The 71049-nt window shown below is 53.5% G+C and overlaps 1 long non-coding RNA gene across 2 annotated transcripts; it reads left to right on the top strand.

Annotated features, from left to right (window-relative positions):
• Positions 1–36673: 36673 nt before the first annotated feature.
• LOC131483926 (uncharacterized) lies at positions 36674–44765 on the top strand. Of its 2 annotated transcripts, XR_009247935.1 has the most exons (5): positions 36674–36865; positions 42226–42370; positions 43050–43200; positions 43422–43522; positions 44723–44765. It is a non-coding gene; the product is annotated as an uncharacterized LOC131483926 (long non-coding RNA). The 2 variants fall into 2 exon arrangements; XR_009247934.1 differs by lacking the exon at positions 44723–44765 and having other exon boundaries at positions 43422–43671.
• Positions 44766–71049: the final 26284 nt, after the last annotated feature.

The following is a 71049-nucleotide window of genomic DNA, read 5'->3' as shown; positions in this document are numbered from 1 at the left end:
TTATTTTTGGGACACAGAGAGACAGAGCATGAACAGGGGAGGGGCAGAGAGAGAGAGGGAGACACAGAATCGGAAACAGGCTCCAGGCTCCGAGCCATCAGCCCAGAGCCCGACGCGGGGCCCGAACTCACGGACCGCGAGATCGTGACCTGGCTGAAGTTGGACGCTTAACCGACTGGGCCACCCAGGCGCCCCATCCCCAAGTTTATTTCAAGAATGCACTGGTTTTTATAACATTAGAAAAAAATCCATTAAAGTAATTTATCGTTATTAAGAAATGTAGGCGTGCCTGGGTGGCTCAGTCGGTTAAGCGACTGACTCTTGACTTTGGCTCAGTCATGATCTCATGGTTCGTGGGATCAAGTCCCGTGTTGGGCTCTGCGCTGGCATCTCAGAGCTTGCTTGGGATTCTCTCTCCTTCTCTTTGCCCCTCCCCTGCTTGTGCTCTCTAAATAAATAAATAAATAAATAAATAAACATTAAACAAAAGAAATTTAAAAAGAGGGGCACTTGGGCGGCTCGGTTGATTGAGTGTCCGACTCTTGGTTTCCACTCAGGTCATGATCTCACGGTTCATGGGTTCCAGCCACGCGTGCAAGGACCTGCTTGCGATTCTCTCTCCCTCTGTCTGCCCCTCTCCACACCTCACAAATACACAAAAAAAACTTGAAGAAAAATTGAAAAGAAAAATACATAGACCGTTCACAAAGAAAAGATATTTAATACAATTGCAACACTCTAATATTTAAAAGCAGCTCACTAACCAATACATAAGAACACCAACACCCTAATGTGTTAGCAGATTGGGAATAAAAGTGAAAACACTGAATCCAAAAACAGGTATTTATCCAATCATCCAAATACCGCATCCCTGGTAAAACTACAGACCAGTTAGTTCCCTTTGGAGACGGGAGTGGGATACGAATTTTCCCCTCAATACTGTCCTGAGGGTTGGGGAGGGGGTGGGTAGGGCCGGGAAGATGCGTTCTCCAAACTGGAGAGGAGGAACTCAAGTGGTCGTCGTGTGCAGAGTCCATAAGTGTCTACACAGAACAGGTCACTGATACGATGGACAGAACAGACTCAGAGAAGTGATAAGAAAAGTCATCAAGATGGTCAGACTATGCATAAGTCACTCATCATAACCTCACTAAGCAAGTGGTGTGATGGTCAATTTGTGTGTCCCCTTGATGAGGCTCAGGGAGGCCCAGATGGCTGGTGAACATTATTTCTGGATGTGTGTTTAATGCGTTTCCAGAAGAGGTCAGCATCTGAATCGAGTAGAGAAGTTTCACCTTCCCCAGTGCCGGCTGCCATCACCCAAGCCTCGGAGGGCTGGCCAACCAACAGGTGGAGGGGGGGTGAACTCTCTCTTTGTCTCTGCAGTGGGGACATCAATATCCTCCTTCAGAGCACGACTGAGTCATACCATGACTGTCCTGTTCCCTAGCTGGTGGACCCCAGGGGCTGGATCCCAGGGGCTTCCACAACCGCCACATGGGCCAGCTCCTATACTAAATCTCCTGCACTCGTCTCCATGTAGAACTCTGGCTAATACAATCAGAAACTGCCACAATCGTGAAGCAATAAAAACTGTTACTTAGTAATCAACATACCAACATTAACAAGGTGTTCTTTTTCAGGAAAATAATAAACTTCCGTTGAAGAACTAAGAGAGGACTTAAATAAATTCTAGATGTGCACTGTGATTTTAGGTGGTCGATCTCAACGTCTTAAAGATGACAGTTGTCCCCAAATAGAAGGTATCGATTCAGTGATGTCCAATCACTCTTGTAACAAAACTATTTTTGTTAAAGATTTAAAAATATTTTTTTTACATTTACTTATTTTTGATAGGCGGAGAGAGACTGAGCACAAGCGGGGGAGGGGCAGAGAGAGAGGGAGACACAGAGTCTGAAACAGGCTCCAGGCTCCGAGCTGTCAGCACAGAGCCCAATGTGGGGCTCGAACCCACGAACTGTGAGATCATGACCTGAGCCAAAGTCGGACACTTAACCGACTGAACCACCCTGGCGCCCCTTTAACAAAACTATTCATGTCAGAGGACAAGTTCGTCCTAAAATCTGAACTGAAAGTAAATGACTAAAAATATCTAGGCAATATTAAGACATAAAAAGAAGAAAGAGGGGGACTTATCGTACGATAATCAATATTTACTAGAAAAGCTATAGTAAGTCAGCAGCATGGTGTTGGTGCAGAGTGAACACGTGGACCAGTGGTCTCATCTCAGAGCCACTTGCGGAAGGAAACACGGCATTCGACGAGTGTCGTACGACTGACTGGCTTTCCAAATGGAAAACAAAGAAATTCCTGTGGCGGGAAAAGCCGCTGTGCAATACCGTGAATAAATAGGCTTTATCAGCCCGTGTGTTTTGTGGACATCGCTGCAGGGGTGGACGTGTTGCTGGGGGAGAGCTCACCCAGACCCAGCCGAGGACCTCACCCTGCACAGGGCAAATGCACCCTGTTCCCTGCCTAGCGGATTCTGACTCTGGAATGCACCTGCTCTGAGGGTTCAGGTAGGACACCGGGGACCTGTGTGAAGGCTCGAACACTGGTGGCTCGAAGGCCTATTCTCCATGCCGTGCATCCAGGGACAAAGACTGGGACCAGCTTGCTTGTTTTCTGTTTTGAAAAACGAGCCTGCCGAAAGCCCTCCGTTTGCAAGATGGCAGAGAACCAGCACTGAGGTTGGGTTTCCCTGCAAGAAAGATGCAAGGTGCATTTCAGACTTAACCAGGAGGAGGAGGAGGGCTGAAGGACCCGGTGACTCTCCCCGCCCCACTCCTGCACACACAGGCTGAGGAGGGAAGCTCGGTGCTCAGAGGGAGAGGTGGCCTGACAGCCTCCTCCCCCCTGCTCCCTAGGAGGCTGCCACTGGCAGCCACCGCCTCCGTGGGTCCCTCCAGCTAACGCCAGATTTAGCACATGCATCAAAGCTTCTTCGTGGGAGCCCCCATCTGCAGGGGTGAGACGATGCCTCCAGAGGGACATGTTGGGGCTGCACCTGGGCCACCACTTTCTCCAGGGATATTCTCCCAGAAAAGGAGAAGCCACAGTCTTGGACGGGAACCAAGCAGGTGGAGAGAGCCTGCCAGTGACAGTCCCATCCTGCACGGCCCCCGCACCTCCATCAGCTCTGGGGCAGCGCTCTCCTGTCTCCCACCTGCTGCCCTAGCCACACTCCCCTTCCCTCCTCCCTCAGCAGTCTCGGTCCTTCATTCCTGACACTGGGGTCTGGGCTCGGACTGGACCACCAGGATGAAACGGCAGGGGGCCCGTGAGGCCTACTTGTGGATGTCCTCTGGCTCCTGAGGGATATGACGTATCTAACGCGCCCTCTTTCAGACCACGGAGCTGCAAAGGACAGATCAAACCCCCAGAGACTCCTTGGAGGAGTCACACTCCTGGTGGGAGACTCTTCATCGGTGGGGACAGAGGATGTCGTGGAGGAGGGACCCATCCCTTTGAAAAAAAAATGCCCGCATGGAAGCAAAAAGTGGCCCAGGGCATCGGCTGTCTGCCCAGAAGAGCAGTCCCCAAAATGGGGGGTCCGGTCCCACGCCATCTCCCGTGGCAGCGAGGGGCAGGGACCCCCGCGGATGGAGCCCGTCACTCGTCCCTGCAAACGGCCCAGCTCTGAGACAGAGCTTCATTACTGTTCCGGCCGGTGACGCTCTGTTCTGCCGTCGGCTTCGCAGGGAGGCGCACGGCCAGGATCACACTGAGCTCAGCTCCCAGGACGCAGGATATTAAATCCATCAAACTAAATTAAAAGCTTTGGCCATCTCTTGAACTCAGGGTTGAGAGGCAGCCCTTTTCTTCTTATTCCAACTGCTTCCCGGGAGGATGCCCAGCCTGCGGGGATCTGCAAGGACTCCGTGTTTGAATTATTTAAAGACGGACCAGGGCCGGGATACGGGAAGCCACGGAAACGCTGTGACAGCTTCCCTGCAGAGCCCTGGGGACGCCCCGCTGGTGGGGACAACGGAGAGTGTGTGTGGAGGATGGCAGATGGACTCGCCTGGCCCGTGTCGGGGGCCCAGCTCAGGAGACCACAGTCAGCAGCAAAGGGGCTTCTGTCTCTCACCCCCAGGACTCAGGCAGCCCTTCCCCTGGGGCCCAGGGGCAGCCCGGCTCTGGTCAGGGCTGTGGGTTCACCTCCTAGCCCCACTCCTTGGAGCTGGGTGACACTGGGGAAGCAGGTTCAACTCTCTGAGGACGTCCCCCACCGTGAGTGACCTTGCACTGCTCAAGGCTCTGTTCCTGCTCCTTTCACCCCAAGCACAAAAGCAGAGGGACTGCTGTGTCCTTCGCCCTGAGCATTACAGCAGGAGAAGAAACAGACCACATGCCCACTCTCTGGGAAACTGCAACCCAGTAACCCATTGCAATGGTGGGGCTCCACCAAAGGTCACAATCAGGGTGTGCAATGGAAAGTGGAATGAGGTCACTCGGTGGGGCCGCTTGGACGAGGGGAGCTGAGGCCCGTGGGGCAAGGAGCTGATCAGGCCTCGAGCCGGAGGAATTGCGTCCTGGACCCTGAGGTGAGACTCAGCCACGGGTCAGGGGAGAGAGGGCCGGCCAGGTAGTTGGTGCTCAGGGAAGGAGGGGAGGGGTCAGGAGAGAAGGGCTGGAGGTACTCAGGGTGGACCCCGTGGGCCTCGGATGGCTTGTTCTAGAGTCGCTGCAAAGCCAGGAGCGGGCTTCCAGGCAGTGGGGACAGGACCCAGGCTGCCCCGTAATGGGTCCCTTGGCTGCGACAGCCACAGGCGACCGTCAGCCTTCACCCATGCTGTCAGCACCACCAGCAGGTGTGCAGGTGGGTCCTCCCTCGCTCTCACACCTGTTTGGTCAACTTCCTGGAAGGCCATCTCTAACCACCTCCGTTGAAACTGAAGCACCTCGTTGCACGATGATAAAGAGGTCAGCGCCCCAGAGGTCGTAACAGTCCTTGACGTGTGCGTCCCTAACAGCAGAGGGTCACGCGACGAGAGGCAAGACCCGCAAGAAGGAACAGAGCTGTGCACTATTAGAGCTGGAAGCTTCAGCACCAGGAATGGGAGGGTCCAGCAGGTGAGCTGAACGGCACCACCAACTGGGCGTAGTCGGCATGTGTAGACCTCTTCAGCAGCAGCGAACACATGTCCTTCTCAGGCTCTTACGGAGCTTCCGCTGAGATAAACCACTCTGGGCCACGAAAGACACCTCCACAACTGTTTACAGATAAGAATCAAACGTCTGCGTTCAGACAATAACGTAGTGAAATGAGAAATTAAGATCAGAAGGACAGTGAGAAAATTCCGAAAGCACTTAGAGATTAAGCAACACACTTCTAAATGACTCTTGAGTCAAAGAAGATTTCTCGAGAAATTTAAAACTGTTTTCAATTAGGAGCCGGTGGCTCAGTCGGTTAAGCCTCGGACTCCGGCTCAGGTCATGATCTCACGGTTCATGGGTTCGAGCCCCACATCAGGTTCTGCACTGACAGTTTGGAGCCTGCTTGGGATTCTCTTTCTCCTTCTCTCTCTGCTCCTCCCCCACTTCTCTTTAAATAAAGAAAAGAAAAAAAAGAAATACCAAAACACTGATTCTTGCAGATCAATTGATACACCTTTAGCCAGACTAAGAGAAAAAAGATGATTACAAATATAAGAAATGAAGGAGGGGACATCAAAATACGTCCTGTGAACGTTAAAAGGCTAAGGAGGGAATACAATGAGCCCTGCACAAATACTGGATAGTCCGGATGAAACACACCAGTTCCTCGAGAGACACAAGCTACCCAAACTCACACAGGAAGAAATGGATGGATCTGAATAGGCCTCTAGTGACCAGAGAATTGAATCAATAATTAATAGCCTTCCAAAGCAAAAAGCTCCAGGCCCAGGCGGGTTCACTGGTGAATTCTGCCGAATATCCCAGGCGGCTCGCGCTAGACGAAAACCAGAACCAGACAAAGACACTTCAGAAACAGAAACTATAGCCCAGTGTCTCTCATAGACACAGATGCAAAAATCCTCAGCAAACTATTAGCAAGTCAAGTCCAACAGCGTACGAAGGGATTCCTACATCGCACCAAGTGGGATTTCCCTGAGGCTTGCGAGGCTGGCTCCACACTCGCTCAGTGTGCACCCAGGGTTACTGATTGTAACAGATGTCCCACTCCCGGGCGGCGCCTATAGGGAGGGTGTGTGCACACACACATGTGTGTGTACTGGGAGTATATGGGAAATGTCTCTACTTTCTTTAAAAATTTTTGTAATATGAAATGTGTTGTCAGATTGCTTTCAATACAACACCCAGTGCTCATCCCAACAGATGCCCTCCTCAGTGCCCATCACCCACCCTCCCCTCCCTCCGGCCCCCCATCAACCCTCAGTTTATTCTCAGTTTTTGAGTCTCTTGTGATTTGGCTCCCTCCCTCTCTAACTTTGTTTTCTCCTTCTCCTCCCCCATGGTCTTCTGTAAGTTTCTCAGGATCAACATAAGAGTGAAAACATATGGTATCTGTCTTTCTCTGTATGACTTATTTCACGTAGCATAACACTCTCCAGTTTTTTAATGTTTTATTTATTTGTTTATTTATTTTTGAGAAAGAAAGAGAGAGAGAGAGAGACAGAGCTTGAGCAGGGGAGGGGCAGAGAGAGAGGGAGGCACAGATTCTGAAGCAGGCTCCAGGCTCTGAGTGGTCAGCACAGAGCCCGACGCGGGGCTCGAACCCATGAGCCGTGAGATCATGACGTGAGCCGAAGTCGGATGCTCAACCTACTGAGCTACCCAGGCACCCCGAGGAAATGTCTTTACTTTCCACTCAATTTTGCTGTGAAGCTAAAACTGGTCTAAAACCTGAAGTCCTTTTAAAGGGAAGAACACCCCCCACCCCCACTCCAAAGCCCCTTCTCTTCCTTCCCTGCTCATCGTAGCGCTCACCACCTCTTGCCCTGCCCGTGCGTATGTGTCCGTCTGTTATTTGCTTCCATCACTGCAGTCAGTACGTGTCCTTAGGTCACGGAGAGTTTCCCTGTTTGCTCACGTCTGTATCACCGGTGCCTGGAACGGTGTTCGGCACGTGGTAGGCACTGGGTACGCACTGAGGGCCCAGAAGGGTGGATGGACAGAGGGCTCAGTGTTTTCCACAACCGCACACGGGATGAGGGTTGGGAGCCCGCCTTTCCTGAACGCAGCCTGCTGTGTGTGCCTACCCTCCCGTGCAGGCCTGAGGGTCAGGTGAACTCACCGTGTGAAGGGCCCGCCTGGTGATGTGAAGTGGGTAGGCCGCCCTGCTCCATCCCGGGGGGCCTGAGCCAGGAGGCTGTGCTGGGGTCCAGGTGGGCATTCTGGGCCCAGCCCCCAAACAGGGATCAAAGGGGTACAATCAGTCACCCGGGTAGGTTTCTTCTTTTCTTAGCGAGCGTCTCCATGTCTGCCATCACAGGCGCAGCTGGGGAGGGAGGCTAAGTGGTAGGGGGTCTAAAACGGAGGCTAAGGGAGAGGAAGGGTCTTCTCCAAGGTCAAAGCCTCCAGCATGTACCGCCATCGTGCTCCTGACCTGCCTGGCCCTGCCATGCCCAGCGCTCCCTGCTGTCCACACCTGGACACAGTCCTGTCCTGTCTTGGAGCCCGTGTGATGGAATCGGGGCGCATGTGGGCACCCCGCACCGACCGGGGTCACCCTCAGCCCCAGGTCCCCAATTCTGGGCTCTCCTATCAGTGTCTCTTGTCTCCTCCTTCCAATCTGACCTGGGCCTTGGTGCGGGGCCCGCGTCCCTCTTCCAAGGGCCTCCCTCCGACCTTTCATCCTGGCCTCTGCTCCCGGGCCCGACCCACGGCCCTGCAGGGTGCTTGTACCAGGAAAGGCTGTGCTCGGCCGTGACAAGGCTGTGCACCCCTGACCTGGCCCCTAGGTCGCATCTTCCCCTGGCTCTGCTTTTGGCAGGAGTCCGTGTGACCGCCCTCCTGTCTTCAGCCACATGGGCCGTTAATCAAAAGCAGGCCAGGCTCCCCCCTATTTTCCTCCCATGATGTATCCCGACGAGCAGTGCCAGCCTCCTGGGACAGGCTCAGCCGGGCCCCAGCCCAGAGGGAGGCTGATCCAGGAGTCACTCGCGTCCTCAGACTCCTCTAGGTGGTGGGACGTGGACATAGCCTCCCCCCCACTCCCCGATCCCTGAGTCCCCACCAGTACAGACTGCGCACAGCGCCAGCTTTCCTACAGCATCCTGGTGCCCGGTGTGGCCGCCTTCCCCAGGGAGCCCTCCTCGCCTGCCCTGCCCTCCAGATGAGCTCTCAGCCCTTCCGGGAAAACTCGACCCTGCCCTAGGGGTTCAGGCCAATGAGTGTCCTTTTCCAACCTCTCAGATATCCGCCGGCCTGTGGCCACACGGGCCCTGCGCGCTCTGCCCTCCATGGAAGCCGTGAGCTCGAAGGAGCCCCTCACAAGAAACCGGTGGGTTTCCCTCTTCCCTCAATGGCCAGAGCCACACAGTCCCAACATCCCTCAAGAACAGGAAGGAGCATACACTGGGATGCTCAAAGGCCTGCCTCCGGGGGCAGAGACAGCACTGGGTGCTGAGAGAGGGAACTTTGTCCTCATCAGTGACCTTGAGCGAGGGAACCAGCTTCTCGAGGGGTGGGGTCTGAGCTGGGCCCTCCCCACGACACAGCATCTGTGATTCACCGGGGAGGGGGGGGCTATTTGCTGGTTTACCTCTGAGCTGGACATTGGACGTAGGGACCCCTCCCTGCCCTCGGGGGATGGCCAGGAGCCTCGGGGGACAGAGGGACCCCTGGTCCACACCCCGCCCTTCCCTCCTGTAGATGCTTTTCCCAGGCTTTCCGGTCCAGGCAGCAGGGGGAACGGCACCTGGGTCATCGCAGCCCGAGAGGCAGCCAGGCCCTGGGCCGGGAGCCTCTGTGCTCAAAGCCCTGCTCTGCCATTTACAAGCCTGTAATGGCGCAGCTGTCTTGAAAACCCTGATCGCCCCGTTTTCTCTCGTGTGTAAAATCGGGACGGTTCTAATTCCGTGTACAGCAACTGGACATTCGAGACAATGCCTCGTGCGTGTTAGATGCCCCTAAACAGCCATTGTAACAAGAGCCGTCATTATTATTATTGTCTGTTGGACGCTTGCTGGCTGATTTTTATTCCAAGAAATGTTAACTGCTAACTATTTTTACATTAAAAAGGCAGAACAGAAAGCACAATATATGGAAACAGCAGGGTTACGCAGACTTTCCTGTGTACGTGCTCTGACTAGAGACAATAGACACATTTTCTAGCCTTTAAAAGGAATCGTGTGCCTTAATTAAGAAAAAAAGAAAGTTTTCTGCAAGCATATTAATTATCTCGCTTGTCACATGAGGTATTCGCTCCAGATGACAGGTCGTAATTAGTGCACAGAACAGACTGAGGTGCCCCGGGAGGAGACGCATGTCTGGGGGCATCTGGACGGACGTGGTCGCTGGCCTTGTACCAGGTGTGGGGGCGCTGAGAGGCAGGGGTCCCTCTGGGTTCAGGCGTGGGAAGGAAAAGCAATTTGTCACCGCCTCCCTGAAGGCCCCCGGGATGTTGGACCTTTTCCTTGTCCCTCCCTCTGGGGACAGACTTATTTTCTCCCACAGCCCTCAGCTCAGCCGTGGAAAGAACAGCTCCATTCCCAAATTGACCAGTAACCAGAAGGATGACCTTGTGAGGTCACCCGTGGTGGCTGAGTCTCTCCTGCCATCTGCAGGGTGCTGGCACAGTGTCATAGGCAGGGACGTGGTGACGGCCCAGCCTCACTTCTGTCCCCGATGGTTGCACTGCCGTTGATGAATGCACACGTTCAAAGCTTCACGAATCCCGTGTTGGGTGGCCTCCTTGGCCGGGGCATGGGAGGGGGGGGCGGCAGAGCCGTGAGCAGGACCATTCCTGCCCTGGCCGGGACCTGTTTGTGGAGACCGACCCAGCCACCACCACAGGGGCAGAGGGACGCTTGGGTCCGCAGAGTGCCCTTCATTCCCCCTGGGTGCGCACACCCCACGCTCTGTCCTCCAGCAGAAAGGGGCCTGCCCCTCCCAGACCTGCCCCCACAAAGCCCCATTTGCAGACTGGATGCAGAGGGAGGCGTGGGGGTCCCCAGGGCAGAACGTGAGCCCGAGGGACAGTCACTGTGTGGAGCACAGCAGTCCCCAGTGGCAGCCAGAGTGGGGCTTCTGGGTGGAGCTGAAATTTGTGACTTACTTGTTACACAGCCATGATATGTTCTGACTGATACAGCCAGCACACACCAGTCCTGGCCTTCGGAGCCCAGCCACCCGGGAGAGGCGGGAGGCACAGCCATCCTCCAGGACACAGTGGGCCACCTCCGCGGCCGCAAGCACACGCGACTTTCAGAAGCTGGCGCGACCCGAGGGCTCAGGCCTGGCCCCCACGCTCAGCACTGACCACGGCAGCCTCTCAGAAGCGGGGAGAAGACCAGGGACGGCAGTCATGGAAAGCGTCCTTCCTTCCTTCCCACCACAGGATTCACTTCAAGCCCCTGAGAGGGGCAAGCGAGGCCGTGGGCTGAGGCGGCCTCCCCACCTGCGTTACCGCTAAGGCTGTCGCTTGATCTTCCGGTCACAACTGGCACGTTCCAGCCCTTCTAGGCACCTGCACTAGACAAACGTTAAATACACGATGGAGTTTAAGTGTTATTATGGTAATTGGTGCCTCCATTTCATTGTGGTTCACCCGAAAAGGTTTCCATGCTGGAGAATAGTTCTTTCAAGGTTAATTAAAAGGCAGGCATGCTGATTTGCCTTGGGGAGGTCTACGCACACCCAGCCCACCGTGAGTGTCAATCTTTATTACGGACAGACCTCATCGCCAACACGCCCTCCCCTTGGGTCCTCCCGTCTCGAACACGTTCAAGCAAAGCCGTGTTATAAACATTGATGCTTTTAAGGAGTTTTGACAAGACACGGGTTCCAATAAATTTTATACAATTCATAATGTAGGAGCGCTGGGGCGTCAGAAAACATGTCTTAAATATTAAAGTACTGAGGAATGTATCCAATATGTACCGGGACACATAAAATAATGGTCCCCTCCAGGTAATATTATCACTAGATGGGGTAAAAGTTGTACCAAGGAGAAAACACCAGCCTCTTCTCGGCTACGTGACCCTGGACGCCCAGCATCTGCTCCGGCGAGGGCACGTTTCTCTCCAAGTCAGAACTTTCTTCTGAACCACAGAATATTGGTTCCACCATCTTGACTAACAGGTTACTGGCCAATTAAACCCAGACTGAAGCAAAGAGCTTCTAGAGTTTAATTTTTCTTGGTAGGAATTCAATGCGGGGCAGGCGTTGGAGGCAAAGTCGATTATCTTCTGGCATCAACGTCATGGGTGTAGCAGCCACAGCCTGTCGATGAACTAATTCACCTGCTAAAACATTTAATGGCCATCCACTTAGGCCGGCTACTTGTACAAAGATCAATCAGACCCAAACCCGCTCTCGGAGTCAGGAAGCAGCCCGTAGGGGCTGAGACAGTGGCACACCATTGGAGCCTTCAGGAGGATGCCTCATTTTTTGGATGGAATCTCTTCTAGTCCCCAAAGAGAGGCATCTGCTGATAACCTCTTCGCATGGATGTGAGCAAACCTCCACAACTTTGGGTCCTGAGAACAGGAGACTCTGTGCCTGGTTCCCTGCCGGACCCCACTCTGCTCGGCCTGCCACATACAACGCACCTTTGACTCCCTGCCACCACCACCACTGCGTGGCGGGGACATTTCCCAGGCACCTGCCCTGGCCAGGACCCTTCTGGGAGCATTCAGTGCAATAGCTAATTCCTCCATAGGTCACTGGTGAGCAGAAGGACAGAAGTTGCTGTTGTGACAAAGTGAAGCAGTTCATGGACATCTCCTGCTCTGGAGGAGGAAGGAGGGGGAGGAGGGGAGAGGAGGGAGAAGAAGTAGGGGGGAGGGGGAGGGGGAGGAGGAGGAGAGGAGGTGGGGGATGGGGAGGAGGGAGAAGGAGGAGGGGGAGAATGGGAAGGGGAGGAGGAGGGTGAGGAGGGGGGAGGGTGAGGGAGGGGGGAAAAGAGAATGGGGAAGGAGGAGGATGGAAAGGAGGATGGTGAGAAAGTAGGGGGAGGAGGGAGGATGGGGAGGTGGAGGGAGGATGGGGGAAGTAGGGGGAGGGTGTGGGAGGGGGAAGATGGGGGAGAAGGAGGGTGGGGGGTAAGTAGGGGGGATAGGGGGAAGATGGGGAGGAAGTAGGGGAAGGGGGATGGGAGGGAGGGGAGGTGGAGGGAGGGTGGGAGGGTGGAGGATGGCAAGGAGGAGGGTGGGAGGAAGCAGGAAGAAGGGAAGGGGGAGGACGGGGGAGGAGGAGGGTGGAGGGAAGCAGGAGGAGGGCAGATGGGAGGGGGGAATATGGGGGAGGAGGGAGTGGGGAAGCAAGGGAAGGGGGATGGGAAGGAGGGGAGGCGGACGGAGGGTGGGAGGGGGGAGGATGAGGGAGGAGAAGGATGGGGAGGAAGCAGGGGGGATGGGAGGGGAGAGGATGGGGGAGGGAGGATGGGAGGGAGGAGAATGGAGAGGAGGAGGGTGGAGGGAAGCAGGAGGAGGGCCCATGGGAGGGGGAAGGATGGGGGAGGAGGGTGGGGAGGAAGTAGGGGAAGAGGGACCCGAAAGGAAGGGAGGCATTTGGCAGACAGGGGTGCTCAGGCCCAGCACACAGGCTCCTGGGGAGGGGTGTGGGCGTCGGGGGAGGGTCTTCTAGGGCTGCGGGGAGGGGGCGGGCTGAGACTGCCGGGTTACTCAGTAGGGCTGCGGGGAGGGGTGTTACTGTGCAGAAGTGATTGTTCTCTCACAGGTGCTGCCTTTGAACATTGCCGCTGCGTTAGCATAACATTACATTAAACGTGCTTTTTGTGTGTCTTTTGAAATAAAGCCCCTGAAGGATTAGGTCGTAGGTTTTTTCCAGAGTGACTCTCAGGGAGCTGTGGTTCCGTTTGGGTGGCTCACAGGGCTCCCGGCCTGGGCTTGTTGACGGGAGGGGTCATTCATTCATTCATTCGTTCCCTCCTTGGTTCATTCCTGTCTCTGTCCCTGGTGGTGCCTGGGTCGGCCTGGAAGCAACCTCCGAGTGCGAGAGAGAACCCCCCTCCCGGCCTTGTCAGAGGGCCGCACCTCCTGAGCCGGGCAGAGCTCACCTCTTTCCGGATGTGCTCTCCACTGTGGGGACGTGCACGGGCTGGTGTGCGGGGAGCACGGGCAGGGGCCGGGGGATCGCCCTGCGTGGAACCGTCTGTCTCCACGTTGCTGCCCACGGGACGGGCCTCCTGGAGGGCAGGGATGGAGTGGAGTTCAACTTTGTCCCCAGACATGTTTGAGGAGGTCATCAGTGACCGACCGGGTGAATCGTCGGGCCACACCCCTGCAAATGGGCAGCTCTCTCTGTCTCAGAGCGTTAGGCCACCCTGGGGCCTGGTGTCGGGATAGGGGGAAGGACAGTCGGGCTCTGGGCCTCCCCTGAGGGACAGATGTCCTTTGCTCTCCCTCGTAGCCACAGATGCTGCTGACAACAGACCACAGATGCCTCACTGCAGCCACGGGCCGGAGGCTCGCCTACGTTCTACCGGCCCGGATGGGACTTTGGACACTGAGAGCTGCATCCTGGCTCCTCTCCTGGGCTCCAGCCACTTGCCGGGATCTCAGACAGGCCCCTGGGGACAGGCATGAGCACCCTCGGGTTGGTGGAGAGCCCAGGCTTCTCTCCTCCGGGGCCCCTGTGGGTCAGGCCGGGGGTGGCTGTGCCGCAGTGACAAGCAAAACCTACCCTCCAGACTCCTCACTGGGGTGAGTCCCCTCCACGTGGTGGCTCAGGGATCCAGAGGCTCCCTTGGGGATCTCCATGCCACGGGTCACTGCCTCTCCCCCCAAGGGACGTCACTATCTTCACAGCTCACAGGTCACACGTGGCCACTGGGCTCCAACCAGCCAACAGGGCGTCCGGAAAGTCTCTGCGTGAATCCAGGAGGGGACAGAACTGGAGTTCTGCCCGAGGACTCCCAGCCGTGTCCCTGGTGTCCCAGGGCGGGGGCTGGGCGGGAGGAAGTGGGCTTGCTCCCGGCCTGTGCCACCGCCTTCAGGAGTGAGTCCCAGAGCAGGGCCCCGTCTGCACACAGCGGCCACTCTCCCGAACAGACACAAGTCAGGGTCCGAGCCTGGCTGTTTTGGAAGACGCTAGGCCAGCCCGAGCCCCCTGTTGGCAAGGCTGCCTTTTCCTGCAGAGCCCGGCCTGGTTGGGAACAGGAACCAGAACAGAGAGGAGACAGGACTTCCCAGCACTCGTCACCGGGCCCCACGTGGCTGCAGATCCGTGGTGAGCAGCTGCTAAGAGGGCACCTGTCCTGCTTCCTCAAGGCTCAGGACGCCCAGTGCCACAGACAGGGGTGTAGGCCGTGTGCCTCGCCTGCCCAGAACGCAGGGCTGTGGGGGTGGGGAGGTCCGGGCAGAAGTTGGGGGGTGCGGGCCCATGCGGTATCGTGTGGGTCTCGTAGTCCCAGAGCCCCTGGAGCTGGCCCCTGGGTGCGCGAGAGGAGCCAGTGTCTCTGTGTGGCTGCCCAGGGGCTGTGCGGAGGGAAGACCTCCACCGGGAGCCCCGGCACACCAGGAGAGAGCCCCAAGTGGTCCCTGTGGACACGAGGCAGGAAATGGAAATGGGGTGGAGTGAGGGTGGGAACCCCTGAGGCTCTGGGGCCACCTGGGTGAGGGACTCATAGGAGCAGGTAACGGGTGGCCAGATGGGCAGAAACTCGGTGTAGCTGTGGCACAGACAACGTGGAGGGGGTGGCTGCCCGTGACACAGGTCACAGCTGCCCTGAAGGGCCGGCGGAGACCGTGGGCGAGGGCGTCTCGTCCCCGGGAGGCGCTTGTCCACGTTGGTTTCCTCTGCTTGGGACAGAAACAGCAGACAGAGTATGGAGCGGGGCGATGCCCGCAGAGGGGCCACGTCCCCCACGGGCTGTGCCCAGGCCACCCCGGGCAGTGTTCTGCTTCGCCAGCCATCTTCCAGAGCACACCGTTCCGTGCAGGCTGTACTTCTGATGTTTCTATGGCAATGGGTCTTGCTTACACGAAGTGTCTGGACAGCAATATCACGGGAACACAGGCCAGCAGCCGCTTCACGACGCTTGGCAAACACCGTGGGTTCTGGATGTTTCTTCCCTCCCACACGCCCACCAAAACCTCCTGTCACCCTCATTTTTCAGGCACGGACTGCCCACTGCCCTTCCGGCCTCACGTCCAGGGCCCAGGAGCCCGAGTCCCACCCGTCTTTCAACGTCAGCACCCACTCTGTGTTCCCCAGCAACCAGCCTGAGCGGAGAGAACCGGTGCCCTCGTGGCACAGGGGTGCTGTCCCCACCTGCTCCTGTCAACACGCCCCCACCCACCAGACCGCTGTGTTGAGAGGTGCTCCCATGTTGTGCCTTCTTGGCCCTCAGCCGGGAGGTCCTGGGGTCCTGGCCGTGTAACAACTCCTTCAAGGGATGTCATTTATTCCCCTGGACCCTGCCGTGCTCTCTGTGTTGACCCTCGGCGTGCCTGGCCTGGTGGGACGCACAGAGATTGTTGGATATGGACACACAAAGATAATCAGTGGACGTGTGCCCTGCAGAGAGGTATGTAACCTTTCTGTGCCTCAGTTTCCCCGTCTGTGAAATGGTGCCATTGACATTCTCTACACTACTGCGAGGGTTACACGGGAGACTGTCATGCATCGAACGCTCAGCAAATACACCATCATCGTCACCAGCACCTAGACGGTGCCCACTGAACACAGGTGCCTCTCGCTGAAGGTCCCACCAAGGGACCCAGGGGACAGATGGCCCTTGTTCCCACTTCATTCGTCTCTGCCAGGGGCCACACTAGTGCCCGCCTTCGACTTTTCCCTTTGTTTCGTTTTCTACACACGGCTTATTAGCTAGGACGCCTCTCTCTCAGAACCATTTTTTTCATACCAACCATTTGTATAAAGGTGCAAAAAATAATAATAGAGACAGTTGCAAAAATCACCTGAATTTATAGACACTGTTCTGCTCTGTCATGCAGTTGGTTGGATGTGAGTTTGCGTAGAGAGAGTCTGGGGGGCTGTGACTCCCACAGCTCATCGGCTTCCAAGAGGAAAGTGCACAGAAAGATGTGAGGGGAGCTGCGCGTGTCCTCAGGGACGGGAGTGGAGGGGTGCGTGGGGTTGCTTGATGCAGGCTGGGTGGAAATGTGGGTGGATTCTGGGAGACTTTGCTACAGAAACCCGTAGCACCCGGGGAGTCGCCGGAGTGAGAATCTGAACATGACTCGGTGTGTCCCTGGTGAGTCATCCGTGGGGAGGAGCCCAACACTGGTCTACAACAGCCTCATGACCACAGGGATGAGTCCCGAGGTCTACTCCTTGAGTACAGATGTTGAACATGACTCACACTTCGCCTGAGAAACTTGGAGTTTTCTCCCCCATGCAGATGGCCCTTTGGTCGTAGTTCCATTGGGATCAATGCGGTTAATCCATAGGAGTCCAATGATGAATTTCCCCTCGATTCCAGATCTGTCCCTTGCACTTGCCGGCCATCTGCTGGGATGGGCTGCAGTGGCCTCTGTGTGTTACGTCTACGGTGTTAAAGATACCGCCTTATCCCCAAATTCTCACCAGTTGCTCAGGGCTTCCAGAAGCTAGCGCGATGCACAGGGGGAGCTCCCCAAACACCCAGCTGCGTGATGGGCACTAAGTCCCCGTAGGGCACACCCCCACAGCCCACGTCTGGCTCCCAAACCCGACCAGTCCCCCCAGAACCTGTCCCTTCCAGCAGCAGAGGCCCCCCCCACCCGGCCCGTGTCCTCTGTGCAGAGCCCCAGGGCCCACCAGTCCCGGCTGAGCCGCGGCCTAACCGTGCTATAGGTGTATCATTTCTCCCCCAGGCCTAAGTCCAATTGCTGCCCTGAAAAATAGGGTAAAAATAAGCCTGAGAGCATGTTGTGGAGATTCGGTAAAATAGCGCCCATCAGCTTCACGGCACAGGTGTTCCTCCGTGAAGTTGTCCCCTCTGTGGACGCAGCCCTGGCCGGGTGGGTAGTTGAGCAGCTCCGTGAGCCTGTCCCTTTGTCCCCATCCCCTCTGCACCCCCAGTGCCTGCACTCCGGCCCATGGTAGTTGCCTCAAGAAAGCTTTGTTGACTGAGTGAGTGAATGAATGAATGAACAAACGGATGATGTGAAAGAGCCTGCTCGGCAGGAACATAATGAAGGAGGAGAGAAGAGCCAGCGGGAAGGGGGCAGGGCTGGTGACCCGCACTGAGGTCCAGCAGAGGGCTCCGGAAAGGTTTGTCAGGGTCTGATTTGTGGTTCGAAAATATCAGACGGGTCCTGGAGTCGACATCTATCAGGGAGGACGAGAGAACAGGGCAGCACATCTGAATACCTATTACGAGACTCCAGGTGACGAAGAGAAGGAAATCACGGTCTCCTGAGGTTCAGGAAGGGAGTCCCTGGTGCTGTTGTAAAGGGTGCGTGTGCGTGTGTGTGTGCGTGCATGCATGTGTGCACATGTGAAGGTGCCAGAAAAAACACGGGGCGCCTGTTAAATGCACGTCTCAGATGAACAAACATTGTGCAATGAACACCATGCAACATGGGACCACACTTTTGCTGATAAAGGTTTAGTGTCACGGGGTTTGTATTTTTATTTGCGGACTCTGACCACCCGTGTGTGTGTGTGTGTGTGTGTGTGTGTGTGTGCGTGTGCACGTAACATTTAATTTAATTTTCCAAACAGCCCGACACGATAGGTTCTACTACTGTTTCCATTTTGCATAGGAGGACACAGCTCACCCAGGGGCAATCTGACCACAGCTGGGGCATGGCAGAGCCCGGGGTTCCTCCTGGGGGTCGAGATGTGTTCTATGGGAGGCTGGGGGGGCCTCAGCGGGCCGGCATGGGGGTGGAGAGTGGGGGACTGGGAAGGCGCTCTGTCCACAGCCCCCCACTGCCTTCCCGGCCCCTCTTGCTTCCCAATGGTGTGACCAAGGTGACAGACTCAAGTTCAGCCTCCACCCATCTCAGGAGCGCTGGCCTGGAATGTTCTTGGACGATTAGCAGAGGTGATGCAGAGAAGAGCCAGGTCGGGATCGGCAGGGCTGGAGGCCAAAGTCAGCACCCGTCAAGCTGCAGTGACCCTGCCTTTGTCCGTTATCCCCCTGTCATGTCAGCCAGGCATCCCCTAGGGGTCACCGACCTCGGGAGCCCTTAGCCGACCCTTCCTTTGCAAACCCTGCTCCTTCCATCTCACGAATCACCCCTCTACCCTGAAGTTCCCCAGAGCGGCCTCCAGCCTCAGACCTGGAGTGTTGTCCCTTCTCCTCCCAGCTATCAGGTGACAGCTCTCTCAGTGACCCACATGAGTCCTGGTCGGCCTTGATTTATAGGGATTCGCGTGTGTGTCTGTCACCAGGAAGGCTGTGTGCTCCCTGAGGGCAGGGACTTGGCCTGATCCCTGCTGCCCCTTCTGAGCGGAGCGTTGATTGGCGTGAATCATCTCGGATGTTTTCCATATGCAAATCACCCAAATAGCCGGGCATCTCCACACTCCCTGTTGAGACCAACTTTTCCTGACACAGCGCCTCCAATGTCTATTTGCACTTAGCACGTGGCAGTGTTGCGAACTAGGCTCTGGAAGCTGCGGAAATTCAGAGGACAGTTTTGTCCTTGTCCCTGACTATAAGGAACACGGTGGGTTGAATCATGTGCCCTCAAAAGGGAACGTCTAAGTCCTGGGCCCTACGTACCCGCGAATGGGACCCTATTCGGAAAAGGGATCTTTGCAGGTGTGATTAAATTAAGTCTCTCGATAAGATCACCATGGGTTAGGGTGGCCCCGAATTCAGTGACAAATGCTTGTAAAAGGGCAGGGAAATACTCAGGCGCACAGAGGGGGCGGCCGTGAGGCCCTGGCTGCGCAGCCCGGGGTGGTGTGGCCACAAGCCGGGGAACGCGGGAGCCATGGGAGCTGGGACAGTGAGTTGGGCTCTTGCCATCTTGGGGTCAGATGTTGGTTGTTTCAAGCCCCCCGCCCCCCGACAGTCTGTGCAGATTTCTCACAGCAGCCCCAGGAAACAAACACACGGAACACGCAAGCTTGAGAGAGAAAAATACTGCACGCCCTTGAGTGTATCTTTGTCGTCCACGCGCGGATTGTGATTTCTCCAGCATCTGCTGTGTTAGTCCCAGGAAATGCAAGGGCTAGGGACCCCACGTCTGTGCGAACCTGCAGCAGGCCTCGTAAGTTTGGGGCCCAGAGACCAGCCCGCCGGGCAGGAGGGGGCCCGTGGCTCGGAGCGCACGCCCGCGCTGTGTACCGGGCACAGAAGGCACTGCCAGAATCTTTGCAGGAGCAAACTTAGCCGAGGAGACATCAAAGGACCACAAACTTATCACAGTTTCAGGAAGGAACGTTGGCCCCAGATTTGGGGGACGGAGGAACCCTCTAGGGTTAAGTGGCTCTTGACCTGAATCGTGGTGAATAAGTGGACAGCAGCCAGACGCTGCGGTGAGGACAGGCCGTGCGGGTGCAGGACCAGTGAGGACAGGCAGGGCCGCCTGGTGCACCTGCGGGCCAGGCAGCGGGGAGGGAAGCGGCCGCCAGCCAGTGCGCGTGGGCAGGTGCTGTGCCGGGAGAGGGGACGGAGCGGGAGGAAGGGGGGCTTCGCCGGGGCTCCCTCCTGGAGCCGGCAGAGCGACGGCCCCAAGTGGGGTCTGGGTGTAAAGGGCGCTTTCCCCGGGACACCACGTGGATATTCACTTGCCACGCGCACCACCTGGGGATGGCCGTGCACTCTCGGACACGTGCCGGGGGACAGGCTGCAGGCTGGGGTTTGTCCGCCCGGCTCCAGATAATCGGGTTGATTAATCCAGATACTCTGCTGCTGCTTAATCTCGGTGACTGTTAGACAACAGCTCATTATGTGCTCATGTCTTCAACGTGATGGGCAAGGAATGAAATCAAGCCATAAAATCAATTATTTCTGCAGAAATTGTCATAGAAGACAAAACATCATCAGGAGACAAAAGCAGTTACGATTATGGCTTAATTTGCCTGGTGCTGGTTGCGGAATGAGGCCCGTGCTCTGCTAAACTCACCTGCTCTTCCTGCCATGCGTCCCCGGGTGGGCACGAGGTGGGCTGAGGGTCGTTCTCAGAGACACCTGTCTCCATAAGTCTCTATCTCTCTGTTTCTGTCTCTCTGTCCTCCTCCCCGTCCTCGTCTTCTTTCTCCCCCTGCTCCCGACCTGTCTCCATCCGTCCATCTGCCCTGTTACATGTAAACAGAGGGACTGAGCCAAACGCAGCTACGTGGTTGTGTATTTTCTGAGGAGACGGGAGGAGTTCAGGGGACTCAAGAGACTGTGTCTGTCTTCACTCCGCCTCCTGAGTCCTTGGGAGTTTTGTCAGAGCCTCAGTTTCCTTGTCTGCCGAATGGGGGATTGTGAGAAGGGGCTTGTCCAGCTCGGTGTGGCCTCAGCAACCACGAGGCCAGAAGAGCCCCCGGGAGCAGGATAGCAGCACCCTGTCACCACGCGGCGGCCCTGCGGAGGCACTCAGTGGAACAGGAGACATGGCAGCCGGCTCGGATTCCTCCTCCAGCTTTTGAGGTCACAGAGTCGTGCTCCAGAGCCGCCCATCCTGACACAAGGGCGTCTGAGGGACGTCCCTCTGGCCCCTGTCACCAGAACCACTGGCTATGAGAATCCCTTTCTTTTTTGCTTCTGAAATTCCACAGTATTGGAAACCAGGCCGTCTGCGGCCAGGTATTTGACGACCGGCACGGGTGCCATGAGCGAGGGCCGGGACAGGGGCCATGGGTGCTGGCAGTTGAGGGACGTGGACCCTGCAGTCCCACTGGGTCACGGGGTCGGGCACCCCCGATATTGTGTCTTGTCTTCCCACCTCCACTTGCCTGACAGGGACTGCTTGGTCTTCCCACAGTTGAACCATCCCAGGACGGGGGGTGGTGACAGGCTTTTCCAGGGCCCGCAGGTGGGCTCAGAGGAGCCGATGTGCCGACCCAAGGCGGGGTGGCCTCTCAAGCCAGAGTTTCCTGTCTCTCCAGCCTCTGCACTGCGCATAGGAGCCGGGTCACTTCTGTCCCCCGAACCCGGATGCGGGGGCAGGAGGCTGGACTGCAGAGACCTCCAGGGGCCCCGCCTGGTCTGCCTGCACAGAGGTCTGTACAGTGCGCACTGGGTGGGGGGTAAGCAGAGTGGATCTCAGCACGGGACACCTGGGGCTTCCTGACCCCACTCCCCTGCCCGCCAGGCCGGGGCCAGGTCACCCCTGGAACCTCGACAGTCAGGCCGGCCTCCCCACCTCCCCAGCCCCGCCCCCTCCTCCTGTCCCTTCCTGCCAGAGGCCAGGCTCCCCCTCACGGCTGAGAATGAGCTCTCCTGCCCCACAGAGCCACAGTAGCTGCCATTTCAGGGTCTGTGCAGACACAGGAGGGGTCACAGCCGTCCTCTGGATGAGCAGGGAAGCCCCAGTGCAGAGTCGAGGGAACTCATCATCCAAACACAGGCCGTCCGCATGTTCTAGCCAGCGCAGAGCTAGAAAGACACCCTTTCCTGCTGACAGAGCCCAGCCTACCCCCGCCCCTTGCCCTCTCAGAGACAGAGGGCGCGTCTGCAGGGGTCTGTCCACGGTCCCTGCCCCTCTCTCAGCGCGAGCCTGCTGGGAGACGCCGCACACAAGGGAGATCCAGAAATGGGTAGGAATCCCCACTGGGCACCCCAGGAGGCGAAGCCTGCCCCGGTCTCGTTCCAATCAGTGCCTCGGTGACCATGACAGGTGTGGGCCACATGACGCCATCTGCCCAGTGCGTTCCCATCCACGAAGGGAAGGTTTTTGGGGAGCAGGAAAGTCAAATACGCACACAGCCTGCGCACTGCCCACGGAGGATGTGGGAGTGTCTGGCGGGAAGGGCGAGGAGTCCAGGCCACGTGCAGCCGGACAGACTGATGGGAAGCCTGGCCGACGGACACTGAGGGGCTCACATGGACAGGACAGTCACTCAGGGCCCTGAGGACACAGCCCAGCACAGTCAGAGCCTGTAGGTAAAGTGTGTACGGGAACGGGCTATTTATTTATCAACTCAGTTTTGTAAACACTTATCGAGTGCCTACTGTGTGCCAGGACTGTGTCCTTCCAACGGAGGAGGGGTAAGGATGTGCAGAAGGGTGGAGAACACTGTACTCGGCCCGCAGCCCTCACTGCAGTGACAGAGGTTTGCACCGAGTGTCGGGGGCCACTCAGTGAGCACCTGGGCGGCCGGGGCTCAGCATCGATATTGTTTAATGTCTGCTATGATTAGTCACTTTTAAAATCTGCCTGCAGGTGTCGGAGAACGTTTTCTAAAGCAGAGGACATCTGAACTGGGGCCTGCTGGGTGGGCAGAGTTTCAGGCCAGCAGTCACGGACGAGGAATCCAGGGCCCGTGGGGAGAAAGGGCCAGGGGGCACCTGAGATCATGCACACCTGGCCATGGGAGCGCTGGGTGGGCGGGGGCCGAGGCCTTTCCTGGAGAACCCCACTTGCTCTGTTGAGTAGTGCACAATGAGGGGCCACTAAGGGGCCTCAGCAGCACCAAGTTGCAGGTTTCGGCCACCGGCCAGACTGCCACATGCCACGGGGGGGTGGGAGACCGCCAGCAGGTGGGACAGGTGCTGTGCTGGCCGGGGCAGGACCAGCATGCGGGGAGGGCGGCAGAAGCCCTGGAGGGGTGGGTGGGCAGCACTGGGGGCACACGGGGGCGTGGGACATGGTGGGTGACCACCAGTCCCGAGGGGAGAGCTGTTGCTTCCCATGCCATCATCCCTTCCTCTGAGGACAAGGGCTCTGGACCAGGGTCAGCACCATGGTCAGCACCCCATGCAGGATTGATGGGGTCCGGGGAGGGGCCTCAAGACCTTCCTCCAACCTCCCTCTCCCTGGCTCTTGGGCCCATGCCGGAGAATTCCTTCTTCCACGTTCTCCCCCACCCACGAAGCCCCCTCCCCACCCAGACGCCACAGTCGGACCCAAGACAATCAAAGTGACGGGCACTGACTGGGGGTCTGCCTGCGCTGGGCACACTGCCTTGGGGAGGGCGGGGCTCTACCATAGTTAGCCCATCTCACACAGTTCACTGCCCAGGGAACTTCCAATCTTTCTGCTTGAAAACAAACGTCAACGTGGAGTTTAGAGGAACATGAATTTCAGGAATTTGGGCTACACGATACTATATAGAGCTCCCGTGCCCTAAACACCTTCTTTAGAGCGTGGGGTCTCAGATCCCTCTCCCCACATCCTGCCCTTTTACTGTTCTTTGACCGGAGTCCTTACAGGGGCGGATCTAAGAGAGTAAGTGTGGGGGGAGCCATGGCACATATGCCTGGAGAGGTGGGTGGGATCACGCTGCCCAGGAGGGGAGAGTGGCCTCAGATGCCACTGGAGGTGTCCGTCAGGGAAGGGAGCCTCGGGGGAGCCTGGCCCAGTCGGGGCTGAGCCTTCAGAAATGGCAGGTGGGGTATGCCGTGCCCTCGCCTCCTCGGCCTCCTCGGAACAGAGCAACAGAAACAGAGAACAGAAAACGCCCTGCTGTCCTCCCCTCAGCAGCCCACCGCCGTGCGCACCCGTGGGTTTACCTTCTCCGGTGTTTTTCCTGCAGAAGAAAGGTTCTCTTTCGTTGTATCCATTCCGTTGGGCACAGGGTGAAGTGAATCAGAGCACAGTGCAGCGTCTGGTGACAGCTCTGGGGAGAGAAGAGACAAGTTCACGCTACAGACAAATGGGCGACTCAGAATCAGCTGTCAGGTGCTAATTCAGTCCGACCTCCTTGAACCCTGTGCAGCGAAGGGGGGAGGTTCCTGCTTGGAGCAGAGGCGGTCAGAGGAGGAAAATAGAGGGAAGACCAGGAGTGAGTCACAGTGCTAGACTCACTCAGGAAATGATTAGCTGGTCCCTAGAGGGAATTGGATGTTGAGGTCAAACACGTTCTCATGGGCTAAGTGGCCTCTTTGCTTATTCTCTCCACCGTCTGATATTCTTATGTTTCCAGGTTGTGCAGGCTCTGGGTCGCTCACACAGGGGACAGTGCAGTGTCTGCTGACTTTTAAAGGGTGGTGGGGCTTCTCATGGTTCACAGGTAATCTGGGAGCCCAGCTGCTTCAATGGGAGCTGAGTGCGTGACCTGGACTCTGTCTAGTGTTGAGCACTGTGCAAATGGCCGTGAAGGTCAGCAGCGGGCCAGGAGGCCAGGAGGGATTTCCTCCAAGGCTCTCTAGACCTTTGCTAAATGACCGTAGCAGCCGACTGGAATCTGGGATGAGGAAGAAGGTTGTGGAGACACCTTCTGAAGTTCAAAGAGTTGGGGGTGTGGACGTAGAGACCAGAGAAGCCCCGGAATGCCAAACGCTGGCAGACTGGCTGAAACGCAGGAAAAGAGATGTGTGTGGTTTGGAACGCCCATGTGTGGTCTCTAAAGCACAAAGAGATCTCTGGATTCCGCCCGGTGCTCAGGTCACAGGTGGTGCCAATACCACCCTCAAGATACTCCAATCCAGGGGTGGACGGAACCGGGTTCACGCTCAAACACAGCTCGATGCTGAGAAGATCTGTTCACCCCGCACCAACCCCACACACCGATGATCTGGCTGGAGAGGGAACACACTTTCTTCTGGAGGGAGGTGTTGTTTAAACATTATTAACTTTGGTCTCTGCCTTTTTTGAAAAAACAATGTCCAGGATAAAATAAAGAATTACATGATGCCCAAGGAAGAAGGAAAGCGAGACCCCTGGTCATGAGTAGAAACGTGCCAGTAGAAGCTGGCTGAGGTGATGTAGAGGGTGGAATTCTCAGCCAGGAGCCTTTAATGCCAGCTGCCCAGGACCTCGCGGAGAGGCGGGGACCACCTGGGAATTCTGTCAGATAGAAAGAAGCTATGTAAAGGTCCAAATGGAAATGCTAGAAATGAAAAATGAGGTACCTAACATGAAGATTAATTAGGTGGGGTTTCCAATGGATGGGGCGCACTGGGTTCCTCTGTGTCTTCTCCACTGTGGCCATTCCCCTTGGACTCCCTGGGACAGTGACGACGTGTCCCACGAGTGGGAAGTGGATGAGACATGATGGGAAGAGTGGAAAGCACCTGCTGCCTGGCGAGGTGTTGGGTTGTGTCTCCACTCTGACCCCCGTCCCTTCCCCAATATGTCACATGGCCCAGCTGAGTATTGTGGCTCTGGGACATATACTCCTCCCCTCGAGTGGGAGGATCGACAAAGTCACATGGTATGTGGCGTGAATTATAATCCGATTGCAGGGAGGGATTGAAGATTTAGTAAAGAATTGAGGCGAAAGAAAGGAGGCAGCCTGGTGACGCTGTGAGGCCTTGTCCAGGAGGTAGTAGGACCGCTAATTTCAGGTCGTTTGTGATGTATCAGAGATGCCTATTACAATCTCCATTTCAGTCACTGAGATAAGAAAACGTTGTATAACAAGCTAATAGCAAAGAAAATGGGGAAATAAAACATCCTAGATTAATATAAATAATTCAAGAAGAGAAGGAAAAGGGGGAAATATGAGACAAACAGAAAGCTAATGGTAAGATTAGAGATTTAAACCAAATCCGTGGTAATTGCGTTGCTGAATCATACGAGATTGTCTTTTTGTTGGTTAAAATCATCAAATAGTGGCAATTCCGTGTGATTCAATTGAGTACATTAAACGAAAATTAACTGCATGTTCCAAATAGGAGACAAAGATTAGCAGAGTGGATTAAAAAAAAACCCACTCCAACAAAAACGGCACGATCACACTGAAAAGAAGAGTGGAGGCAGGTGGACAGTTAAACGGCAGGAGGAGGAAGGGTGCCACGCGGATACCAATGGGAGAGAGCGCAACTGGCCAGACCAACATCCAATGCGGCGGACTGCACGCCCCAAGGGCCATCGCAGAGCGCTCAGAGTTCAGCTTACTGGGGAGTTAATTCCAGATGACCTGGCCGGCCGCCTCCGGGAGCCTCAAAATTGGCCAGTCACAGAACTAGAAGAAGAGAGCGAGGCACCCAGAGGCACACACCCAGGCACACCCGGAACCGATTCTGCCGCCCAGCGGAAATGGGAACACAAAGAAGGGCAGACGTGCTCCCAATGGCCACAGCTGTAAAAACACTGGAAACAAGGCAAATGTGTGTGAGCAATAGAATGTATGAATGGGTTTCGATCTGTTCATGCAACGAAACAAGCCGCAACCGAGGGGGCACCATGCTGCTGACCACAGCAACACGGACGAATCTTATCGTTCTGAGGCGGGAGACGGGCTCGTCCCATGAACACAACGTCAGTGGTGGGTGCTGGGGGTGGGGAGAGGGTCGCAAGAAAGGCTCTGGGGTGCCAGCGGTATCCTGTTTTTAAATCTGGCTTTGCATATTTCCCTTTATAAAAAACTAGTGAGCTAAGAAGATATGCAAACGTTACTTCATTTATATTCTAATTCAATTAAAAAGCCGACAAAGAAGTTGCACCTGCGGATTTTGGAATCCCCGTGTCAGACATCATGATCTGACTGTTTGAAAGACTACGGATGGCACGAACTTCAGGTCACATCCACGGGAGCCTATCCTAGATTCGGCGTCACAAAAATTCCCTAGCAGGCCCCGTCTCTAAGGCATTGAGTAAGAGTCAGAGAGGATATTTCTAATCCCAGGGCAGAAATCCCGTTCCACACTCCTTACTTGAAATGAAGTGGCTGCTTACATTTTCCAATCCAGTGGCGACAGCGTTCAGGAGAATTCGGAACTCATCGCGGTTCCTTCTGGTCTCTTCCATCACCTCCAGCCGTTCTCAAACACCCAAGTGGGGCATCATTTTCTCCCCATCCGCACACCTCAGTGGGACGCCAGGCTGGTCCAGCCTCACTTGGCCCATGGAATGTGGGCAGGACACCCTCACTCCACCTCCCAGCAGAAGCTGGAAAGGCCACTGTGTGGTTGTGCCATATGGTTCCCCACCTGCCCTGGGCTCACTGGTGGCCCATACGGGCTCCTCCTTCTCCTCGAGCCCCAGATCAAGGAAGACGCACAGAGCAGTGAACCCACAGCTGATGTGGAACGTGGGTAAGAAACAAATCTTTCCTGCCTCAACCCGTTGGTGTTCTGCTTGGTACTGAGACGCAACTCCCCTGAGCTGGCTGTATGATGGGTTCCTCCACCAGGAGAGATGGGGTGCTGGGGTCACTTGGCTGGCTTCCCAGGAAAGAGCTCTGTGACCCCCAGAAGAGGCCCTCCTCACCCATTCAAGGTTAAACTACACCAAGTGACCATACCAGCAACCCACTTGTGGAACAAAGCACTGGCAGGGGAAGTGCTTTCCAAAATTACCCCAGATTAGGTGATGCGACGGACAATCTTGAGGCCAAAGGGAGTGTTCTTCTCTACAAACCCGTAGTTTAACACAACACTTTTTTTTTCAAAAGGAGCTTATCTTGCATGGATAAACAAAGCATCAGTATCTCCTAGGCCAAGAGTTTGATGGACTTGGTGGTTATTCAGATCAGGAGGTGGGGAATGACGGATTGGCACCCCCAGGCCTGGGGGGGGCAAAGGGACCCGACCTTGTGTTACAGTGTCCGGGTTTTTACTGTTAGTCTGCGCTGGGCGGGTTTTGAGGCATTTCCTCACTCCCATAATGGAGAGATGCTAACTTGTGTTTTGGAAGAGTCTCTGTGGGTCCAGCCGGCTGGTCCTCACCTGTACTTGAGGTTGTCACAGTCTGTGGTTACTGAAGAGGGGCGACCGGAGTCCCCTGGAAGGGATTGTATCACCTCTGTCCTTGAATGTGATTCTCCTTATTCTTTATTAATGAATAGTCCCGTGATCCACCTAGGTTCCCAAAATGAAATCTGAGGGTCACCCTGCTCCAGGGGCACCCAGGTGGCTCAGTCGGTTGAGTGTCTGACTCTTGATTTTGGCTCAGGTCAAGATCCCAGGGTCATGGGACTGAGCCCCGCGTCGGGCTCTGCAATGAACATGGACGTGGAACCTGCTTGGGATTCTCTCTCGCCCCCTCTGGCCCTCCCCCTGCTTGTGCTGTCTCTCTCTAAATTTAAAAACAAGCCGGGGCGCCTGGGTGGCTCGGTCGGTTAAGCAGCCGACTTCGGCTCAGGCCACGATCTCGCGGTCCGCGAGTTCAAGCCCCGCGTCGGGCTCTTGGCTGACGGCTCAGAGCCTGGAGCCTGTTTCGGATTCTGTGTCTCCCTCTCTCTGACCCTCCCCCTTTCATGCTCTGTCTCTCTCTGTCTCAAAAATAAATAAACGTTAAAAAAAAATTAAAAAAAAACAAGCCAAAAAAAGTCACCCTATTCCTATCATAGCCAATGGTGTCATATCCTGTGGCTGGTGTGACCAATCAGCAAACTTATTATCTTACAGTTCTGGAGGTCAGAGCTTTGATGTGGGTGTTGCTGGTAAAATTGGGTGCTGGCAGGGAGGCGCTTGTTTCTGGAGCTCGAAGGAGAGTCTGTCTCCTTGCCTCCCAAGTGTCTAGAGGCCACGTGCATTTGTGGGCTCAGGACTTCTTCTGCCATCTGCCAAGCCAACAGTGAAGGGTCCAGTCCTGCTGACCGGGCAGCACCCAGACCTGACTGCCACAGACAAACCCCCTTCTCTGACTCTCCTCCTTTGCCCCCAACGTCCACTTTAGGGCCTTTGTGATCACACTGGGCTGCTCTGGATGATCCATCTCAGAGCCAGCCCATCAGCAACTCACTCATTGCCCATGTGCAATCTTAGATCCCCGTGGCCACATAACCTAACGTGTTCCCAGTTTCTGGGGAGCAGGGACATGGGTGTCTCCAGCGGGGAGCGTTCATTATTCTGCTAAATCATGCCGATGAAAAAACCAACACCCTGCAGATTCGTTTTCTTCACAGCGGGGTCCTGCCCCGATCCCTGCGAAATTCTCTGGTTTCATTTTCCATCATTCCCTACATTGAGCCACGACTTCAGGGAAACTGTAACTCCTGGCTCGCCCGAGATGGTCCCAGAGTTACTGCTTTGAGTCTCGAGCAGGTCCTGATTTGGAGGAACAATTACACCGTTCCTCTGCCCTGTTCCATCCACGCCCGACCACTGCTCCGCGGTGCCACAGAACTGCCTCTGGGCCGTTCGGCCCTTCTGTGCCGGCTGGGTGCTCTGTCCACACCCGTCTTGAAGCTCAGCTCATCCTTCAAATGCAAACATCCGTGTCCCGTCTTTTGTTGGATTGTCTGGTTCCATGGAGGCAAATTTGATCTTATCTGCTCTTTTGCCACTGCTGCTTCTCACACAGGACTCTGTCACTAAATGTAGAGCATAAGGGACTGTATGCATCGTCTCTCTTTCCCTGGGAGCATGCTCCTTGAAGGCATCTCAGCTCTCCTCTCCAAAAAGCCCCGTGCAGAGTCAACTCTCAGTAAACACGGACAGGGTTGAAATAACTCCGCACCCACCCTCTTCTACAGAAGTGTGGGGCTGGACACGATTAGCCCCCCTTCCACTGCACATGAAAATAAATTTACGTACACAGATGCCACTGAGTGCGTGTTCCTTGAGTTTATTCATTAAACAATCTAAGTTGGTAAATATAGAAGGAAGCAGAGAATTTTAGAAATCTCTGTTTTGCAGCCTCTGTGGAATTAATTGTCAATGCCCATCTGTGGACGAATCCGGTAGCTGAATGGCGGCCGGGGAAGCTGGCATTGGGGAAATCAAGAAGCCAGCACCCAGAAGCGCTGGGGGATCTTAGCATCTCTAAAGGGGGGACGGTCACAAGGTGTGTCTCCTGATGTGATGCAGTGGGGGTCACACAGTTCTAGCTCTGAAATACTCTTGCCAGAAGCGTTCTATCTGAGACTAGCCAATCCTCTGCCCTCCATTTCTAAAAAAAAAAAAATCAGGAACAGAAGATCAACTTAATGGCGTCACAAGGATCAAGCATATGTGTCCTGTGTGGTTGGCATCCTGCAGGAGGACGGCTCTGATTTCTAGAACAAGTCAACACATCAAATTAAAGGGAGCGAGCATCTTATGAGCAAGAAAGGGGCTTAGGAGAGTCAACCAAGAAACTGGTGCCTTGGCCTTGTTGGGATTCTGGTTCGAGCCCACCGACTCTCCAACCACATTCGTCAGCGCTCATAATGGGGTATTTGACCTCGGACTGGGTGTTGGATCAACATCACAGATCAATGTCAGTTGCCAGATGCGATCATGGCATTTGGTTATAAACGAACATGCCCATTTTTCAGCGATCCACCCTGGAAACGTTTAGGAGCGAAATGATAACGGTATCTGTCACCTGCAAAAAAAAATAGATTAAAAAAGAAAACATTATAGACGAAGCATATGTGAGAAACGATACCTCCTTGCATTGAGGTATGTTTGAGGTTCCACAGAAGTTAAAATAAAAATTGACATCATTGCTTATGTCTAAAGCGATTACCTAAGTGAATAAAATCATTTTTTTCTCCAAGGACGCAGCACGTATTTTCCCCGGTCCGTGAGCGAGTCAGACCTGAGCAGTGGGATTCTCCGGAAGGTTCTGGGCCCCGAGCCCGTCACTACGTGTGAGCGGATTCCCACAACCAGCCGACGCCTCCCTTCTGGGGAGTCACACGACGTCCGCAAATTGCTGCGAATTCCGTTTCTGGTTTTCACAAACAGCAGGCAAGCTTCCCTCCCCTCCATCCTGCACAGCGCCCCACAGGCCCCTCCAGACAACAGATATTCAATACCTGCCCCCGGAATGAATGAGGGGATGGATGGCTGAGTCTTTGCACACTTGCGATACTGTAGCTTATGAATGAATGGATGAGGCTAATAAAAAAGACCATGTTTTGCAGTGAAATTGCTTCATGGTCCTTCTGGGTCCAGAGACTCTTTTTCTACAGACATTGTGTCTATAAATCCATATCTACCAGCCCAGGCTCTTGAGTGAATAACTTACCAACTTCCCAGTGTAGCCCCAAAGATTCTGAAAGACTCAGAGAACGTTTGAAATCAAAGGGAAGATTATTTTCCCATTGAGAGCTACACACACTGAAAGCCAGACAGGCAGAGGTAAAAAAAAAAAAAAAAAATCACTACTACTAGATCTAGCGTAGTTCAAGTTCATGAATCTCCGCACTGATCTCTCAGCCAGTTTTCTGCATAAATAATAATAATAAAAGAAATCCAGAGCCCTGGTTTGCATTAGAATCTCATAATATGCTATAAATCCATGCCAGAGCCCGCATCCAATTTGAGAATTATTTCTCAATTTTATGTCTCCCATCCTGCCTCTGCCTCTTTCTGGGTATTGGATTCTTCCCTTCCCTCTCCCTGCCAGGCTAGCCTCCCTCCCTGCCTGCTCTCCTCTCCCGCCTCTCCCCTACCTCCCTCCATAATAAACGTAAGGACCCTGGTCTGCTCAGGTGTCCGTGGGCCGGCAGAGTGGGGACGGTTCCCGGGCTGAGCTCCGTCACCACCAGCTCCGGGGCACGTGAGGTGATGGAGCTCCTGTCCCTTCCGATCTGGGCTGGAAACACAGCTGGAGACAGAGACCTAGCTTTGTGGGGTCTCCAGAAATCAGGGTGCTGGGATAGGGTCTGGTCTGGACACAGCTGAGGCAGCCCCTCCTCCATCCCGGCCCTGGCTCTGCACACCTGTGTCGCTCACTCTCTCTGATCGTGAGAGAGACTGTTCCAGGGTGGGGGAGGGGCCGGGAGCCCCGGGACTCTGCTCCGAGACCTTGCATGGCTCCCCGCTGCCCGCCCGGCTGTGCTCACTCTGCACCCAGTGCTCATCGGGCTCCTATTCCGTGGGAGACGGTCCGTGGGTTCTGCGGCTGCAGCGGTGGCCGGGGGCCAACACGGGGGTCCTTGTGACAGGAGGCGGGTACCCAGCACATTAAATCAGTAACCAAAATAAGCTGCTGTTGAGCGTTTGCTGTGATTTGGGAAAGGCAAAATGAGGCAAGGTCCCAGAAGATGGTCCTGAGGGTGGGAAGGCTTGAGTCTCCAGGACAAAACCTCTCTTGAGAGGGTGGCAGTGGGTTGGGACCCAGTCAGGGTATAGACACAGGAGATGAGAAAAACAACCCACACAGAGAGAGCACAAAGTGACACCCTGCCCTGGCAGTCTGTGGGGTCTGTGCCTGGAAGCACGGCCACTATGGGGGTGACAGGGGAAAGGGGGGGGTCCCCTCATCGTGGGTGATGGGAGAAAGGGGGTCCCCACATCACGGGTGATGGGGGAAGGGGGTCACTGCATCACAGGTGACAGGAGGGGGTCCCACATCACGGGTGATGGGAGAAGGGGGGTGGATAATGACATCGAGGGAGGGTCCAGCCTGGGCCTAGGGGCTGCTGCGGCTTTTAGCCTAGGTATGACGGGACCCCGCAGCATGTTCGAAGGAGCGCTGTGACCCCGGGGTCCCTTCACGTCACTCCCTCGGGCGGCTGCAGAGGAGCAAGGAAGCAGTGACCCAAGGGGATGCTGTCCTGAAGATGTGGGCAATGGGGACTTTGCTTGGACCTGGGTCACAGCTGCGGCTGTGAAGAGCTGGGACACACCAACACACCCCCAACATAGCACATGTGTGTGGGCTGCACAAACCGACCGTTCCAAGACCACTCCCTGGCTTCTGGTCCGGACAACGGGGCGTGGTCTGCGGTTTCCCGAGATGGAGAAAGCCGGAAACACTAGCGCTTTCTGTCCCCCCGGCGGACAGAGGCAGAAGAGGCCCAGCTGGCCGGTTCCTCCCCTGGATCGAACATCAGTGCCCCCGACGACCCAGAGCCACCAGCTTCGCCAAAACTAAGTGGCCAGGGTGGGCATCGCCCTTCCCTGCCAGGCCTGAGACGCCCCTTCCGAGTAGCAATACAGGGACAGCCGGCGCAAGAGGGACCCCCCCCCCAAAACAAATGGCACAACCTGGGGGCCCTATTCATCTCATAGGCAGTGAGGAGTTTGGGGGGGCCAGTGACGCCTGGCCAGGGAGCCCTGAGACTTCCTCCCCCATCCAGAGGCACATGGGGGCCTGGTCTGCAGAAATCCCTTCGCCCCCTCAGGCAGATCCGAGAGGAACCAAAGGGGACCCCAACAGCGCCAGAAAAGCCAAGGAGCCCAAAATAATACCACAAGGACTCTGGAAAGTGAGCTGTTAGCGTAACCATAGCCAGGGCCTGTAGGCTAACGTGAGCCAAGTGGTAACTTGCTAAAATAAAATATTTAAATAGGGTCCAGAGTCTCCAGACATGACAGACGAAGTGTCCGCAGTGTAACCGAAAACCACCATGCGAGTGAGAAAATATAACTAACAAATGTTGGTGCCAAGGTGAATCTGATGCTGGAATTATCAGACCAGATTTTAAGGCAGTCGTCATAAAAATGCATCAAGGATCAGTCACAGATTCTTTTGAAACAAAAGGAGAAAAAAAGAGAATCTCAGTGGGGAAATAGAAGTTGTAAGGGAAAAAAAGTATCGGGTGGAAACCATAGAATTGAAAAGCACAGTAACAGAAACTTTAGATAAACTTTCTGGGGTTTCTGGGGTGGAAATAAGGGACCAGAGTCTGGGAATTGAGGACAGAGCAAAGGGATCGCCCCGTTCTCAACACAGAGGACAAAGACAGAAAGAAATGGGCAGAGCCCCTGGGACTATGAACAATAAGCGAATCTCCAGCACCCATAAGCCAAGGTCCCAGGAGAGGGAAGCGTGGTCAGAACGAGGGCTGAAATAGCCCCAAAGGTGGTGAGAGACATAAGCCTGCAGATTGGGAAGGATGAGCCAAGCCCAAATCAAATAATCCCCAGAACATCCGTGCCTGGACATATCACAGTGAAGCTTCCGGAAACCAGTGACAAAGAAGAGGTCTTAAGAGTAGCCAGAGGTAAATGGCACGTCACCCACACAGGTGGGCACCCAATCCGGCAACAGCAGGTGCCCCACTGGAAGCCACAGGGGCCAGAGGTACGTGGACAGGAGAGGATCTCGAGGATTCTGTCTTGGCGAAGCTGTCCTCCAGGAGGGCCCGGGACATTCCCAGGTGACGTCACACAGAAAGGGATCATCACTAGAAGACCTGCTTTTAAAGACCGGGCAGAGGAAAGTCTTCAAACAGACAGGAAGTGATAAATGAAGAAGTCAGGGAGCACCAGAAGGGAAGAGAGAAGGAGAGAGAGAACGGGAGTAGCGCAGATACATACAGCCGGCGTCCTCCTCCTCCTCGGGGATTATCTGAATCATCTATGAAGGTTTCCAACAACAGTTGTAAGACCTCATTTTGTCCTCACTGCTGAATTATTGTTTAGATAGCTGGAAAGGGACCTGAAAGTTTGCCGTTACCTTACTTAGCATGTTTGAGGTATTATAGACTCTGTGCATTGTGCTGTGACCTTCGCGTATTCACCAGTCACCAACATTTATTGTGAACCTGTGGCGATTAAGATAGGATAATACTGATGCAGGGACAGGCAAAGGTAGAAATGGGCCAAGTAGGGCGCTCCAAAACAGGGCCCTGTGTGTTGGCGTAGAATGGAGCTGGTTCTCAACACAAGCAAAGGATGAGCCTTCAACAAATGGTGTTGAGACAATAGATTCTCCGTCTGGAGTAAAAATTCGATGGATCCCTACCTCATGTCACACATAAACATAAATTCCAGGTTGATTAAATATCCAAACAAGAAAAGCACAACCTCAAAGCTTTCAGAACTCAGCATTAATGTCTTTACGACTTCCGGATGGGGAAAGGTATCGTAAATGAGACACAAAATTATTCATCGCAAGGGAAAATTTGAAGTATCAAAACTTGTTTGCCAACGTGTAAGTCTCAAAAACATAATATTGACCACAAAGAGGGGTTTCAGTGTATGTGTCCAATATGCTATAGATTGTACATAATTCTTTTATAATTGTTATAATTCAAAACAATGACATCTGTAGTTCCTTGGCAAATATATGTGTCACAACACCAGCTTCATGATAGTGTGTGTGTCTGGTGATGGGGGGGGGGTGCTGGGATTAGGGAAGAGAAAAGAGCAAATGGGATGCTTCAATTCTCTTATCAACATTTTATTTTTAAAAGAGAATCATCTAAGCCAAGTACAGAAATATATTACGCTTTGAGAAAATAAAGTGGTGGGTATGAAAGTATTTTATTCCATAGACTTTTGTCTGAAATAGGACACTGAAGAAAGGAGAAATGTTTTAAATAACATTGGACAAATGAATTATTATCCAATAACATTGGATAAAATGAATTATTAAATAAGTAAGGATGTTGGAATTCTTCTCTGCAGACCTTAAGATACTTGAAATCACAGTGGTGTCTGTATTCCTGAGTTTACAGTTTGTTTCTTTATTGTTTATTGTTTTGAGAGAGACAGAGAGAGGGCATGAGCATGGTCAGCACAGAGCCCAACGTGGGGCTCGAACTCACGAACGTGAGATCATGACCTGAGCTGAAATCAGGAGTCTGATGCTTCACTAACTGAGCCACCCAGGTGCCCCTTATGGTTTATTTTTTATAGAACACCTGGGTGGCTCAGTCTGTTGAGCGTCTGAGTTCGGCTCAGGTCATGATCTCACGGTTCATGAGTTCAAGCCCCACGTTGGGCTCTGTGCTGACAGCTTAGAGCCTGGAACCCGCTTCAGATTCTGTGTCTCCCTCTCTCTGTCCCTCCCCCCCCCCCATGCTCTGTCTCTCTCTGTCTCAAAAATAAATATACATTAATATATATATATATATATATATATATATATATGTATGTATCTATCTACCACGAATAACGAGAAGGGACCGTTAAGATGCTGCTTTAAGGGGCACCTGGGTGGCTCAGTCTGTTGGGCATCCCACTTCAGCTCAGGTCATGATGTCACAGCTCGTGAGCCCGAGCCCCATGTGGGGCCCTGTGCTGACAGCTCAGAGCCCGGAGCCTTCTTCGGTTTCGGTCTCTCTCTCTCTCTCTCTCTCTCTCTTTCTCTCTCCCCTCCTCCGCTCATGCTCTGTCCCTCTCTGTCTCAAAAATAAATAAACATTAAAAAAATTTTTAAAACATATCTGACGAGTTGACGTCTTTTTCCTTAAGCAACACCGAGCGAGGAGTCATCGTTGCAACAAGCACCTCTTGGCTCCTCAAACACCCTTCTGCTAGAGCCCGTGCAGGTGCTGGCAGCTCAGCATCGTGCTTGGACTTCACGGCTGGGCGGGACTCGACGCCCCTTCCTGACGTTCTAAACCCGCCCCTTGAGCCCGTGGACAGCCAGGCATCTCCAGCGCCCTCTGGGAATTCACTGCTGCAGTCGTGACCTTCTTCCGAGGGGCTTTGCAGACGCCAGCCGTGCACCGCCCGGGCGCGGGGAGACGGCCCCCCCGCCGCAGTTCCCGCCCCCGTCCCTCCTCGTGCGGCAGGGTGGGAGCGCTGGACACTCCTGCCCCCTTTATTACCATGTACTGGCTGGAACTTAATGCTACATAAATCTCACATTATGAAGTCACAGCTCTACATATTCTTGGCTCCAAATGGTCCTCTGCACGGAACCGCCGGTGGTGCAGGGGTGGGGGCGGGGGGAGCAGCAGGGCACCGTCTGGGGGCCAGGGTTCCCTCACCGGGGCGTTTGAAAAATGAGTCTCCTCTCCCCAGCTGCTACTGTGGAGCATATGATTCCAATGCCTGAGAGATTATTTGTCCCACAACAAATGAACGAAAGAGCAGAAGAAGGCTTCCGCACAAGTGCCAAGAGCCTCAGAGAAGCAATGGCCTGAGCTCATGAAGGTAATGAGGGACCGGCTGATGGAGAAGCCATGAGTCTCTGGGGGGCGCTGTCGGGGCCGCGCGTCCCGGAGATCCGCTTGGGGGCGTCCCCAGGGGCTTTCTGCCTCCCCGAGTTTCCCCGATGTCTTCCTCGCTGCCCTCTGTTCTGCCAGGACCTCGGTGGCATGCCTTTGTTCTCTGCCATAGACTCCGAGTTATTCTTGCCCTGGCCCAGCTGGACTTTCTTTGCTTCCCGTTTTCTGTCTTTCCTCCTCCTCCCGGTGAAACCCAGCCTCCCGTCCTTGGGGCCCTCTCCTGCCCCGGCCGACCTCCCCTGGGCAGACACTCCGACCCCGGCTGGGTGGGGCTGGTTGTTTGTTGGTCCTCAGTGCTGGCCAGTGGCTCTGTGCCTCCACTGTCCCGAGGGTCCTTGGCCCCTGCAGGCTCCCGGTCCTGGGCCACGTCTGCTCCCTGTCTGTCCGAGGCAGTGTGGGGGTGATGGTGAGTACTTGACATACATTCAGGCTCAGTCCTAACGACACTTAACACTTTTTGTTAAATTGTTTCTAAAGAAGATGTGGGGGGTGTGGGGGGGGGCTGTATGAGTAATGGAATATTACTCGGCCATCAAAAAACAAAATCTTGCCATTTGCAACAACTTGGAAGGAACGAGAGGGTATGATGCTAAACGAAGTAAGTCACTCAGAGAAAGACAAATATCACGTGATTTCATTCATTTGTGGAATTTAAGAAAAAAACAGATGAACACATGGGAAGGGGAGGAAACTGACGAGAAAGAAACAAACCACAAGACATGCTTTAAAAAAATTTTTTTTAATGTGTATTTATTTTTGAGAGGGAGACAGAGCAGGAGCAGGGGAGGGCCGGACAGAGAAGGAGACACAGGATCCGAAGCAGGTTCCAGGCTCCGAGCTGTCAGCACAGGGCCCGATGCGGGGCTTGACTCCACGAACCACAAGATCAGGACCTGAGCCGAAGTCAGACGCTTAACTGGCTGAGCTCTGCTGGGTATCCGCGTCCTGGCTCACTAGCCTTGGGCGTGATTCTCAATTTCATCCTGTAACACCTGCTGCTGACTCAGGGTATCGCCCTGGCCACCTGTGGCACTGGGGTCCCTCCCAACGTCTGTGTCCCCTGTGGGTTTCCTCTTCTGCCCTCGCCACTGCCGAGACGGCGTCCTTGTCCCTGTTAGAGAAAACCAGAGCCGGACGGTAGTTGGTAGTCAAAATGGTAAAAACCAGTTTTATTCGGTAACTATTTCAACAGAGGGAAAGTGACCCCAGTGTGGAACCAGATCCGATTCCTAAAACCACCAGAAAGTGGAGATTTACAGCCAAGGTGCGGGGTCGGGGAGCCCGGAGGTTGCTGAGACCGAGGGGTAGTTCTTGACTAAAGTGACCCGACAGGAGTCTTGCTGAAGTCAGGTCACCCGCGGGCAGGGGGAGCAGGAAGCCAGTCGGATATGGAGGGTCAGAGATTCTGGCTACACAATGTGACGGGATTTCTGCTAGGACTGGTCAATACGAGGACTGACTCGGAAGCCCCGAGATGTGACCGAAGTGGTCCAGGAGGGTGTGCTATCACCCCACAGCAGAAAGCCCCAAACCCTGTCCCCTCCCCCTGGGACAATGAACACACCGGCGTCTTTGGGGCCAGAGCACAGTCTCCTTTGGCCACGTGTCCTTCTGAAGGGGAAGGGCCATCCCGCAGGTGACCGGCTGTTTGGTGACATCTACACGTGACCTTCCCTGTGCACCTGTGCCTTTCTCCTCCAGGCCCCTCCTCCAAGATCTGGCCCTTCTCCTTGACCGCGAGCTCGGACCAGGTGCTAGGTTGTTGAAGACGTGGCTCCTGGGTCCCGTCCGAGCAAATTAGTGACCAAAAACCCTCTACACGCCCTCCGCTCCCTGGTGAGAGGCAGCCTTGTGACCACTTCTCCCGGGAAGCGGCTGGGCAGGGCTGAGGCACGACGAGGGGGCTCTGTCTTTCTCCTTCTCCGGGGTGTCCTCACCGGCACCGGCTCCCCTGCCCTTCACGGGAGGCTCCGCGGGTCCGCGCATGCAGCCCCTTTAGTCCCCTCTGCAGATGAGGGCAGGTGCGAACTTCACGTGGCATCGCGCCTCAGGCCAGGGAGAACCCGGCCTCCCGACCCCCAGTCTTCCTCCTTCTTCCATGTTCGGACCGGGGACCCTCCGTGGGGAGGGCCCCTGTGGGAGGGAGCACGTGTTTGCGAAACAGGTTCCTGCAAAAAATGTGGTGCTGACACCATTCTCTGTCCCGACGGACCCCAAAGGCCCGCTACAAATGCTCCGGGACAGGCATCCCCTTTCTGCTCTGCCTGCTGGGTGTTGGCTCTAGGCCTCCCGGGGATCCAGGGGATGGCACGGGTCACAGGTCAGGGGGAGAGGGTACCCGAGGGAGTGGTCCACGCGCTGCTGGGAGCCCTGGAAGCGTAGGCAGGCTCTGCAGGACTTGTGCTGGGTGAGCTACCTCCCATCCCGAGGCCTCTGCTCTCTCCGGCAAACCCCCCACCAGGCGGACGCTCGCCCTCCACCCGCAGAGCCATCACTCTCAAAAGCCATCACTTGCACCTTCCCGTCTCAAACCCCAAATACTCCTCCCTGTAGGCCGTATGAGGGGGAGTGGCTGTCACGCGTTACAGATGGGGACCCGGAGGGTTCGGCAGGTCAGTGGCTTGCCTGGAGTCGCGCAGCCCGGGGTGGGGGCAGGCTGCGGGTCTCCTGGTATTTTCTCCCATCTTGAGCCACTTCTTTGCAGAGAACTCATACAGTCTCTGCCCAGGGGATTAGACTGTGGGGCACCTGCTGGGGTCTGAGACAAAGGTCTTCAGGAGAGGCCAAGGGAACAGGAGCTCGGCAGGTGAGGTCCGGTGGACGACCAGCAGCCCCTGGGCGGAGGGAGGGCACGTTCCTGGCCCCTGGCTCCCAGCGGCTACATCGGGGCCCTCGAGGTGCGTGGTGACAAATTTCCGCGGCGCCTCGTTTCCCGTAAAGGATGGTCAGTGCAGCTCACCTCCCAGGGGCTCAGGGTGAGTTCCGCAAACCTCATCCTTCTCTTGCTCTCACACCGGAAGGCCCATAAACGGTGCTTGTGGCGACCCGTGGGGTGGAGGGACCACAGCGCGAGAGAACTGCGGGATGCACGTGAGCCTCGTCGACAGCGTGAGGGGAGTCCGGCTGGGGGCGAGGAGGCCCACGGATGCCCGCCATGCGTGCGGAGCCTGGGGGGAGGCACCTCCTCCTTCTTTAACCTTTCAAGTTTATAAAGTTGTGTTCGTCTAGCTTGTGGAAGAAGAGGAATTAGTGATTTATTTGCACAGGTTTTCTGAAAAGTCTTTTTCAAGGATTGCCAGGAGCTGGCCTGTTGGGGAGACGGATGGACAGCTCCGGCCGTAAAGATCCCTAAGTGACATTTTTGTGAGAGTTATTTTCAGAGGGTCATTGCTGCAAAATTGCAAGAGCAAACCCGCACTTAGCGCCTGAGTCTTCTAGAAAACGCTGCTGCAGAGAGCCAGCCTGAGGCCATGAGCACGGAAGACGTTCATTGGTGCGGGCCATCGGGAGAGAGACCCATCCGTCTGACCTCTCAGACTCAGAACTGGCCGCAGCATCCTGTGCAGGAGGGCCAGGACTCCAGGCCGGCCTTGGGGCACAAAGCTGGGCCAGCACAACTCTCCTTCTCCGGGACCAGAAGGCGAGGATGGGCCCCACGCCCTTTGGATCACGTGGCTTGGATCCCAAGTCCCCAGATCTGAGCTCCAAGGTCAGCATTTTCCTCCTGAGACCTGGACACAACCTCGGGCCAGGAGGATGCCCCGGGATAGACAAGGACTTGGGAGTGAGCTGAGGAATGAGATCACGGCCCGTACTTACCAGCACGAGTATCCACAGAGCCTCGGTTTCCACATCAAGAATGGGTGCAGGGATAACTACGTCACTGGTCGTTACTTACTCATCAGACATAAGGTGTCACCGAGTGCTGCTGATCACCCTCAGCTACCGCCAGAGGTTCTGCTTGTGTGCCACATCCTCCTACCACGTGGCATTGGCATGCACCTTGTGGACTGTCAAACCACACCACTTTTGTGTGGCCATCAGGAGCATGGAAGTGAAGTCAACTTGCTAATGCGTTTGTATTGGTTTCCAATCGATTTGTAACAAATTTTCACGACTTGAGTGGCTTAAAGCAGCACAAGATTCTTACCCTTTGGTTCTGTGGGTCAGGCAGCTGACGTGGACGTCCCTGGGCTGAAACCACGGCCCGGCCCCTTCCAGCCTCTGGAGGCTCCACATCCCTTGGCTCCCGGCCCCTCCCACCACCTTCAGAAGCAGCCAAACACTCTCCCTATTTCCGGGTCAGACGGTTAGCGTCCTTCATTCCTCCTTGCCTCGTAGCCTTCCGGAGGTCAGGACGCGGGCAGTTTGGGGGGCCGTTATTCCCCTGACCAACCTCTGTATTCTTAAGACTGCTTCATATTTACAGTCTGATTCTCTGGACCTTGTCGATTAAGAATTTCCTGTATTTCTGACTGTCCGCACAGCACACTCTGTGATCACCAGCACTCGTGTAGCACTCCGGAAGGGGATGATCCACTTGGGGGTCTGGATTTTCCAAGCCACTGGTCCCATTCTGCAAGCTTCAGGCGCACACGCCCAGGCACTGACCACTGTGAGAAGACCACCAAGTGGCCAACAGGCATGACTAAATACGTCCGGATTTCCAAGGCGCTACAAGCAATGGTTCATCCTAGAATTGACGAAATACGGCATTCTTTTATACGACCGACAACGAGTATCAGACTGTGCTTGAGAGGCGGTATTCCGTTAGAATGTGAACTTGAGGACGGCACCATTTTCTCTATGGCTGATGCCACATTGCCCCTACGGGGAAGGACGCCTGGAAAGAAGTCGGCGCTCGGGGAGTGCCGAATGGACGGATGAGCGAATGAATATCGTCAATGAGACATTCTTATTATGCAGGTAAGACTTCCTCAGAATCGCCAGAGGTATTAAATGAGACAACGTTGGCATGTTGTCTGCATAGAGAAAAGAAATAAACAGCTGTCTCCTCCTCGGGCCTGCCAGGCGGACAGCAGGACAGAGGGACGGACGGCCCCCAGCCCCTCGCGCTGAGTGTGTGCAAAGCGGCGTCTGAGTGACCCGGTGGAGGCTGGCGGCCTGCCCATCTGGACAGAGGGATGGATGGTTGTCATCGCAAAGAAATGGGAGTCACTGGGGTCGCTGAGGTTTGCGAGGCTTTTGCTGTGTCCTGTGGTGCAAATGATCCCACATTATGTGTCACCTGCCTGACTCTCGGTGTCTTTGCATGTGTTCTTGGAGACAAAGGCCCACTGGTGCCGTCACGAGTTGAGTTCAAGAAATTGACCCAGAATGTCAGGACGTCCCCAGGAAGAACGCTGAGGGCACAGACGCCCCAGGGGGAGGCCCCTCCGTACCTTCCCGACCGCGCTGGTCCCCTTGTCAAGTAGGTGGCGGGTGCAATGTCAGAGGGAACGTCTGGGTGTGCTGCCTGAGTCAGCGTGCGTGTGTCCCATCCAAGCAGGGACGTGTGACCTCTTCCGGTGTGGGCGTAGCAAGATGCCCGTGTGATAGTTCCGGACGGCAGATAAATGTTTAAACGGCCACGTCATATGATTTATGTTTCATATCTGCTCTCGGTCTTGGGTTTAAAAATTACTTCCTATGCGAAACGCTGTCCTCTGCGGTTCTCCCGCGAATGTGCCCTTCCCCACCCTCCCCACGTGGCGTGATCATACTGACTCGGCAACGAGGATGCGGGGGCAGCCTGTGCGGGTGAAAACCTGGCTCCAGGTCCTGGGTCTGCGACCTCGTGAAGCTGTGTTTCTGGGAAGCTGTACGTGGGGTTTGCACCTGGAAACTAGTAATTTGAACTAAAGTAGGGATTGTAGGAAAAGTTCTGGATGCTGCTGATCTCTTCCCCGGGCCCTTCCTGGAAAGGAAACACATGGTCCTGGGGTTGGGGGGGGAAGGGGAAGACCCCAGTGTTGAATAAACATGCCAGCACCTCCCAGCTCCAAACCTTGACTCTGAGGGCAGAAAGAAACCTTACAGAGGCTCACGATAAACCAGAAGCAGACTTAACTTCGGGACAATATATTAAATGCAGCCTCTTCTATTTTTAGGCTTCCATCTTGGGGCCTGAAACCTTGAACACCAATGAAAGAACGCACCTGTGTTTCCAAGAGGCTGGTGACCTTCAGAGTTCTTTTTCCGGGGGGAAGAAATTTAATTTAATCTCGTCTCCTCGTATTTGTTCATGTTAGATTACATTAAGTGAGTTATTTTTAATCATTGTTCATAAATCACAGCAAGGGTATGCCCTGAGGCACAAAACATTTGCATAAAGATATTAATTGTGGCTATCTCTCCTTTTGGGTTCATGGGAAATTAGATGCATGTGTAGGGGGGTAGACAGGGAAGGGGCGAGGATGGGGTGAAGGAAACAGCCCTGCTCGGGTGTCCTAGCCTTCCTGACAACCTTCTTCAGTTCACAGAGTGCAACCCAGAACCTTAAGATCTTCTCCAGATGTCTCCTCATCCGAGAAGCCCACCTTGACTTCTCTAGGCCAAAAGATGGCTCCCTCCTCCATCACATGTGAGCTGTGAACAGCCTTTCTCAGAAAACTCACCCATGGCTGAGTCCCCGTGTAGACTGGGAGCCCCCTGCCTGTCACGCACGGTGGACAGAGTGTCCCCCAGGCTGCTCTCGTGGTCGGTGTTTATTAACAGACGCTTACTGATGAAGCCTGCAGAGAATCGCTTTGTGTATAACCATGCTCTCTCTATTCCCCTGTCTTTTTCCCCTGACAGGGGCCCCTCGTGCCCCCTCCCCCAGCCCCGGGGCGTGGGTAGGACGAGCATTGGGAGCCCCAGGCACTAGAGGGGAGTTTTCTGCACCCCGTGCTCCTGGCTGCACAGGGGTCCAGGAAGTGCAGGGCCCAGGCCCCTCCCCTCCCTCACTTGGCTGTGGATGCACCTGCTCCTTCCGGCGCCCTCCGTCCCTGTGCTTGGTCTGAGGTTTCATGCGGAACCAGCCCTGCGCTATTTGGGAGGACGGGTCACAAGAGGGTTCTTCCTGTCACCTCCCAGCTCTGCTCCACCCTCCACCCAGCCTGTCCCTGCAATGGCTCTGCCCACCCGCCCCGGACAGCCTGCTGGGCGTCACTGCCTTCTCCCATCCATCCACTGGCTCAGCAGCAATGACACCAAGGACTCCACGGATGCTGGAGCAAGCCTGGGGTGGAGGGTGCCCGCGATGCAGGGCTCGAGAGCTGGTTCTCGCTCGGCTGTTCACTCCCCAGAGCCCAGACGCTTCACCCTGACTCTGACGGGGTCTCTAGTGTCCTGGGGCCTGTCCTGGTGCGAAGTGTGGCCAGCTAGACGAGCACTCTCAGTCCGGACGGACACTGCCTGGGCCCTCTGTTCAAATAGGTTCAAGGGGTGCCTGGGTGGCTCAGTCGGTTAAGCGTCCGACTTCGGCTCAGGTCATGATCTCACGGTTTGTGGGTTCGAGCCCCGTGTCGGGATCTGTGCTGACAGCTCAGAGCCTGGAGCTGCTTCGGATTCTGTGTCTCCCTCTCTCTCTGCCCCTCCCCCACTCTCACTCTCTCTGTCAAAAATAAATAAACATTAAAAAAATGCATTCAAAAAACTGAATCAACAGGAGGCTCCCTGAGGGGTGTCTCTGAGATTTTCAGAGGCCTGTGTGGGTGGGGGTTCCCTTGGGGTGGGGGTTCAAGGCCACATGTTTCCTGGCTTTGCTATTGATTATATCACACACGTGTGCGTCCTACAGTGTCCTGGGGGGACTGCAGTGACACAATCACGGCCAGGAGAACGGATGGGCGCCGCCCCTGACAGCACTGAGGACGCTTGACCTGCACTTGCCCCTCGAACGCCCCCGGCGGCCGCATCCCGTCGATGCTGTCTGCGCTTCGGCAGCACCAGTGAGGGAGCTGAGGTACAGAGAGCCTCAGACGCTTGGGTGATCAGGGCAAAGTTCAGAGCTGAGCTCACAGGCGTCCCCACGCCCTCATGCCTCCGTCTCAAGGACACGGTCCCTGGGCCACCCCAGGGTGGGACTTTGGGGCTTTGCCGTCCAGCTGAGCGCAGCCTGACCTGTCGTTCAGAGAGAAATGAGCGCATCTGATGAAATCCATTGGTGCCCCTTCCTAATTAACTGTCTTTATTACATCAGGAGTCCCCACGCCAGCCATGGGCTGAGTCCGAGTCCCCTCGTCCGTAATAGAAAGGTGACCTGGTGCCTGGCCTTCCGCGGAAAAGGAGCGCCTCGGGGGCGGGGGGCGGGCCCAGCAGAGAGGAGAAAGCACCAGAAGACGACGTGGTGGGACTGGCGGGGCTCTGCTGGCCTGTCCACCCTCCCGGAGCCACAAGCCTGGCTTCGCGGCCATGTCCCCTTTCTTTGCGGAAAGCCTCCCTCCGGGGCCCATCTTAAGTGGCCGCCCCAGCATCACCGGACGTTGCCGCTGGTTCCCCCACGCTCGTGCCAGCCAGCCTCAGCAGGGCGTGACTGCTGAGCTTCTCATTTTCTTTCCCCTTAATTCGTTTCTGTGTTTTTGCAGAAACGACAGGCTGAGCTTCGAGGCGACGGTGAGGCTGCTGCCGGTGGGATTTTAGCGCCGCATTAAAGACAGCTTCCAAATGCAAGTGTTGTTATACGTTTATTTCCAGCCTCAAGAAACATCTCGACAGTCTGACCCGCGTTACGGAGGCTCTCGTGTCTGTGAGTGAAGTATCTTTGACAGTAAACCAGGGCTTTAGGAGGGGCTCACCACGTCCTCAGGAGGGTCTCCGGGGGAAACGGAGTGGCTGAACTTGGCCAAGACCACAGGGTCTGGGGCAGCAGAGACACTGCTCTGTATTTTGATTTTGTGATTGTACCGGTCCGTCCACCCACCCAGTCACCACTTGCTGTGTTCCTGCCACGTAGCAGGTGCCGTATGAAGCCCTATGACAGAAGCGGAGTCCCTTCCCACCGATGGCTCCTGGTGCTTAGTCTCTGCTCCAGGAGCCTCCCGTAGCGAACCTCCCATGTCCAGAGCACCTGAGCTGGGGGTGTGTTTGTGGGGAGTTACCCCAACAACCCAGGAGTCAGAATCACCGAAGCGACTCCACCGTAATTATCTTACAGGTCCTCTGTTCGTATTTACATGACAGTTAGCTGTGCTCGGCTGGCATTTCGCCTTGCTTTGTAATCGCCCCTGAAGGACTCTCGGCCTCAGACCAGCACCTGCTCGGCAGCCCAGGGGGTAGATGGCCCAGCCAGGCCTTTGACTCCTGCGCAGCCCAGACTGACGAGAAAGTCTTGGCGTCCCTGAGATTACTGGAGTTATTCCAACACAGGGCACGCAGGGGCAGATGCATCGTGGCTCTCAAGGAACCGGGCTAAGAGGGAGAAAGCAGAGGTCACCAGGGGTCGGAAGGACGGCCCAGTCCCGCAGAGGAGATTCTGTGTCCACAGCAGCAATAGAAAGGAAACAGAAGGAAACGCGAGCCCTGAGTGGCAGCCAGTGTGAGCCTGGGGAGGGGCTGGACTCGCCTGGGCGAGGGGATGGGAGCGAGATCCGTGTCTGGACAGACGGCGGGCCACAGCAGCCACTTGCCCTGGGCACAGCACGGAGCCCCCCAGGGACGCCGGGAGAGAGGAAGGCCCTGGAGGCCGAGACGCTCACCCAGAAAGAGGCTGGGTGGGAACCTCTGGCCCACAGCCTGCGGAGGACAAGACACCATTCCTCCCGGTTCTGGGTGGAAAGAAAAGGCTGCGTCCCTGTCCACCTGAACCAGCCTGTTGCCCGTGAGGGCGCCAGCTAGGGCTGCCCTAGACGGGGACGGACCACACCCTGGAGCCACGGCCCAATCCTGTGGGCTCAGATGGGAGTTTTAGGGGGACTGAGTCCGTAGCTTAGCTCTTCTGAAAGAAAACGGGCTTGGAAATGGTGTCGAGTGTGTTCAATCCTGGCTAAAGACTTTGGTCTCTCTGGAGCTGGCTCCCCCCAGGCCTGCAGGGCACATGAGGGCCCGGGAGGCAGGCAGCCCCCTCACAGTCACTCCACAGCTTTTGAAACGAACTCTTACAGCCCAGGGTGGCTGAAAGGGACGCGAAATTAAGGGCATTTCCTCTGGTCTTTTGACCCAAATACTGTGATATCTGAAATACTCCAGGAAAAAAACAATGTGGCAAGAGCAGGAGCCTCATGGGGCGGGGGGCACTCGCCCTTGGATGGTCTGGAAAAACAAATGGCCCCCGCTCCTGTCTTTGCTCGGCTACAGAGCCGGGACCAAAGGTCCCCGCTCCACCGCCAGCGCCGTTCTCCGGGGACATCATTACCGGGGATGCGGCCATTTGTTAGCGAGCGTTGTGTGGTGTTTACATGTAACAACTTTTATTGGCTATCCTTCCTCTCGTCCTGGGAAGCGTCTTTTGTCTCACCAGGCAGAGCCACCAAATCGTATGATGAAATAATCATCGTGATAATTAACCCCTTTCATCAAAAGAGTTAAGAAAACAGTCGAGGGCCACATATTAATAGCACTAATATTTAGCACTGGAAAAAAAGTGAGTTTTCTTGCTGCGGTGAGGCCCGCGGAGCCGGCCGGTGCCTGTGATTGATGTTCTGCGGGTTTGGCCCGCTTGGCGGGGAGCGCACAGACATTAATTAGGCTCCACTTCGGCAGATGCCAGCCCCAGTATCCTCAAGCTTCAGCCCAAATTGCTGCTATCACTCCCAGCCTTCTTCCTGGCAGACATTATTACATTCGTGATGATTCAAATAGATTTTCTGCAGGCATTAAATTTTGAGTAAACAGACCCAAATTAACAGCTATTTATGACATTTTACTCCAGGGATCAAATCAAAAGCACTCATTTCGTATATAAATATCTCTTCTTCTCTGCTTTTAATGATCGAATATCATTTTTGCGGTTGTTGTTCTTGAAGGCAAAATCAGACACACGCCACCCCCTCCGGGCTCTGTGGTCACGTGGGCCCCTTCCCTCCAATCCAGAGACCGCCAGCACCTTCCGGAAGCAGGGATGGAAGCTGGTTAATTCTCCATAATTCAGGGAAACAAGGCGTAGATCTGAAGCCCGCTCTCTGGGGCTCCTTCTCGTCCACGGCAATGGCTGCGTTTTAATGAGAACAATTTAGTCTGTTCTAATGTCACCATCAGGGCACCACGGGCCTCACCAGAACCTGATTTGGGAGATGGTCTTTTCATTATTTTTGGTGTCGTTCAGGCGACAGAGGAGTGTGAGTCTCTCCCAGTGACCTTGCTGGTGGCAACGTCGCATTTAGCGCTAATGAGGATAGCTTCACGGTCCAAGGACGAGAGGGCTGATGGGGGCACAGCGGCAGCTGTGAGCAGGACCCCCCCCCCGCCCCCACCGCTGCCCGCGGTCACGTGACACGTTCAGTCATTTACTGCCTGCAACCATGAGACATCGTCATCTTTGGGCCAAGCTAACTGTCTACTGGCCTGGGGACCGCTCTCGGACTCCAGGAAAGTTTGAGTCACAGATGACGGGGCAGAGTGGCACCTTTCCCGCTCAAGAGGAGAAAAGACAAGTCTTCGCTCATGTATGAATGCGTCTGGTAAGGTCTTCACGACGGACAGAAGACTCAGCAAGGTGTTGCAGATGTTGCCAGAATGGAGAAATGTCTTCCTCTCAATGGCAGAGGGAACACACCCATCCAGTTTGGCTTCTGCTCAAAGGCGCCTTAGAATGACAATACAGGGACTCTCCAGAGGCTGGACCCACAGGGGACCTACAGACAAAGAAATGATGACAGGAGACAGCATGAGCAAAAAGGAGTACATCAGTCCAGGACGTCACACACCCTGGCTTTAAGTTTCGGGAGAGGCTTTCACACGGGGTGGGGGACGGAACTCACCAAAGAAATTGAGGAGCATTTCCCAGGACCAGAGACCAGGAGGCTCTAAACTGAAATTTCTCTTGACACAGCAAAGAGCACAGCTGGGGATCTGGTTCTGCAGCCCGGGGTTAACCTACTGTGATTCGGGAGCAGCAGGCGAGCTGGGCACCAAGCACAAACTAGCTCACTGCCCCCACCCCAGGTGGGGTACCTGGGACGGTCCTCAGGCCCTCCCGCTGCCCCAGGACAACGGAGAGGACAGAAAACAAATGGTTAAACTGATGAGTTTGCAAATGTCTCAAATTACAAGAGAAAAGCTATCTCATCATTAGCCTCATCTCCAGAAACCTATAGACTGTTTCCTGGAGCCCCAACATCACCCTCGCCTCCATAGTGATGTGGGGAACAAAGCCAAGAAGGAAATGTAGATAAAATTATGTGTCCTTATAGCCTGCAGCCCACGGGCAAATGCTGGAGGCAAATCCAGAGTAGAACGTTTCTCCAGGTATCCCCTACCTTCCTAATGTCAATGCTTTGCTAGAGGGCAACAGCCTTAGCTTGACAGTAGCCAGGCCTCAGGTATCTTCTGAGTCCTCTTTAGCACATGAAAGTCCTTCTGGAGGCTTCCCTTTAGCGTCTACTGCCCCCCTCCAACTTCAAAGTCCATAACCAGTCACCATGCACAGCGCCAGCCCAGCGCAGCTCTTCCTGCCCAGGGGTCCTGTCCCCGTGCTTTAGTAAAATCACCTTTTTGCACCAAAGACGTCCTCAAGAATTCTTTCTTGGCCATCGGCTCCGAACCCCGTGAACCCCACCATCACCCCCAAACCTCATCAGCTACACCCGGAATAGTAGCTGCGATCAGCAGCCGCCAGTGTTTGGGTTGAAACTCGTCCTTAGTTCTTCGGCATGCTTCTGGCTTCCGGCCGTAGAACAGAAGGAAACGGCCGACGAGACAAAGCCCCACCGCTGCCCTCGCCCCGTCTGCTGATGGGCCAGACCTCCGAGATCCGCCAGGCACGTGGCACGGCCATACGTATCCCGGTTGTGGGAGAGAATAGTTCAGGACCTGCACTTGGCCATCCTGCCAGACAGAGGAAAACCATGCGGGATTTATGCTGCTTGCTACAAATGTCTCTTCCGAGTCCACATTCAAAACCCGCACAGATAATCACGGGGTGGCCCGACCGACCCATTGGACCCGGGGTGAGACCACTTTAAGCCAAACTCCGTGGATCGTCTGACTCCCTGTTGGCCACGCTGGTGTGCTGGGTCTCCAGGGGTTAGCCTGAACTCTGAATAGCATATAGTACTTCCCTTTCCTGACAGCTGTCCTGGTAAATGGCCACATCTCCCTCTGGAGAAGGACTGGGGCACATTCCGAGTACGCGTCGTGAGGCCCTTCGCCAGAGGGACTGGGCTTTCCCAGAGAGAGGGCCTCGGTTCCGTAAACTGGTTACAGTCTAAGCACAGGGTGTGAGGTCGTGAATCACTATGGAGACACGAATCACGTTTCTTGCACCAGAATAAGACATTATTCCCAGAACATTGAATAAGGGACGAGTGAGAAAACTTGCCTATTTCACTGCCGTTACATTTCACTGGAGCCCAGTGACGCAGCCTGCCGCCATGACACCGGCCTTCAGAGGGCAGCCACCACGGGGTCAAGGGGTTCTTAATGTCCCGGGGAAAGAAGTGCCCTGTGCGAGGCTTAGGGGCTGCTGAACTCCGCGTTGTATAGGGGAGAGCCGCTCCAGTCTTCCACCAAGGTGGCCAGTCTGCCCGGGAGAGAGGACGTTTTGGTTTTAAAACCCAGCAGGTCCCGGGCAAACTGGCGGGAGTGTGTCACCTCACTCAGGAAGGATTTGTGTAACTCATCTTCAACCAGTGGGGTGTCCGATGAGCGTCCAGGCACAGCACATGCTTAGAGCTCCCAGCCGCTCGAGTGGAGACTTTTACATCCCGGCCCAGTGCGTCCTTACTAACGCGTTCGCCCCGATCCAAGCTTAAATTGCCTTGTTTCCGGTCTAGCCTGCCAGAATCCATCCCTAAGGGTTCTTAGGTACCTACTGATCCAAACGGGTGAGATCTTATGGCTGCTTTGCGCATACGCTGCCTGCCTTCTCCCAAAGCAGACCTTGCAACCGTCCCTCTGGGCTAAGCTGAGATTTAAGTACATGAGGGGCTTGGGAGGGAGTCCTGAGAAAACTGGCATCCCCTTATGAGGTCACGGAAAAGTGTTTATACAGCAGGATGTTAACTCATCGGAAACAGGAGTCCAGCAGCTTCTGCCAGCGAGAGACCCCCATGAGTGTTTGGAGGTTCAAAGTCCCCAGCTCCTTGTGTGTTCCCAAACATCTCCGTAGGTCCCACTCATTTCCAGTCAGTTCTTTGTGTGTTTTTTTTTTTTAACATTTTTTTATTTTTCAGACAGAGAGAGACAGAGCATGAACACGGGAGGGTCAGAGAGAGAGGGAGACACAGAATCCGAAACAGGCTCCAGGCTCTGAGCGGTCAACACAGAGCCCGATGCGGGGCTCGAACTCACAGACTGTGAGATCATGACCCGAGCCGAAGTCGGACGCTTAACCGACCAAGCCACCCAGGAAGAGAGATAGCACATGCATGTGTGAGTGGATGAGGGGCAGAGAGAGAGGGAGAGAGAGAATCCCAAGCAGACTCCGCACTGTCAGCACAGAGCCTGACGTGGGGCTCGATCCCACAAACCATGAGATCGTGACCTGAGCTGAAAACCAAGAGTCCGACGCTTAACCGACTGAGCCCCCCGACCCAGGTGCCCCTCCAATCCGTCCTTAATCCCAGCATGGAAGTTAGGAAATTTGTGAGTTGTACGGAATGTCCACTTTGAATCCCTGCAAACCGCTCAATTATATCATGTACTTGATCCTCAGTCACAGCTGCCCTGGGGCCACTCAAGAGAAGAGACTCATTTCTGGCTGCCCTACAAGCCTTCTGGTTATCCCAGCATGCTTCACGGTGCAAGACCCTTAATTTAACTTGCTCTCAAAGTCTCTCCAGGGATGTGATCGGAGCCACACGTACCCTGCAATTACCTCAATGTCCGTCACCGTTCCTGTGGCCATGGTGCTCAGGGGAAACAGTGGCTTCATGACTCACAACCATGTGCCAGCACTCCCGAGGTACCACAGGTACAGGAGTTACTGTTCAAAACTCTGGGCCAGCAAGAGGGGCCCCGTGCATTCACCCACGACGTGAGAAACCCAGTCTCTAAATCCCATTTGGAGGTTCAAGTTCCTGGTGCCTCGTGGTAGCAACAAGTATCGATGAGGATCTCGGTAGAAAACGGAATTCGTGGATGGGGCAAACGGAGAGATTAACGAAGTGGAATAGTTGACCTTGAACCTTGTGGGGCTAGGGGCACCGGGCCCTGCACAGCCCGAAGTCTGCGTATAATTTAGACTCCCTAGAAACTAAACTACGAAGAGCCCACTGTTGACCAGAAGCCTCCCTGATGGCCTAAACTATTAGCACACATCTTGTGTGTTGTATTTATTACATATGGTATGCTTACCCTAAGGTAAGTTAGAGAAGAGAAAACATTATTAAGAGAATCATAAAGCAGACGAAATGCGCTTATAGCCCTGTATGGTATTTGTCGACAATAATCTGAGTATAAGTGGACCTGCGTGGTTCAAACTGTGTTGTTCAAGGGCAGGGTTAACAGTAGTAATGGAACTGCAGGTGGAATTAAGGCAGGAAATGCAGGTCAGGAGGCAGCCCACACTTGGCAGCAGGAGGTCTTGGGAACCGCAAAGGCAAGAGAAGGGAGGTGTTACCAGGTCCTGCGAGCTCTGGAGCTCCCCGAGGGGTGGCCTTCGAGGCACGGGCTTCCAGAGGAGAGGTGCTGGATGCAGGCCCCCGCCGACCTCTCCACTGGGGAGCTCCACAGAAGGCAGCTGGCAAGTTCACAGCCGCGGGTGTCAGGACCGGGAAGGCAGGTAGACAGCGTGCAGGGGAGGTGCGGGCAGAATGACGATGGGGTCCCCCTCGTCCTTCTCTACCTGGCTGGTGTTCAGAGGCCGTCTTGGACACACTGGATGAAAGTTTTGCTAAAAGCATCCCTAGGTGTGGAGTTGGCTTTATCCGGCCTGGATATGAGTGCTTCTTTTTTATTTATTTTTTAGTTTTTAGTATGTATTCTTTTTTGAGAGACAGAGAGAGACAGAAGGTGAGTGGGGAGGGGCAGAGAGAGGGAGACACAGAGTCCAAAGCAGGCTCCAGGCTCCGAGCCGTCAGCACAGAGCCTGACGCAAGGCCTGAACCCACAAACCGTGAGATCATGACCTGAGCCAGAGTCGGACGCTCAACCGACTGAGCCACCCAGGCGCCGGGATATGAGAGCTTCTTATGCTGGAGGGACTCATGTCTTCTTACATTATGGGAATTTAGCTCGGTGAGTATGCCTTCCTCTCTGTTCGCTTTCTCTTTCCTTGTGTGTGGGGGGGAAATATTAGACTTCCTCATTCTGTCATTAAGACAATTTCGAATGATGGTTGAAACATGATCTCTGACGACCACCTGGGTTTAAGTCCTACTTCCATAAGTTCCTAGCTGGGTGACCTTGGACATGTTACAAACCCCATTGTCCCTCTGAAATCTCACCCATAAAACGAAGATGATGTTGGTAGTTTGCACGACTGCATGACCTCCTAGGAATAGAAGTTTTCGCTGAAATGGTGAGGATCAATCCCGCCTGCTGTTGTTGTGGCCTGATCGCAATGCTATCCCCCCGGTCTTGTGTTAAACTGGCTCCATACCTACCTCTCTGGGCTGCGTTTGAGTTATTTCCCCAGATGTGTCTTCTCAGTTCCTACTCTAAATTCTTAGTCCCTATTGCTTCCTTAAAAAAAAAACCTGTTTCTAATTTGCTCTTGAATACACATTAGCCTTTTATTTAAGACTACTTTTCTCGGGGCTCCGGGGTGCTTCAGTCGGTTAAGTGTCAGATTTTGGCTCAGGTCACGATCTCGCAGTCTGTGAGTTCGAGTCCCATGTTGGGCTCTGTGCTGACATCTTGGAGCCTGAAGCCTGCTTCGGATTCTGCGTCTCCCCCTCTCTCGGCCCCTCCCCCGCTCACACTCTGTGTCTCTCTCTCAAAAATAAAAACATTAAAAAAATAAATAAAATTACCTTTTTAATTTATAAAGTTTTTTGTTCTTGGTTTTTTGGGTTTTTTTTTTTTGTTTGTTTTGTTTTTTGTAAACTTAAATGCAGTAAATTGCACAAATGCGATGCCTGGGAACTTTCACAAGTAAACACACATGTCACCACAGTCTAGGTCAAGATAGTGGACCATTGCCAGCACCTCTGGTGCCTCCTAATTGCCCTCCCAGTTGACAACCACGGAGAATAAAATCTTACCACTCTCCAGTTTCAAGAAAGGGTGGGAAGGCTGGCCATTCTTGTTCCCCAGTCACAAGCTTAAAGTAGTAGCCAAAGAATTGGTTTAAAGCAACCCCACCAAATCAGCAACGCTACACTTGGAGAGGTCCCTCCCCCAATCTCTAAACCCCACCCTTCCCTGAAACGACAGATAATACACACCCTCTGTTTTGCTAGACGTGGCTGTGTGCATTTCAAATTCCACGTAATGCGATCTTGAACTTAAGAGGCTTTTCAGAGTCTGGCTTCCATGAGCAGCGTGAGGTCTGGGAGATCCATCTTTGTCACTGCCAGAATCAGAACTCACAGGTGCAGTGGGCATCCCGTGAAGACACTGTGTGGTTCATGTGTCTGCTTCACGGCTGATGGTACCTCAACTCCTTCCAGCTTTGGATTATTCCATGTGGAGCTTCTAGAAACATGATTGCACATGTCTTTTAGAGTGTATATATAGGGGAGCCTGGGTGGCTCAGTCAGCTAAGTATCTGACTCTTGATTTCAGCTCAGGTCATGATCTCATGGTTCATGAGATCGAGCCCTATCTCAGATTCTGTGCTGATGGTGCAGACCCTGCTTGGGATTCTCTGTCTCCCTCTCTCTTCCCCACCTCTGCTTGCCCTCTTTCTCTCTTTCTCTCTCTCTCTCTCTCAAAATAAATAACTGGGGGCAGTTTTCGGGGTCCACTGTTAGGAGCACGTTAAGTCTTGTGACTCACAGATACCCAGTCTTCGAAAAGAGCAGAGAGTCCCAGGCCATCCCCATCATCCTGGTATTTGTACTGTCACTTTTTTCCATTCCCATCTGAGCCATTTTGGTGACAGTAAAGTGCTTGCCTTGTTTATTTTGTACTTTCCCAATGGCTAATGATGGAGAACATCTTTTCTCCCTGTTTACGCATTTAGAGGTCTACTTTTGAGAAGTGCCTGTTCAAGTTGTTCGCCTATTTTTTTTTTCCTCTGGGAGTCTCTACCTCTTTTTTATTACTTCGTAGAATCTCTGCTACATTCTGGAGATCTATATTAAAACATATTCTCCCATTGTACGTCATGGATTTTTGTTTCTAATTTTATTCAGGTACACGGTTATTGAGTACTGAGTATACGGTTCCCTGAGCTTTGACAAAGGCAGGTGCCCATGGGCCTGCACCCCTACCAGGATCTGAATCATTTCCACCCAGGCAGAGCTTTGTCTCTTAGCCACGTCCAGTCTTTTCCGGCACACGTCCTAACGAGGTTGTCACTGTTCTGATTTCTATCACCATGGATTACTCTTTTTGCTTCTAGAAATTCACATGAATAGAGTCTTGTGGTATGTATGCTTTTGCGTGTGGCTTCTTTCCCTCAGCGTGCTTTCTAGATCTATTCGGTCATCACATGTATTAGTAGCGTGGTGGACTTGTTTTGTGGAGTAGCTATCTGCTGCACGCATACACTTCAACATGTTCATCTTTGTGTGGTCTCCAGTTGGGGACTGTGACGCTCAAGGCTGCCAGGAACGTTCTTATAAAAGTCATTTTGTGGACATGTGTTTTCATTACCTCCCTCAGTGACAATGGAGGGTAATAGGGTAGAGATATGCATAACTATTTAAGGAAGTAGCAAACCATTTTTACAAGGTAGTCATTCCATTTTGCATTTCCACAAGAAATATAGGAGGGATCCAGTTGTCCCAAACCTTTACAAATGTTTGAGGTTGTTGGTATTTTAAATTTTAACCATTCTTATGAGTCCAAAGTGGTTCTCATTTGGCTTTAGGTGGCATGCACCATTTATCTGTAGAGAGAGAATTAAAATGTATAAACATTTTTATATATTAATTTTACACATATAATGTATACAAACTATATTTTTTTCCTAGATGTATGTATTACAGATATGTTCTCCCTGTCTGTGGCCTGGCTTTATATTTTTTGTGGTATTTTTTAACAAGTAGAGTTTTTATCTTGATGAAATCTTTAATAAATTTGAAACTTTATTTATCTCTCTGTCTCCTCTAAGAAATCATTGCCTCTCCAAGATCTAGAAACGCTATAGACATAGCCTCTCTTAATTTCTACAAAGAACTTGCAAATTTTGATTGGGATGGTGTTGAATCTTCTCCTTCAGTTGGGAGAGCTGACACCATATGAAAAATGAGATTTCCAGTTCATGCAGAACATACACGCCTCTCCATTCGTTACATCTTCCTAAATTAATCCCAAAGATGTTTTATAGTTTTCTGGGTGGTGAGTTTGCAGATATTTCGTCCTATTTATTTACAAATATGCTTTTCTATGATTATAAATATATGTACGTATGTATTTATTTTCTATTTTCTTGCTGTCACTCTAAAGATATACAGTTGAATTTTGCATATTGAACTTCTATTCTCCATCCTTGCCAACATCGCTTATCAGTTTTAGAAGCCATTTGGTTTTTGTTTTGACAGATTTCTTGTTTTCTTGTTTTGACAGATTCCTTGTTTCCCCCTCCCTGCCCCCACCCCCACCCGCGCCCGGAGCGGACAATCCTATCTGAAAATGAAGTAAGTTTGGTCTTCCTTTTGAGCCTTTATTCATTTACTCCTTATCTTTTTAAAAAATGTTTATTCAGTTTTGAGAGACAGAGAGAGAGACAGAGCGTGAGCGGGGGAGGGCCAGAGAGAGGGAGACACAGAATCCGAAGCAGCTCCAGGCTCTGAGCTATCAGCACAGAGCCTGACGCAGGGCTCGAGCCCACGAACCGCGAGATCATGACCTGAGCCAAAGTCGGACACTTAACTGACTGAGCCACCCAGGAGCCCCATTTATTCCTTATCTTTATTGATCCCTTGTCCCTGCCTGATTGCACTGGATAGACTCTCCTGCCCCCTCTTCTGTGTACAAAGGAAGAGCAGACATCCTTGACTTCTCCCAAAATCCTAGGAAGGAAGCCTTCGTGTTTTGCTGTTAAGTAATGGAAGCTATAGGTGCTTTTTACAGACACTCTCAAGCAGTTCCGGTGATTTCCTTTCAATTATTAGTATGACACGAGTTTTCCGGATGAAGAGATGTTGAATGGACCAAGTATTTTTTCCTGCACCTGTTGAGATGATCATGAGGTTTTCTCCTTTATTGGTTCATGTTATTTGATTGATACCTGGATGTTACACTGGCTTCATTCCTGTGAAGTCCCACTTGCTTATTGTGTAGTTTATATTCAAGTTCTGCTAAATTCAATTCAGTAGTAGCTTAGTAGGAATTACTATCTTATCTGTGTTTGTGAAGGATGTTGCCATGTTTTTCTGTTTGTTTTTTGTTTTGTTTTGTTTTGTTTTTTTGTTTTTTTCTTTTGGTAATGTCTGCTAATTTTGTTAATTGTGCTTTCCATAAGATTTCTCTGTTTAATTTGTTATTGGCATAAGGTTTGGTCATAAATTGTTTTTTTCTTTAATGTCCATAGGCTATGTATTAATACCGAGTCTTTCCATCTTTATATTAATAATTTACATTTTCTTTATTTCTTGGTCAGTTCCTGCAAGGTGTTCTTTAAGTTTTATTAATCTTATTAAAAACCCAAAGTTTTTTTAAATCTTGTTAAAAACCCAAATGGAACTTTAGAAATTTTTTTGTATTAAATTACTTCTGCTTTATGTTTGTTATTTACTTCATTCTATTTACTTTGAATCTAATTTTCTTTCTAGTTTCTCCAGGTGAAATTTAAACATCAAACTTAAATGTCTTTTTTTTTGTCTTTAGTATAAACATTTAAAATTGCAAATTTCCCCACAAAACATTGCCTTAGAGGCATTTCACAAACTTTTGATTTATTATATTTTTACTATAAATTTGAAAAATCTTTCCTGATGTCTCTTACAATTTCTTCTTCCCTCGTGTTTTATTTAGAAGGTCACAGGACACAAGAGCAACATAGAAAACTCAACTGTATTTATGAGGCACCTGAGCGGTTCAGTCTGTGAAGCACCCAACTCTTGATTTCGGCTCAGGTCATGATCTCGTGATCATGGCTCGTGAGTCTGAGGCCCGTGAGTCTGAGGCCCGTGTCGGGCTCTGCGCTGACAGCGTGGAGCCTGCTTGGCATTCTCTCTCTTTCTCTATCTCTGCCCCTTACCCTCCCCCATGCTCACTTGCACACTCTCAAAATAAATAAACTTAAAAAAATTCATAAAAGAAACATCAATTGTAGTTTTTTAAACTTATTAAGTAACAGTAAGCAACCCCCAAAATGAAATTAACTGAACAATTTCATTTGCAATAGTGTCAAAAAGAATAAACACCTTGAAATAAATATAACCCAAAGGCGCAAGACTTGTACCACAACATGCATAAAACATTTTGCTCAGAGAAATAAAGGATCTAAATAAACTGAGACGGTACTCTCCATGTCCTCAGATCCAAAGATCCAGTATTGGCAAGGTGGGAGTTTTCCTCAAATCCATCTGTAAATTCTACACAGCCCTCTCAAATCCAAGCAGGTTTATGCATGGAAATGGTCCTAAAATGTATATAGAAAAAGAATAAGGAAGCAGGAAAAGAAGAACCAAGTGGGAAGACACCCACACGACTGTATTTCAAGATTTTGTGTAGAGTCACAGACATCCAGACAATGAGGTCTCGGTTCAAGGAAAAGCATTCAGATGATGGGAATCACGTAACGTGGGGCACTTATTAGGCAATTTGCTTCTTTTGAAAAAAATTGCAATCGACATGGAGTTGACGTACAATGTTATATTAGCCTCCGGTGTAAAGAATAGCGACTTCCATGAAGTCTATGCATCACAAAATGCTCACTGCAAGAAATGTAGCCTCCATGTGTCGCCTGATGAGGCTGTTGCAGTATTAGTGACTATACTCCCCGTGCTGTTTTTCTCATCCCCATGACTTATTTATTTTATCTTATTTATTTTTGAATGTTTATTTATTTTTTTTGTTTTTGAGAGAGAGAGAGAGAGAGAGAGGGAGGGAGGGAGGGAGGGAGAGACAGAGGCAGAGACTGCATAATCAGGAGAGGGGCAGAGAGAGGGAGAGAAAGAGAATCTCAAGCAGGCTCCAGACTCAGCATGGAGCCCAACACGGGGCTCGATCCCACAACCCTGGGATCATGACCTGAGATGAATTCAAGACTTGGATGCTTAACCAACTGGGCCACCTAGGTGCCCCAGTGACTTATTTATTTTATAACTGGAAGTCGGTGCCTCTTGGTCTCTTCCTCCTACTTTGCCCTTCCCCCACTCCCTCCCCTCAGCAACCACCAGTTTGCTCTCTGTATTTATGAGACTGTTTCTGGTTTTGAGAAAAATGTCAAAAGAATTCAATGGAGGGAAGAAGAGTCTTTTTAACAAATAGCGCGGGGACAATCGAATATCTATGTATATAAAACAAAAGCAACGTACACGTTTACCTCATACTATACACAAAATTTAACTCAAAATGCACCACAGACTTCACTATAAAAGTGAAAGCTAAAAATCTTCTAGAATCAAGCATAGATGAAAATCCTCGTAACCTTGGGCTGAGCAAAAGTTCTTAGACGTTATAGCAAAAGCGTGATTCCTGACAAAAAAAAATGTGGTCAACTGACTTTATCAAATTACAAACTTCAGCCCTTTCTGAAAGGCATTCTTTTTTTTTTTTTTTTTTTTTAACATTTTTTATTTATTTTTGGGACAGAGAGAGACAGAGCATGAACGGGGAAGGGGCAGAGAGAGAGGGAGACACAGAATCGGAAACAGGCTCCAGGCTCCGAGCCATCAGCCCAGAGCCTGACGCGGGGCTCGAACTCACGGACCGCGAGATCGTGACCTGGCTGAAGTCGGACGCTTAACCGACTGCGCCACCCAGGCGCCCCTCTGAAAGGCATTCTTAAGAAAATAAAGTAATTGCTTGCCTACCATTAAAAATATCTGCAAATCATATCTCTGACAGAGGATCTGTGTCTAGAATATGTAAGGAAACCCTGCAACTCAATAAGAGGGAAAATTAATCCGATTAAACAAAAAGCTTGAATCAACATCTCACGCAGGAAGTTATAGATCCACATAACAAAAGACACAAGAAACATGCCGGGTCCCAGTCGTCCTGTGGGGATTGCAGAGTAAACCACGGAGCAATGCTGTTTCACACCCACAAGGCCCGCCGTGCCCGGGGTGGTTGAGGATATCGAGAAACTGGCTCCCACCGTGAACACTGGGAACGCAGCAGGATGCAGTCACTGTGGAAAACAGGTGGTCTGTCTTAAAAAGTTCAAGATATAACTCCATGATGCCACCCCCCCCAGACTGACCCGAGATGATTGGAAACAAAGGTCTGTGCATGGATGATGACAGCGGCCCCTACGTGGGAACAATTTCAGTGCCCATCAGCTGGCATATGGCTGAACAAAATGTCTTTCCAGGCAATGGGATATTAGTCGGGGATTAAAGGAAGACACTACAAGAGAGCCGAGGCTCACAGACATTATTCTAAGTGAAAGAAGACAGGTGTCAAAGACTTCATATTGCACAACTCGCTTTACATGAAACACCCAGAGAAAAGGCACAGTGACAGTGACAGAAAGCAGGTCGATGTTCTCCTCGGGCCGGTGGTGGGAGTGAGGATTCGCCGTATATAAGTCTGGTGGAAACACCATGCGCTGTGTTTTAAAACTGATCGTGCAGATGTTTGCACAACTCTTTAAACGACAGCGTGAAGAAAAGACGTGTATTGTTTCATTTCCAAATACGTGGAGATTTTTAAAGATTTCTTATCGTTATTAATTGTAATTTAGTTTTCTTGAAATCGGATAGCATGCCACGTAAGATTTTCATCGTATGAAATTCACGGAGGCGGTTTCCAGCCCAACGAATGACCTACGTTTGGGACCATCTCACGGAGAGCGTCAAGAATGTGCGTCATGCGGTTGTCTGGTGCAGTTTCTAGAAACGCCAGTTAGGTCAGTTAGCCTGACTCTGCTCTTCAAATCTTTGTTAGTTTTTTATATCCTGTTTTTTTTTTTTATTTTAAATTGGTTTTATTGGGGTGCCTGGGTGGCTCAGTAAGTTAAGCGTCTGACTTTAGCTCAGGTCCTGATCTGGCAGTTCGTGAGTTCGAGCCCCGTGTTGGGCTCTGTGCTGACAGCTCGGAGCCTGGAGCTGCTTCGGATTCTGTGTCTTGCTCTCTCTCTGCCCCTCCCCTCCTCATGCTCTCTCTCTGTCTCTCAAAAATGAATAAACGTTAAAAAAATAAAAATAAATAAATTGTTTTATTTTATTTTATTTTATTTTATTTTATTTTATTATTTTTTGCTATTTGTTCTATCCAATATAAGTGTGGATTTGTCTGTTGGTTTTTGTGAGTTTTTGCTTCCTGGACGTTGCAGCTCTGTTAGTAACTGGGCTCAGATATGATGCATCCTTGTGGTACCCTGGCTATTGCGTCCTGATAAGATTTCCCGTTTCATCTCTAGTTGCAAAACCCTCGTCTTGGACTGGATGTTATCGGATAGATTCTAGCCACACTAGAAACCTAACGTCTGCTGTTGGCTTTATACCCTACCTCCCATTTTTTGCTTTCAATTGATCTGTCTTTATGTTTAGGAGTTTTCTCTTGTAAATAGCCCATAGTGAGTTGCATCTTGCTTTTTGTTTTGTTTTGTTTTTAACATTTATTTTGAGAGAGAGGGAGAGAGAGAATCCCAAGCAGACTCCACACTGTCGGCACAGAGCCCAACATGGGGCTCAAACTCACAAACTGTGAGATCATGAAGTGAGCTGAAATCAAAAGTCGGACGCTTAACTGACTGAGCCACCCCAGGTGCCCCGAGTCTGCTTTTTGATACATTCTGATAGTCTCTGTCTTTTAATTGGAGTGTTATTTACCATTTACATTTCATGTAATTATTGATTTGGTTGGGTTTACTGTACTTTTTTTGTTCTTTGCTCTCTCTGGTTTTTGTTCCTCCCCCTGCCACCGCCTTGTCCTGCCTTTGACACAACACAACTCAGAATTTCATTTTATTTCCTCAGCTGATATGCTAGTGTTATGTGTGTGCATCTGTGTGTGGTTTAAGTGCTCAGGGATTTCAGGATGCATCCTTAACTTCTCTCAGTCTCTGAGAGGTGATATTGAACAATCACACCTAAAAGATGTAAGAGGCCCACAGCAACGTCATGCTGTTTGAGGGCCCCCGCCCCTGCCTCTGTGTTGCTGTCGCCCTCATGTACGTTGCAGCTCCGTGCACCATAAATCCCACCCCACGATGTTATTATAAGATCACTTCTGTGAACAGTGGCTCCCTGACGTTTCTCGATTCCTCCTGCAAATCTGAAAAGGACGCCCATTAGCGTTTCGTATGTTGTGGCTCATTGGTGGCTAATCCTCTCACCTTGCTCTTATCAAAAATCGTCTTTCTGTCTTTCACACTCATTTTGAAGTCCATTATGTTGGTTATGTAATTCTGGTGTGAGTTTCCTTTCCGTCAGCACTTTGAAGGCACTGGGGTGCCTTTCTTCTCGGCTCCAGAGTTTCCGATGGGTCCTCCGTACGCGGCTAACATACCTTTTCTCACTATTGCTTTGAAGACTTTCTCTTCATATCTGACTTTCATCTGGTTGTCTGTGATTATGCATAAACATGGCTCTGTCTGAATTCATCCTGCGGGGGAATCTTCTTAGATTTTATTCCCATCAAAATCAGGAAAAACTTGACGATTATTTTTTCAGACACTCGTTTGTAGTCCACTCCCACCCTCCCTCCCTGTGGGTCTTCAGGCACTTGCTAGATCACGTGCGTTATCTCAGAGGCCGTTCAGGCTCTGTTCGTTACTTCTGTTCAGACTTGTATTTATTTATTTGTTGGTTGGCTTGTTTGTTTTTTTCTCCAAATAAGATGATTTACGTTGTTTTGTCCCCACGTCCACGTATCCTTCTGAAATACGCAATCTCTCTTGATTCCTTTTGGTGAATTTTCAAAATTCAGATATGGTGCTTCCGTATGGTTCTTTGCTACCACAGTTCTTTCTCTGTTGAGATCACTGTTTGTTCATTCACTACAGCCCTCCTTCTCTGTAAATCACTGTACGTGTTGAAAACTGCTAGTTAAACAGCCTCGCTCGCCATCCCACTCAACATCTCTGTCTCTTGATGGCTTCCTCCGTCACCCATGGGGCACCCATTCCCATCCCTTCTTGTGGCTGGTAATATTTTTATTATTCTCTGGACACTGTGGTGACGCATTTCAGGGAAAGTCGATTATGTCCCCTTCCTTATAAGGGGGGGGGGGTGAGATTTTTTTCGGTGTGTGTTATTTTTCCCCCTAGAAGGAAGGCAGATCTGTTTTATTTTGTCAGGCTCTTTTACTTCATTATAGTGAGTGGACCTTGGCTGGGTCATCAGTCCCGGCGTGTGGTTCTTGTCCCAGACTGTTTCCCTTACTCTCAGGCCTACAGACGCTGCAGGTCTCGGGCTCTTCTGGGTTCTCCTTCGAATGACAAAAAGGTGCTCAGTGGGTGTCTGCACAGGGCACGCCTGGACCCCAGGCTACCCCAGCATGGGGGCGGGGGGGCCGAGTCTCCAGACACTTCTTGGCCCCCAGCCGCCACCCCATCACCCCCTCAGACTCTCACGCTGGCGTCTGTAGCCCAGCCGTTGGCCTCGGGACTCACGTCTCCAATCCAGCCCCACCTCCTTACCTCTGTCAGGCCCGGCTGCACTTGGGCCCCAACTCACAGCTCCTGGATGGAAACTGGCCCAGGCCCACGTGCTTGGCCTCTTTCTGCTGAAGTCTGCTTTCCAGTTGATTGAGGTGGAGAGCAGTCCTTTACCAGTGACTGAAGATGGCAATATGTCCGTATTGTAACTGGTACGTTTTGAAGAAACTGGTGTTGTTTCTTGAAGTAGAATCCATCCAGTGTATCTGTTTGGGTTGATTTAAAAGCCCCTGTGTTGGGGTGCCGGGGTGGCTCAGTCGGTTGAGCGTCTGACTTCGACTCAGGTCATGATCTCACGGTTCGTGGGTTTGAGCCCCGCAGCGGGCTCTGTGCTGACAACTCGGAGCCTGGAGCCTGCTTCCGATTCTGTGTCTCCCTCTCTCTCTGCCTCTCCTCCGTTCAAGCTCTGTCTCTCTACCTCTCAAAACTAAATGCACTTCAAAAAGAATTTTTTTTTAAAAAAATTAAACGCCCTGACTTGCTAAACCAACCCCGCAATACCTCAGCACCCGTTTCTCTTGGTGACTTACAAGTGGCATTTTCCTGTTTCTTCTCATGGCTGAGAACATTTTTACTCCACTTGGGCATGCAGCTCATTTCACAGAGACCAGCATGCTCTTGTCCTCGAAAGCAACCTCGTGAGCATCTCCAGCTGGGGGACCGAGCCCTGCAGGCTGGCGGGGGGGCCCCCACCATGCATCTTTTTCAACTTGGGTCTGACCGGCTCCCCTCCCTGCTCAACGCTCCTCCGTGGCCCCGCAGCATCCCACCCACTGGCGACACCGGCCGGGACCCGGGGCTACTGTATCAAAGGACCACAGAACTTTTTTGTCTCCCAGCTCCAGGGTCTACAGGTCTGGGACCCAGGTTTCAGCAGGGCTGTTTCTTCCGAGGCCAGGGGGAAGAAACCGTTCTTGGCTGCTGGCAGCCTCAGGCATTCTTAGGTTTGTAGATACCCACTTTCTCCCCACATCTTCACGCTGTCTTCCCTTGTGCATGTCTGTGTCCCAGCATCCCCTTTTTACAAGGACACCAGTCATTGGATTAGGGCTCAGTCTGATAGGCTCATCTTACCTTGATCCTCTGCAAAGACCCTGTTTCAAATGAGGTCCATTCGTAGGGACTGGGGTTCAAGATTCAGTATTTTGGGGGGCACAACGCACCCCACAAAGTCTGCCTCGCAGCGTCCACCTCGCCACACGCCGCCCTGCCCCCAGACTTTCTTTTTGTGCCCGCACCCGGGAGCCCTTGTTTGCCCGGAGCCTCCCCACTGCCTGGGATTCACCCCTCCCACGCCCTTCACGGACCCACAAACTTCTGTGCCTCCCACCGCTCCCAGCCTGAAGGTCATTCCACTGTGGAGAGAGCCCCGGACCCCAGTGTTTGCCACACGTCGTGTCCACGCCACCCTCTGCTGTCACACGCAACCCCTCACCGGTCACGGGGCTTCTCCTGGTTTGCGACGCTCTATCGAGAGCCAATCCACCGTCTGACGTCTTGGCCAACTGATCGTGTCCTGACCGTGTTCACGATAGTTGCTCTGGGGCCCGGAATGATGTCTGGTGCACAACATTCACTCCATCCATGGGGCAGCTTTTGTAGGAGTTTGCTGAATCCGGCTCGAGTGTTCATTCCGTGAGGATTTGGGCAAGGCTCGGTCTGTGACGCCGATTCTGATATGCTGCATGGGGACCTAATAAAGAGGGTCACTGTCGTGTGTAATTGCCCAGGGAGCGTCGTTCCCGCTGCGGTGTTCATCGGATGTCCCGCCAGGGGCCGCGAAGACATTCCCGGTGCTCTCTGGGGAAGCACTTCCTTGGGACATGAGAAAATGAAGTGTTGTCATTTCCTTGGGAACAATGTCAATTAGAAGTCCATGAGGGAAGAGGCACCATTTCGGGGCTTTATTTCCCCTGAGAACGTGCCTGCCTCATTCAGAAACCCAAAGGTGCTGGTGAGCCCGGGCCTTGCGGACCGCTGCCCTCAGGGCCAGGCGGACACCAGGATGGAGACTGCCGGGCGGAGCCCCTCCCGGACACGTCCAGGCCAGGGGCCACGCTGGAGAGCGGGCGGGCGCTCACGAGCCAGCAGCCAGAGAGCCCCGCTGGTTGAGGACAGGGCACCCATTTCAGGAGCTGGCAGCACCTGGGCCGGCCGACCGAGAGCCGTGGGGGCCTCATCTTCGCGGCGGCACCTGCTTGTGACAGAGGGGGAAATGGCTCAGAGGTCCACCAGCTGGGCTTTGGTTAAAAACACGGCTGCCTGCCCACAAGGCAGAACCCTGACCGGGTGGAAAGTGCCCGTTGCAGGACAATTAATGACACAAAGGCCGTATACAAAACACATTGCGTTGCGTTCCAATATCGCACACGGTGTGTATACTCCGATGCCGAGGTCGTGACGACGGTGAGCACGGCCCTCCGTGCACGCTCTGACCTACACTGCGTGCACCCAGGTGTTATATATAGCCAGCCGGCCGGCCACCGTGTGCAGAAACAAGGATGTCATGATTCAGTGGGATCGCTTTCTCCCCCCGCTGACCTTTTCAATTCCCTCTGCTTTATTCTCCTGCCCTGGATGAGAGGAACAGGCAGGTCCTTGAATTTCTTTGTCACTCCCAGGGAATGAAAGTCAATCATTATTAGTGAGCTCCGTCCAGTGTGATAACCAAAACTTTAAATGTGACTGGGCGCAGGGGGCTCCTCTTGGCTCTGTGCTCGGGTCTGCTCTGGGCAGAGCATCTGCAGCCGGGGCGGGGCACGGCCAGCTTCTGCCCTCTCTCTCATCTTGCTGGCAGCCTTTGGGGCTCTTATTAGACTGGCACTCCCGTGTGCCAGCCCGAGAGGGGCTGGGAGGCTGTCTGTCCGTCTGACAGGCCCTCTGGAGGCTTTGCACACCCTTTTTTGGTGGCCAGGCGCTCCTGAGCGGCTCCCCCGGAGGAGAGAAAACGGCCTCGACTGTGGCTGCTGACCCATCCGCTCTCCTGCAGCCACTAGGTTCTTTCGGTGGCAGTGAGCCTGACCTTCCTGAGGACGAGGTCTGAGATGACGCCCCTCTCTCTGGCTCCCGCTTCCCTCCACTCACACGCACACACAGCAAAGCTCTGTGCTCCCTTTGTACCCAGAACTGCTGAGCAAGCAGGTTCAATGCAGAATCTGGGGCCTTCCAAAGTCGCCTAGGTGATGCAGGTGGGTTTCCCGGCCTGGAAACAGCTTGCCCACATCCAGGTTGACCCAAGCTTTGGGGCCAGTGGGAGAGGTCTGAAGCCCGGGCCGCGTGTGTGCCGAAGGGTTGGCTCGGAGCAGAGGAGGCTGTCTGGCTGTGTTAATGTTAGCTCTTCCCTGCCTGGGCGGAAGGAGCGCCCCACAGTGTCCACTGAGCTGGCCGCAGCCCTCCGCTGGGGGCTGAGCCTTCAGGGTAATAAGACGTGTTCATTCCAAGGCCATCATCTCTGAGGCGGATATTCCCCTCAAGGACGATGAGAGAAGGGAGGGACCGGAAGAGACACCGGAGAATGTGCCGCCGCGGCAATCGGTCCCCGTCATCAGGGGCAGCAACGGGACCCTCGGCGGCTGTGTGTTCAGGGAGGGACAGTACAGATCGTCAGGTTTTCACTGTGGAGAGATCCTGGAGAGATTCGAGGGGCACTGCGTGCTCTGGATGAAAGGGCCCGTCCAGACACAGCGACTGTCTTTAAAGGAGCTATTGTTTTTAGAACAGTTATGGATTTGCAGAAAAACAGCAGAGATTGCATGAAACCACCCCCTGTGCACCAGACCCACCTCCCTGCTGGGTCACTGGGCCATTCAGGGTCTCTCTAGAGCTTTTTACTTGTTTTTTGTTCTTGTTTTTGCTTTTTAAAAAAATTTTTAAATGTTTATTTATTTTTGAGAGAGACAGAGCACAAGCAGGGGAGGGGCAGAGAGGGAAGGAGACACAGAAGCAGGCTCCAGGCTCTGAGCTGTCAGCACAGAGCCCGACACGGGGCTCGAACCCACGAACCAGGAGATCATGACCTGAGCCGAAGTCGGACGCTTAACCGACTGAGCCACCCAGGTGCCCCTTGTTTTTGCTTTTTTAATCTCATGCCTTTTTCTCCTGTTCCAAGATCCCACATAACATGTAGCTGTCGTCTGCTTAGCATCTGGGCTGGGACAGTTTCCCAACTTCCCTTGGTTTCCATGATGTTGACCGGTTTGAGGCGTACCGGTCGGGAACCCTGCCAGAACCTGACTCAGGATCCGTCTGACGTTTTGCTCGGGGTTGGACTGGGGTCCCGGGTTCGGGAGGAAGCCCACAGGTGAAGGGCCCTCCTCGTCCCGCCCCATCAGGGCGCCTGCTGTCGGCCTGACTGATCCCCGAGGTGTCCGCCTCGGTCACCTGGCTGAGGCTCCCCCACCCCCACCCCCGTCCACCCTGCCCTCCGGGGGGGAGCCCGTGTGCGCGGCCCACGCGGAGGGAGGGCGTTCGGCCCCAGCAACTCCAGGGCCCGGTATCTGCGGATGTGTTTGGAATCCTCTGCTGGGGGAGACTTGTCTCCAAACCCCATTCACTAATTTATTCGGTCTTTTTTTTTTTTAATTAAAAAACATTTTAAAAAATTTTATTTATTTGGAGAGAGAGAGAGACAGAGAGAGGAGAGACAGAATCCCAAGCAGGCTCCCAGACTGTTGCCCCATGCGGGGCTCGAACTCACGAACTGTGAGATCATTATGATGACCTGAGCTGAAATCAAGAGTCGGATGTGCCTCCGACGGAGTCCCCCCAGGTGTCCCTTGTTCGTCTTAGGTCATCAGGGACTCAGGCCTGATTTTAGGTTTCGAGTTTCGTACTTTGTTGGGGAGCCTGCTCCAGCTTCGGCCCCACCCGGTGGAGTGCGAGCTCGTCCTCCCTCTCTGGCACACCCGCCCCGCCCCAGCCCTGCGGTCCACCGGTTCTCCAAGGATTTCGTCTCCCTGCACGGGAGAGGGGGGTAGGGCAGGGGGTAGTCTTTTAATGAAGGGAATTTCTGAAAGTCTGTTCAGAGCACGGGAAGATGAGGTGCACCTGGCCTTTGCAGACCCCCCAGAGTCAGCACAGGCCTAGTCAGTTCCCGCCGACAGGACCCCCAGGGGAGCCCCTCCCTGCCTGCAGCCCTGGAGCCTCACATCTGCTCCAGGGCCTTCCCAGTCCCGGCGTCCTGAGGGAGGGGCCAGCATCGCAAGGTGGCCCACAGGAGCCTCCTCTTTATGGAGGAAAGCCCACTGGGGCAAGAGCTCAGATCTGCCCTGAGGTGAGGGGCCAGGGGCCGCAGAGGTCCCGGGGACAGTGGGGACACACCAGGATCAGTGCCTTGAAGCCTCTCAGGGGAAACTCACTGCGAGCATCTGCCCGTGGCCTTTGTATTTGCTGCGAGCTGCAACTCTCACCTGCCTCTTCGCGAATGCACGCCTGGGGAGAGGGGGGGGTCTGGGGACACGGGGACAAAGCCTCACGTGGGGGCAGAGCTCTCCTCCCCACGTGCTCTCAAATGCCCTCCTGAAATGGCTTCTGTTATCTGCAGGGTCTGACGAGGAAAGTGAGTCCCAGGGAGGCTGAGCAAGCTGTCAAAGGTCCCGGGACTCTTTTGTGGCACATCTGGGACATGCAGAAAATTCTGGAAGCGGTGACATTCAGGGCTGGGGGCTCAGGGCCACGCAGCTCACAGGTGGGGAGCGCTGGTCTGGTTTCCTAGTGGCCACACGGACACAACAACGGGATTGTCCTTACTGGGGGAGGGGGGGACACAAAGCCCTTCACTTGGGCCGGGAGTTGTGATGTCGCTGGTCCCACACTCTCCACCCGCCACGGGGAGCCGAGCGCAGAAGAGGCCAGAGTGAGTCACGTGGGTGGCGGCCCCTGAACGGGCCCCACCGACAACCCTTCTCCCCGAGGCAGGGATGGGGTCTGGGGCCGGAAGCCTCCCCGCACGTAGGCGCCCCACCGGCAGCTGATCGATGTTTCCTGGGCGTCCCTCCAACAGAACACTTAGACCCTTTTAAGGCGTCCTGGGGCGATGCCCTGGGGCCCGTCCCTGCAAATCCCCGACACCTGCCAAGGACCCCTCACAGCTGCTAATTGAAAAGCGCCGGAGGTTAATGGCAGGGCCTGGCACCGTGGGGCTGCAAGCCAACTCTCAAGCGATGGGGAGGGAGACCTTCTGGAAGCTTCTGTTTTCATCTGCTCGGGTAACTCTCTGCTCACGAGCGAGTGGAGGGGTGGATCCTTTCCCCTCGTGAACTGGCGTTGCCCCTCAGCCATCGCTGTGACGGTGTCGGGCATCTTACGGCAGCCTGCCCCGGAACGTCCCAGGCCCGCACTCAGACGCCCCTGCTGTAGAGCGGACAGGTGGACCGGGCAGGACAGACACGGGCGGGCTCGAGCAGGTCTGCAGCCTGCCCAGGACTGACCCCCCGTGCAGGCCGCCTCCCTGCCCGTCTTGCTCAGCGCTGGCCCCCAGGCGTTTGATTCTCCATCGAATACCTCCTTTCTGTCCCTGAACTTCTCATGGTGTTTGGGTTCTGGGAGTTTCAAGGCCTGGGCTCTGCCTCTCTGTGCGCACAGGCCCAAGCCAGCAGCCGCCTCCTTAGACAGCAGAACTCGAGCCACCCTGGTGGGGTGTCCTTTCTCGGGACCCTCGCTCTTCCTAGGGGGTCCTTCTGTCTGGGTGCTTCGACCTCGGCCCCAGCCACCCCCAAGCTCCCTCCTGGTTGCCCACCCCTCCCCACCTGCCGGCTAATGTGACCTGATCTGCTCACGCCTGTCACCGGCTCACTTCCTACCACTCCCGAAACCCAAAGTCTCTTCTTTACCATCTGCGGGTGCCCCCGAAAGTCGGCCCTGCCAGGAGCTGCCCGGAACCTGGTCCGTGTAGTGTCCCGACTCACCACAGGGTCCCGGGTGCCAGAAGAGCACCCGCAAATCACTTGCTCCGTATACGAAGGGGTGAATGAGCGAACGCGAACGAGGGACGTTCCCTGTCCTGCTTCATCCCAGGACAGAAGGAGAAGCTTAATGGAGGCTCCTCGCCATGAAATCCACACACACACACACACACACTTGAGGCCACAGACAGTGATTTTCAACCCAAAGAGCCCATTGGGGCTCCACCCTCTCCGGTCGAG

This window comes from Neofelis nebulosa, chromosome 8, assembly GCF_028018385.1.
Source record: "Neofelis nebulosa isolate mNeoNeb1 chromosome 8, mNeoNeb1.pri, whole genome shotgun sequence".
NCBI lineage: Eukaryota > Metazoa > Chordata > Mammalia > Carnivora > Felidae > Neofelis > Neofelis nebulosa.
The sequence above is the reverse complement of the archived record's forward strand: the minus strand, read 5'-3'. Positions and strand labels throughout refer to the sequence as shown.